The 72,089-nt window shown below is 43.8% G+C and overlaps 1 protein-coding gene across 1 annotated transcript; it reads left to right on the top strand.

The window, feature by feature from the left end:
* Window positions 1-16,531: 16,531 nt before the first annotated feature.
* On the top strand, window positions 16,532-70,819 carry LOC147427910 (protein REVERSION-TO-ETHYLENE SENSITIVITY1-like). Its single transcript, XM_086497152.1, has 3 exons — window positions 16,532-16,671; window positions 69,441-69,798; window positions 70,226-70,819. The coding sequence occupies exons 2-3, from the start codon at window positions 69,517-69,519 to the stop codon at window positions 70,646-70,648; spliced, it is 705 nt and encodes a 234-aa protein (XP_086353278.1). The 5' UTR covers window positions 16,532-16,671; window positions 69,441-69,516; the 3' UTR covers window positions 70,649-70,819.
* The last annotated feature ends 1,270 nt before the right edge of the window (window positions 70,820-72,089 follow it).

Below are 72,089 nucleotides of genomic sequence, written 5' to 3'. Positions count from 1 at the left end.
GTTGTCTTGTGTTGGCACATAAGCCAAGTTGATATCTCCTACTGAGACTTAGCCTGCCAATGCTTAGACCCTCGGCTATGCATAAATCTGCTAACATGTGAGACTGCAAATTGAATATCCGACCTCGTGCTGCATACATAAATGAGGCATCCAACAACGGTTTCGTAAAGAGTGACATCGGCAGGATTACCGACATCATGAAGACTCAATTTCAAACATGTTTCCATGGGAGTGGCAATATGTTTGCAATCCTCAAGTCCAAACTTACATAGCAATGTCTCTATGTAACTTGTTTGACACAAGGCGATACCACCATCACAGTGCTTAAATTGTATGCCCAAGTAATGATGCAATAGGCCCAAATCTTTTACCTTGAAAGTAGCATTCAAATCAGATTTAAATTCAGCAATATGTGCCTCATTCGGACTAGTGATGAGCAAATCATCCACATATAGAACAACGATGAGAAATACATCGCCCTCACGTTTTACATACAAAGTGCTTTCTGTTGGACTATTACAAAAGCCTCATTTAACCAAATGAGTGTCATCTTTCTCATACCAAGCATAGGGAGATTGCTTCAACACATACAAAGCTTTTTTACATTTGCAGACTTTATCTTCCTACCCTTTAATGACAAAACCGCAAGGCTACGTTACATAAACTTCCTCAAATATGTCACCATTCAAGAAAGCATAACAATATTTTATTGATGTAAATCCTATCCAAAATGAGATGCCAATGCACATAGAAACACACAGTAGTCATACAACAAGTGGGAGCAAAAGTCTCTTCACAATCGCCTTTTTGTTGTGCATAACCCTTTACAACAAGTCGAGCCTTATAGCAATCAATATCCCCATCCGGCTTACCTTTCAACTTTTTAACCCACTTTGTACTGATGGCCTTTTTGCTAGGAAAAAAATCACATAAAGTCCACGAGTCATTTTCTATAAGTGCATCATATTCTGTTTGCATGGCAACCATCCAATTTTTTGAACTTTGTGCTTCATCAAAAGATAGAGGTTCCTCAACATCACATAAGCTAGAAATAGCCAAAGCATAACAATCTAATGCATAAGATGCATGGCGAGAACTTGAACGAGTACAACTAGACAAAGGTGCATCCAATTTACTGTCACGCAAAGCATCCACCAGGCATTTTGGCATACCTCTAGCCTGCTCATTCTTGGCCCTTTCCACATCAAGTACATCATGTACATCTGCATTAGTAATAGCTGATCTGTAACATTTTTAGAAACCCCCATAGGCTGTACATTTTCCTCATTGGAATTTACATTCGAACTTCCACCACAGGCAACAAAGTGTCATAATTGTCTTGTGAGCTTACATTAATGTCTCTAGTACATGACAGCAAGAACTCAAGACAATCTTCCACAAACACAACATCCCGCGAGACAAAGATACGCTTTGTTTGTGGATGATACAACTTGTAAACTTTTCTTTCAGCACCATAACGAACAAAAATATATTTGACAGCCTTATCATCCAATTTTCTACGCTGCGTTTGTGGCACCAAAGCATATGTCAAATAGCCAAAAACATGCATGTGCTCAATAGAAGGCTTTCTATCATGCCATGCTTCATATGGACTCATAGACTGCAAAGCTTTTATAGGACACTTATTAAGTACATAAGTAGAATACACGATGGCCTCAAGCCAAAATGAATGTGGCAAAGCTTGACTCTTGACCATACATCATGCCATCTCCGTAAGCGACCTGTTTTTCTTCTCAGCAACACCATTTTGGTGAGGTGTATACGACACTGACATTGGTGTTTTATTCCACAACTAGCCAGAAATGCATTTAATTCATGAGACATATACTCCCCCCTTGATCGGACGGAGGGTACCCATAGTACATCTAGAGACATTTTCAGCCATAGCCAAAATTGCTTGAAGCACATAAACACTTTGGACTTAGCTTTAAGGGGATATACCCATGCATGTTTGCAGTAATCATCAAATGAAAGTCACAAAGTAAAGGTAATTGCCCAAGGGCCAAGTTTTCATTGGCCCACAAACATCACTATGCATAAGCTGCAACTTGCATGTAGCCCTAATTGAACCATCCTTTGGAAACATTGAAAGTTGCATTAAATTTTGCCCAAAATACAACCTTCATAAACATGCTTCGCAAGTGCTTCAACAGGCGGCAAAAAAGCAACCATATCATATTTTTGCAAACGCAACAAACTGACAAAATTCATATGCTTAAAATGTGCATGCCAAAGTTTTGCATCTGAAACAGCCTTTGAATCCACAATTGCATTTGCAAAATTTTGCCACATGTGTCATACAAAGTAAGCTTCTATAGCTCATGGCATAAAATACCAAATGCAACAATTTTATCACCAAAACTGAGATCATCAACTGTACATCCCACAAATTTGACAACAAGGCCAAGTCTAACAGGTGTAGATGCAAACAAAAGGTTCTTTTTTATCCCAGGTACATAAAGTGCATCGACAAGTGTGAAGGAATTGCCATTTGCAGTAATTAGCACAATCTTTCCAACTCCCTTGGCCGCATAAGAGGCATTGTTTGCACAAGTGATTGTATTCCTGTGAGGGACATCCTTGAGAGAGGTAAACAAATCACGATGAAAGGTAATGTGCTTTGTAGCACCACTGTCAAAGTACCATGTAACATTTAATGGCCTAAAAACTTGTGTGTAGCGGAAATTAGCATGAACATAGTGGGCATTTCATTAGAATAGATTCCTAATGAGAATTACAAGAGTGCTTGGTTGGAGAGAGCAACAAAAAACATAACACCTAGTTAGATAGCATGAACAATACTTTCAAAAGAGAGAGAAATTAAGCTATTGACAACAGTTGAGGACCGGATTTACATGGAGCCGGTCCCCCCTCCAAAAGGATTTGTATTATGGTTTCTCCCATCAAGAGAGACATTGTACAATACAATTCTTTGTGTTCCTTAAGACTAGCTAGTGCAATGAAGATGAAAGCTTCATGTACTAAGCAAAACACTTATCAAACACAACATCAATTCTCTCCGGTCTCAGACCCAAGACCTCACACACCTGCGAAGATGGTGAGAGCTAGTGGGGTATGAGATTGAGAGGAAGAAGGAGTATTCTTACGAGAAAGATGTACATCTCCTCACATAATCGCTCATATTAGCATAGCTTAGCTTAGTAATTAGCATGGTAGAGGAGATGAGCATGCATTGAAGCTTGGCTCTTGGTTGGATTTGCATCACAAAGCCAAGAGTTGTTGGTGTAGGCCTCCCTTCTCACAAGCTTGGAGTAGGTGGTAAGCTTTCCATTAAAGCTTGAGAAGGAGAGAGAGTCTTCTTTACTTCACACATGAGATTGTGTGAGTGTGTGTGTGATAATGCCTTGCAAAAATCAGCCCCCTCTCTCTCTTGGTCGACTCCTCTTGCTATTTGCTCATGCTACAGTCTCATTGGACCTCCCTAGAGCTAGCCAATGATAATTAAGCAGTATAAGTGATAGCCTTCTGACATATGTCTCCCTTTCCCCTTTTGTGAGAGCTTTATGTAATTAATAAATGCAACTAAACTCTCATTGGACCCCTTTGCCTCCTGGCCAATAGGAATCAGGCAAGCCATTGGGCTGTTGAATGCTCATTGGTCCCCTTGGGAGACTATCCAATAGTCTTTTAGAGAGCTTAATTCTCATTGGTTCTTTTATTAAGTGTTTTTAAATTAATTAAACTAGATTTACTCTAGCCTAATTCTCATTGGTCCACCTCCAAGGCCATCCAATAGGAATTGGGTAGACCTTGTGGGCATTTGGGCTAGGGAGCTGACATGTGTCCCTCATTCCCTTTGTGTAAAGGGAGCTTGTGTGTGTGTGTGTGAGTTTCTCTCTCATACCCTACTCCCAAGGCTCGCCCCCTCCTATGTAGGGATTGATAAAGACTTTTGGAACACACACAAAGCATCCAATTCCCCCCATGCTTGAGCTTTGGACACAACGTTTGAATTTTGGAACCTTAGCATTTTGGAAGTCTTAATGGGCTGAACCTTAGGGGTCTTTTAAGCCCATTGTTGCACATGGCTCTTTTGCAGATGCCCCCCCCTTTGGATCCCTATTTTACCTCCTTTGGATCCCTACTGTGGCCGATCTGCTAGCTTAACCAATATTCTAGCTTTTTCTCCCCTGGCACTTCCCCATATTAAATGATCAGTTTAACATGAGAAAATCATTTAGGAGAATTAGATATTGATTATTATGACATTACCTCTCTCTTGAAATCATAGTCGTCCTCGACTATGGTGTAGAGAAGATAAAGCATATTCATGAGTCCTTTTCTTAGTGGGTAGAGGATCCCTGTGTTACCCTACGACATCATTCCACAATGGATGACTAGTCCATTTGGTGCTTGAGAGCCTGAGGCTGCCGCAAGCATGTCTGCACATTAGTCCTATCAATCTTCCATAGTAGAGTGACAAGCTCTACTTGGTGTTTGGGAGACGTCGTCTCCGCAAACTTGATCTAAGCATGCATACTACTTCATTTTTGTGCACAATAAAGAAAAAGAGAGTCTTATAAGACAAAAACTTTGTTCATTTTTAAATTTTGTACATTTGCTTACTCTTGGGAAGCATTGACAAGGTTTAGGTTATCCTTTAATTGTATGCGTTGCATCCATCTAGCATCTTCAAAAGGATATTTGTTAAACTTAATAAGATATCGTCGGATAGTCTTACCGCCTCTTAGTACCTTGTCTTCATGTTGGAGAATGGACTTGGGCTGCAACACCTCTTCTTGGTCCTCGATCTCCGGTGGGTCTTCAGTAGTTGGTTCTTGAGGTGGCTCTCCTTTGTAAGGCTTTAATAGGCTCACCATGGAAATCATTGTGTATGAGCCAATGATTGGGCAACTTGAGTTGATAGGCCATCTCATTGATTGGCCTAAGAATCTGGAAGGGACCATAGTACCTTTTTGCTAGTTTAGCATAGTACTTTTGGTGTCCCGTAGGATTCTTTCCCGTTGTGTGTCTTAATCGAGCCTTGGGAAATTCTAATAAGACCCAATCATTTTCTTTAAAGGCTTGGGCTCTTCTGTGCTTGTTAGCAGCAGCCTTTTGCCTTTGTTGTGAGATAGAGATAGCATCCTTAATCTTTTGAAAAGATTATTGTAGGTCTCGGCTATACTCATCTGCAACGAAGATCTTCCCATGTACCTTAAGTAGCAAGGGACTTTTTTATCTTCCCTCAATTACCTCGAAAGGTGCTTTTCCTGTGGAAGTATGTACAATGTTATTGTAAGCATACTCCACTAAGGGTAAGTACTCCTCCCATTGGGATCTTTGATCTACTTCCGTTACATAGGCTTTTAGTAGATCGAGAATTGTTAGGTTAGCTATTTCACTTTGGCCATCCGTTTGTGGATGATAGGCCGAAGAGGAGTTTAGCCTTGTCCCTAAATTCTCAAAGAGACCCTTCCAGAAATTACTGGTCATTCTAGGATCTCTATCCGACACTATGGACATTGGCAAGCAATGGAACTTGAAAATTTGTGAAATGAAGAGGGTTGCCATTTGATGGGCTTTGATAGTCTTTTTGACAGGTATAAAATGAGCTTGTTTACTAAACCTATCTACTATCGTCCATATTCCCGTATTCCCATGGATAGAATTAGGCAATCCAAAGATAAAATCCATGGATATGCTCTCCCATGGTGAATTAGGGATTGGCAAGGGTTGAAGCAATCCAGGTTGCTTCCCTCTATCAAATTTTGTCTTTTGGCATACCACACATTTAGAAACATACTCTTGTATGTTCACTTTCATGGTAGGCCAATAGAAATATGGTTTAATTCCCTTTAGGGTAGACTGAATCCCTCTATGCCCCACGTAAGGAGGAGCATGAGATTAATACATTACTTTCTCACATAGTGAGTTAGTAACACATAGTCTATTGCCATAGAGAAGATAACCATCGTGTAAAGTAAATGGTTCTTCTTTCTTCCCTAATGCAAGGGCTGAAATCACATCTCTAAAATCGGGATCAATAGCATACTCATCTATCATTGAAGATAGGTCATTGTGAGTTGCTATGGAAACCGCTTTCACTCTCGGCCGTCTTGAGAGTGCATCTGCTACTTGATTATGCTTGCCAGCAATGTGAGAAATATGAAAACGAAATTGCGAAAGGAAATTTGCCCACCTCATTTGTTTGTCGGAGAGCTTGGTCTGCGTCATGAAGTACTTAAGACTTTGGTGATCCGTTCGCAAAATGAAAGGAGTCCCCAATAAATAGTGCTTCCATGAGTCTAAGGCATGTAGAACTGCAAGGAGTTCCTTTTCATATATGCCTAGAGCTTGCTCAACAGAGTCGAGCCTTCGACTTTCATAGCCTATGGCGTGCCCTTCTTGAAGCAAAACAGCTCCAAGGCAATCACCACAAGCATCACATTGGACCTCAAATGGTTTTGAGAGATCCAGTAGTGTAAGCACAGGTTGAGAGATAAGCTTTTCGAAAGCATTGTTCTCCTTAGCAGACCATGTATACCTAACGCGTTTCTTTGTTAGGTCATGTAATGGTCCCGCAATTTGTGAGAACTTTTCTATGAAGCGTCTATAGTATGCACACATACCTATAAAGCTTCTTAGTTCATGAAGATTCTTTGGTTTAGGCCATCCTTTTATCACCTATAACTTTGATGGATCCATTTGGATGCCATCTTGAGAGATAATGTGACCTAAATACTGAATCTCTTGCAAGAAAAATTCACTTTTCTTTCAATTAACATAAAGTTTATTCTCTCTTAAAACATGAAATATTACCTGGAGGTGTTGCTTGTGTTCATCTAATGAATTAGAGTAGATGATAATATCATCAAAGAACACTCCATTGAAGGTCCGATGAGGCATGAACAGCTTCTCCATCAAGCGGTTGAATGTGGCTGGTGCATTGGTCAAGCCAAAAGGCAGGACAATGTATTCGTAAAGACCAAACGTGGTGCGAAATGCGGTCTTTACAATGTCTTGATCAACTATCCTTATTTGATGATAGCCACTTTTTAGGTCAATCCTACTGAAGTAGGTCAATCCTTGTAGCTTATCAAATAGGTCTTCTACCCGTGGAACGGGAAACCTATTCTTGATAGTGATCCTATTTAGTGCTCTATAGTCGACACACATACGATATGTGTCGTCTTTCTTTTGCACTAATAGCACAGGTGAGCAAAATGGAGATGAGCTAGGCCTAACCATGCCCTTCTCAACTAACTCATGCACTTGCCACATAATCTCCTCTTGTTGAGCTTGAGAAACTCTATAAGGAGGTTTGTTAGGCGGTGAACTTCCTGGAAGAAGTTCAATTGCATGGTCATCATTACCTCGTTTAGGAGGTAGCTCACAAGGGATGTCGTCAATAAAAACATCTTGAAACCCCTTGAGAAAATTGGATAACTCTTATTCCTTTTGGTTACTTTTATTTTCTTTTGCTAAAGCATTAGGTTCATTTTGAGAATCTTTAACAAAAATCATGTACACGGAAATAGAGCTCTTTATTGACTTGTTGAAAGCTGGTGTATGTACAATGGGGATAGTGTTACCCATTTCCTTAGCATCTATATACATGTCTTTTTCCCTGAACTTAAAGGAGATTCTCCTTTCAGGGAATTTAACATTGGCAGCCAGCGATCAAACCATGGTGCCCCTAGGATTACATCCTCATGCTTAAGAGGAGAGATAAAGAAGTCCTCTTTGTCCACATAGCTTTGGACATGGAGCCTCAATTTCCCGATTAAGGGAGTGACTGAAGCTTCTTGCCCCTTGAAAGCACTGTCTGCGGGTAGAACATCTCCCATCTCATAGGCTTGTATGCCTAGCTTGGTGGCCAACTCTATAGATATAAAATTGTGAGTAGAACCAGGGTCAAAGAGAATAAAAGCATCATGTTCTCTTACATTTCCCCAAGCATGGCATAGAGGAGATCCTTTGTAGTGAGTCTCCTCCTCTTGGATTTCAACCAAGGTAGCTCTAGGAGGATCATGGCGGGTGTTCTTTTGGGGACAAGCGCGGTACGCATGCCCTTGTTCGCCGCACTTGAAACACCAGTTATCCTTGCGATAACGCTCAAGCTCTTCAGGAGAGTGTTTGTTTTTACTTTTGTAAACTCCCTTCTCTTTAGCTTTGTTAGAGTTGCCCTTAGGAGACTTTTGGACATTGTCCTTCCCCTTAAGCTCGTTGGAACCCTTGTTTTTCGTGGGCTTATTATTTCTTTTAGCCCCCGTTTGGAAATTTATTTCTAGAGGCCACCATAGTATGGTGTATTACCGTCGATATGGTACGTGGCCTTTGGGAGTTGACATACTCCGCCATTTCTTCGGTTAATAAGCCCGCACAAAATTGTTGCTTTTGCTCTCCAAAATCCAACTTTTTGAGGACAGTGGCTTTGAGTTGTAGGTCCCAAAACTTGTCTACATATTTGTGGATGGGTTCATAGGGAGAGAGCTTTAAGCTTCGCCATTCGGTGAGTACTTTGTCTTTGGCATCGGTGGCCAAAAACTGCTTTATAATGGAAGCTCTTAAAGCTTTCCATGTTCGCGGAGCTTCACCGTTGGCTTGTAGGCTAGACCACCATTGCCTGGCAGACTTTTGAAACTGCATAGCTACATGGTGTAGCTTAGAGGACTTCGTGAAGCCCTCATCTCCGAACGCCGCATCAAATTGTTGGATAAAGGCCAAGCTGACTTTGTCCGTAGCACCAAAGGTGCCATCATAGTAAGGAAAGAGATGCTCTTCCCTCCCTCTTTGAACTTCTTCAGCTTGTACGACCTCTTCCATGCGGCATAGGATTTCCTATGGCCTCTTCTTTTTGATGGTTCAAAGGTTGCACCATCACTTTCTTCAGAAGGTGAAGAATTTGAGGAAGGTGGAGAAGAGGGTGACCTATTTCTCGCCTTTTTCTTGTCTGCTCATTGGTCCCCTTGGGAGACTGTCCAATAGTCTTCTAGAGAGCTTAATTCTCATTGGTTCGTTTATTAAGTGTTTTTAAATTAATTAAACTAGATTTAATCTAGCCTAATTCTCATTGGTCCACCTCCAAGGCCATCCAATAGGAATTGGGTACACCTTGTGGGCATCTGGGCTAGGGAGCTGACATGTGTCCCTCATTCCCTTTGTGTAAAGGGAGCTTGTGTGTGTGTGTGAGTTTCTCTCTCATCCCCTACTCCCAAGGCTCGCCCCCTCCTATGTAGGGATTGATAAAGACTTTTGGGACACATACAAAGCATCCAATTCCCCCCATGCTTGACCTTTGGTCACAACCTTTGAATTTTGGAACCTTAGCATTTTGGAAGTCTTAATGGGCTGAACCTTAGGGTCTTTTAAGCCCATTTTTGCACATGGCTCTTTTGCATATGGTCCCCCCTTTGGATCCCTATTTTACCTCCTTTGGATCCCTACTGTGGTCGGTCTGCTAGCTTAACCAATATTCTAGCTTTTCTCCCCTGGCACTTCCCCATATTAAATGATCGGTTTAACATGAGAAAATCATTTAGGGGAATTAGATATTGATTATTATGAAATACCACACATGAGCATTTGCAACAAGTGACATACATACATCATGGACATAAGGATCATAAGTGCACTTTGCACTAAAAGCCCATTCTGCATCTACATCAGCATCACAATCTCCATTCACAAAAGTCTCTACAATAGCTACAACTTGTAGTGGAACCAGCCTCTTTCTTCTTAGTATCTTTTGCCTTCAATTTCAGGCACTGCTTTGATCATATGATCATTAGCTTTACAATAATGGTAACACCTATTCTTTCTCCCTTTTCACCAGAATTTCTAGACTAAGTGCTGCCAGCAGAAGCATTAAAAACAAGTGCCTTTCCACTCGCAAAAGGACCATGAGAAGTGGCTACATTGCTATTACCACTTTTTCTTTAAGCAACAATAAAGACCTGCTCATTGCACATTGTTTAGCCCTGTTCTTTCTTGAAAGTGACCTTCCAATAGCAATGTGCATAATGCATCAAACTTGACAACTTTAGGATTTCCTTGATATAAGTCTCCAAGTACTAGCAAAAGTTTGGTAAGAATCTGATAAAGCATCAAGAACAGTCTGCACAAGGGAACTATCAGAAATGACTTCGCCTGCAAAAATAAGTTTCTCATTGATATCCTTGATACCAACAAGGAAATTCATGGATAATCTTCGACTCCAGTTCTTTATGCAGCAATGCAATTTTAGTCTCATTATGACTTGCATATAACGATCAGCCATAATATCCCAAGTCTATCTTGCACATTTGGCTGAAAAAATGTGAAGAGTACTAGTGTTCTTCACAGACAATGCAATCAATGTATGAGCATGTGCATATCTTACATCCCAATGAGCATGCTCAGCTGTAGGCAAATTAGCTCTTGTAGCAGAAATTCTACCACCAAAACCTGCAACATCCTCAACATCACATGTATCCACAGAACCAAGACGTATATCAATGCCCTGCAGAAGATTCCAAACTCCCTTTGATAGAAGAACATGCATCATGTAAGCCCACATTGGTATTTGTCCCCATCCAATCTATCTTCATCAACAAACATCTTAAACACATCTATGTTGTTGTCAGCCATGGCAAATGTCTGCACCTGATGTGAAAACTGCCCAAATAGAGGAGAAACGAAGCAGGACTAACTCATGCTATATAGCACAACCCAAAGAAGACTGTAAGGACCTGTTATGCAGAAAATGACACTGGTAGAAATTTTGCACAAAAGGACAAATTTGCATACATAGTACTGCTTGTAGTGGAAACGGAGGCCGAAGTATTTGTTGACATGTTGATGCTCACCAAAGCTCACTGAAATTGGAGAAAGTGAGCAGGCATGTGCTGACTAAGCTCGAGAGGACACAACCTGCTCTGATACTAATTGTTGGAAATAGGGTTGCAGGGAATGCACACATCTTGGAGAAGATGAAAGAAGCTCAAGGCACACAGCAGAGAGTAGTATTACTTAGTGTGCAATGGAGAGATTAGATAGCCCTAAAATGATGGGTGTATATACAATGCTATGGAAAAATCCTCCTAGTGAGGGAAAAAATGCCCATGTGGTCCTAAGCGTGTTCACACACATCACCACCACATGTATATGGTAACACATATCACTTGCCATCTTCATCATCTTGCCCAATCACCCATCCAATTCCTATGGGGCTAGTATCCAATGTCACAGTCACATGTCTTCCACATTCATAGTTTGCTTTTCTCAAAGTTAGAGACATAAGCAACAACTTCTTTAATTTTCTCATGGCATGTGTATGCATTTCTTCCATTGATATTTCTGGTACTTTATCAAGAGTCGGTACAAAGGTTTGTCCACATGTGCATAATGTGGAATCCAGATAAAATAAAACACACATGCACCCAAGAACCTTCAAACCTTAGTCACAGTAATCCATGTCTCTTATTCTTTGAATTACATCAATCTTTGTTGGACAAGGTCGTTTACCATATGTCCCACACATATGTCCTACAATAAGAACTTCATTTACGCCAAACATTAAATTTTGCCCAAACAAGATAAGGTTCACTTCTTCCAACATTAACAAGATCTTATCACAATCATTCATATGATTTTCCACATACTTGCGGCACCCCTAGGAGTCCAGAGCCACATCTATATCACATATATCACATCCTTTGGTTGGCACATCATCAAGAAAGGGCATCATAATTTGAGGTATGAAGTCACGTAAGACTTTGTGCATACCATTTATTATATGTACAAGTGAATTAGTTGCTCCCTGAGGTAAGGTGCACATCCTTAGCAAACCCAAAGGTGTCCTCATGGTAGTCAAGTCCCTGATTTCCATAGCTAGTTGGAACTGATCATACCTTGGGCACAAATCCCCCATAGAATATAACACCCTTCTTGCAAATGCCTTTGCAAACTCATCTATAATTGGCCCTAAACCCACATTTCTAATTGTAACCTTCTTCACAAGTTGCATATCCTAGATAAAGCGTAAAGAACCATTTTTCTTTGAAACTGTGAACCACCTAAAGAGTATGGATCACAAGAAGGCTTTTCTACCGATCTCGATCTTTTCATTGAGCAACTCAACGAGTTTTGGAAAATGAGCCTTTGGAGTTAGAATAGGATGCAAGTTCCTAGGTACATGAGGGATAGTGAAGATTACCATCAGAGCAACAATGAAAGGATCAACACACCCTATCTCATGCGGCTCAAATGCAAAATCCTTTTCGTGTTTGGCAATACATATTCTTTCAACCTCTATCAAGCTGTCCTTGCAACCAACCTTTAGCTGCTTCAAAGAATTCTTCATAAACTTGTGCCCAATCTTGCTCGAGTCACGAAGACTAGGTCACAAAGTAGCTTGTTCCATCTTATCCTTGCTAGTAATGCCACTGGTTTCAATTTTTTTGCCACAGACTTATACTTAGTCTCCACTCACACATAAATACCTTGAGCATTTTTATAAAGTCCTCAATAACTTCGTACATTTCTATGGAGCATACTTTCACAACCTCATTTCCAACACACAAATCGCAATCCACTAAAGACTTCAAGTCTTGCATATTATGCAAAAATGAAAACTCATCAAACACACCTGTAATGCATTCATCATCTTCTAACAAATCATTGTTCCTTAAGCCTTTTTGTACACTATAATTTACATGTTGTCTTTCATCCTGCTTCAAGTCCTCAAACTTTGTAAAAGTGATAGATCCATAATTTGCTAGCCCTACAAAACCTGTAGAAAACATCTCCTCTGCATATACATCATGCGAGAACTTTTCTCTTCTTGTATCGTTGCAATCCCGCTCTACAATGGTACATGGCCAAAACCCCTCTTATCCCTGTAGTCCTTGACTTCTTTGTTTGTCTTTGGCCTCTAAGAGTTTCACGACTCCTTTTATGTTCCACACAAACAGTAAGGAATTCGACCACACGCTTCCTATCCCTGCTCCTTATCCTAGCATAACTCAATCCATCATCCATCACCTTTGTTTCCATATGAGTAGCAGTGATGTATGGCTGCCCAAGGATAAGAGGGTATGCAGACATCTCCTATACAAAGAAGTTTTTATTATCATTCACATCCCCTATAGTCACCCTTACATTTGGACAAGCTCCATACAACTCCCCTGATGAGTTATTTGCTACATGAATCATCCATCCATGACTTATACCAATTGGCCATTTTCCTTTTTGATATAGACTCTTTTACATGAGGTTATCTCTAACCCTTGATCTATCAAAGGGTTAGAGATGTATGGTTCTTCCAAGTCTCCCACTTTTACTAGGGTCTCAGTAGTTGCTCTTGCCCAATGACTCTTGGAGTAAAACCTCTTATGAGTTGTCTCAAATTCATTTCATCATCCATGAAGAGAACCTATTGAACTCCTCCCCTAGATTTGTAGCATCCAATAATGGTTTCATCACCTTGCTCACCATAACCATATACTTCTTGTGCATTTAAAGTCTCTCCTTCACCCTGTACATGAATAACTTCAGTAAGAGACTATCGCTTTTTCTTGATAATGTCAATAGTTTCTTCATGGAGCTCTCACTTTGCTATACCAAGGACCTCACCCAAGGTAAATTCAACCTTACTATTCAAAATACTCTCTTCCAAAACCTTTTTGAGATTTGTTGCTACCTCTATATCAGACTGAATCTTGTAAGCTGGACTCTTTGCTTTACCTTTGGTTGTTTCCTTCTTCTTTTATTTGGTAGCTTCCTGCATAGGCACTTTAGGTATAGGAATTTCTTGTGAAGAAGTTGTTTTAGGAGGCACTGTGTTATTTCAGCCTCCACTCCTCGTGGCCCTTTTTGAAGGTCCTTCATTTCCATTCCAACGTCTGTATTTCTCTTCAACAACAACCTCATTGGCTTGACATTTAGCAATGTACACATGCACTAACAAAGCGTTTATGGGGTCATCCCAACCTGTTTCTATCCAAATGCAATCCCCAGCTTCATGCAAAACCTCTTTAGTAATTTCACCCTCCATAGCAAATTCTATTGCACATGGCCACAATTCTCCAATATCATTAGATACTTCTTCTTGAGCTTCGGCTTCCTTCTGGCTAATAGGCTCTAACTTCAGCCCATAGGTGGCTACCTCAACCATTGAGATCACATGGCTGGCAGCCATGTGATCTCAAAGTCCTTAACTAGCTCCTTCATCCCTCCTTCACCAAAGTTTGTCCCCAAGGGCTTCCCTATTTCACTTAAGCGAATCATGCCATCTTTAAAAAAAACAAGCTCCTTAACTAGCTTCTTCATCCCTTCTTTACTAAAGTTTGTCCCCAAGGGCTTCCCTATTTCACTTAAGTGAATCGTGCCATCTTTAAAAAAAACAAGCTCCTTCATCAAAGCATCTTTAAAGCTTTCACAATCCCTCCTTGCACGATCAACACTATCACACTATATACATCTTACAAAGCCTTCTCCGTTTTGAGGTCTTTGCCTTGTAGATTGACGTGAAGTTTGCCCCTTTTCTTCTGGCCTTGCAAACTTTAACTTTAGTTCTTGTATTCTTTTAACAATATCATCTAAGATGGATTTGTCTCTCTTTGGAACCACAATAATAGGCTTCATCGAACTCTTAGGAACACTTGGAGCTTGTGTAGGGTTGACTATCATCTTGACTCTTTGTTGTTGTTCCTTAGCTAGCAGTGAAACTACATCTTTGACCTCATTCCAGTCGATCTTTAAGCCCTGTTCATCATCCTTGTCCTCAAGTAGTAACTCCAACTTCTCTTGAATCTCTTTCCCTGCAACCTGCAAAAAGAGCTCTGTTTTCTCTGAGTCTAGGGCAGCCTTTTCAGTCCTTGATAGTTAATCATAGCACCGTTCAAAATCTCTTAGAAGTTCGGTAGGTAAAAGTCCCTCTTTTGGCCGGACTACCTATTCTAAAAATGTCCTCTTTGTCACCCTTTCTGAGTCCTCCATGAAATACTCTTCCTTCAAAGCTAATTTGAATGCTTCCCAAGTTCCCCCATGTTCATTTCGAATCCCCCTTACATGCTCTCTGATCTCAAGAACCACAACTAGCTCAAAACTTTGTACCATCTCTGCTTTAGGAACTCAATGTAGCTCCATCTCCTTTATATACCCACAAAGATACTTTGTCACATCTTTACCATCAATTGGCCCATTTTCTTCACCACTGATTGAAGGGCTTTGGTCGACGAAAGCTCCCTTCTTTTAGCATCTTGTTGCTATTGCATAAATATAGCAAACTCTTGAAACATTTGCATTGTGACCATATCAAACTGCATCCCTTGTTGCTCTTGTTGTTCAATAGATTTGAAGCTTTGTTTTTTGAGCTTCAAAGAAGCTCTTGAACCCTCACCCTAGCCTACTTTACGTCGAGTTCAATAAAAATGTGTCAAGAAAAGTGCATTGTGGCTAGGAAAGCACCGGGCCTCTAACTATGAGGGTTCGCAACAAAATCAAGCGAGTTGCACAAGATTCGAAGCAAAAGACACTACAAAAGCACAAAACACTAGCCATGAAAGCTTCACTTTAGAAAAGAACCAAGATAAACTCAAAACTCTTGTTAGAGTGATGATTCGGCGTAGCCTCGCTCCCAATTGCACATGTACAATGCCTGTTTGCCCTATCAAAAACCCTTCCCTCCACCTTCAATTTTTTGTCGATGCCATTTCATGGAAGCTTCAACACTTCCATAGACAAACTCACACACCTTGTTGAGGAGAGAAAACCAGGAACAATGCGGGACTGTACTAACACACCGTAGAAGAAGCATGTGGATCCCTTTACAAAGATGCCTAAAGAGTTGTTTATCCCTTTCACAAATGCTCTTCTTCTCTTAGTAGTCACGTCCACTGTTGTTGATGTGGCATTTTGAGATATTTTTGGCCATTTTTAGGTTATTTTTGACCAATTTAAGCTCAAAATACCGTCACAAAGAGGCCTAAAGAGCTCGTTTTCCCTTTCAAAAATGCTCTTCCCCTCTTAGTAGTCATGTCTACCATTGTTGATGTGGCATTTTGAGCTGTTTTTGGCCTTATTTAGGTTATTTTTGACCATTTTTAGCTCAAAAATACCTCTATTTGTGTGTAGAAAGCCAAAACGAGTTAGAAAAAATCCCTAAATTTATGGAAAAATTCTCTTGGACTCAAATTACATGATGAATCTCATTTTCTATTTTGGAAAGCACTTTAGATGCATCGTTTTTGATTGCACACAAAACCTGTTATTTTTGGACAAGATCGTCTGCATTGAACGTTCTAGACGAAACGAGCGTGTCATCCCAATGCACTTGACATATGTACATTTCTAAAACAAATTGAGCATGCTTATATGCGATAAAACATGCAACAATGCCAATTCGACAAGGTATGTACATGACTGCAACAGGGACACTATGTACATTCTAACATTTAGTTCCACATAACAAAAGATGAATACTTTGATTTCGCCTTATAAATGTGCCACAACACGAGAGAGTGTTGTCTCATTGGTCCAAAAACCATGGCGGGCAGGCAAGTGTGAACCCAGGCTTGCTCATAAATGCGCCGAGTTAGTGAATCGATAGACAACAGCTCCGCTTCCGACTCCCACTCATAAACATCACCTGCGCACATATGAGGAACTTTGGTGCAGATCTGCAGTGGGGGCGTCCTGTGACAGGTATTCTCCACAGAGAGAGAGAGAGAGAGAGAGAGAGAGAGAGAGAGAGAGAGAGCATTTTAACACATGCACGTGGTAATACATTTGTTGAGGGGGCGACAATGAATATCTAGAGCTTTTAGGTGGCTACTTCTACGCTTGAAAGAATACAAAGAGGGCTATCAAATCGTTTCTTCACATACATAGTAACATAGGTACATTTGCTAGAAAATGGCTATTTCATGATGTCTCTCGGGTAGGTCATTAATGGGAAAAGTGTTGAGCAAACTTGAATGACAGGATATTCTGTAAAACTCGGACCTGCCATAGTGGCGGAACTGCACAAAATCATGCGTAGCTCCAAGATGGCTAGAAATTAGTAGAACCTCACAAGGCTGGGACAAAGAATCCCTCTCTCACTAGATCTAGATAGAAACCAGGATATGACGTCCAAAACTCTTAACACCCCCTCTTAGATCCTTGGTACACAACAAGACTAGGGAATTAGGGTCTCCCAGATTGAAGGAGTTAAATCCCAGTCGACCACTGCATCAAGTATACCATCTATCTAGAGGAAGTGGTAGTACCCATGATAGACAATCCTATCCACCAATGGCAAACACGTGTGGGCAATCGCCATCAATGTCCAATAGGTCCTAGGAACTTGTGCCGGTTGTAAAGGCTAGAGTCTCCACTGTGTGTACACCATGTTGCGTGGATGTGTCATCAATAACCAAAGGTTATAGGAAGAAAAGTAAAAGATTGGCTGTGTCTCCTCTAGCAACGAGTCTAGCCAACTTGCTAGCTCTTAAAGTTTACATGTGTCCCATGATCACAAAGGTGAACAAACTTTGACTACTATCCTTCAAAGATGGGATAGGTCCTCTAGGCTTTGTCAAGGAAGGAAGTATGAGCAACCGCTTGAGCCTGGTGCTAAGAAAGAAATGGCAAGAGTGCTATCCTTCAGCAAGTCTTTGAGAGTGCCTGTTAAAGATAAAGGTAGGCGAATTATGTGTGTAAAAGTCAGAAGCAAAAGGCACAAAAGGATGATACTCATGGATCCGGGTAGAGATCTAGGAAGTTTGATTTTGGATGCTAAATCCGGTGAGGTAGCTAATATTGCGCCTGTTCCACTCTGGTTTCCTTGATGACCATTCATCAAGGAAACAACTCCTCGACTCCTACAACTCCTCATCACTAGTAGACCTTGACAAATGTTCCAAAGAATCATCGATTGTTTCATCAATTGTGGTGTTGTTGCTAAATGGACTATTTTCTTAATTTTTTAGTTATTATTATTTATTGAAATTAGGATATTTGAATGTGTGCACTTGAATTGTATAAGTTAGTAACTGTAGGTCTACTTGAATTGATAAAAGCCATCAGGAATGGACAACTCTGATGTGTCATATGGTGGGTGACATTAAGCATCACGAAGGAGCCGTATTGTTAGTTCGGTGGAAGAGATCGGGAAGTGGATATTCTCGATGCGTCACATGATGGGTAACAGAAGCATCAGATAGAGAATATTCCATTGGTTTGGGAGGAAATCCGAATTGGATAAAGGAATACGCGTAAAGACACAGACACAAGAATATAGATGGGTTTTGAGAAGCTTTTTCTAAAAAGTGGGATATTTTTTAGTGCTTTTCGGAAAAGCACATGCTTTCCCGTGAGAAGTCTATGTCTGGATAGCATTTGTGTTTGAGAATTGCATCCAGGGAAGCCTAGGAAATTTGAAATTTGGTGTAGCATCGATTTTCAACTCATTGAGTTTTTATTGAGTTTTTCACAGTTTCACATATTTTTATTAAGTGACCGGCCGTCCACTTAATAAGTGGGTAGCCACTAAATTTTTTAAAAAAGCATGGCTTATTTAAAAAAAAGACTAGGTTGTCTTAAGGCTGAAAAATAGCATGCGATCTCTTGCTCTCTCCTCTTGCCAAATTTGTCGCCAACCCCACGCTAGCTCCCTCCTGCTATTCCAGCAGCCCCATGGTTCGGCTATTGTTGGAGGAGCTTTGGTAGCTGTTCCTGCTGCCCATCGGAGCTTGTTTAAGCAGCTCTCTCTCTCTCTCTCTCTCTCTCTCAGTTCTACCAGCGCTAGCACAAGGAGTTCACACCGTGGGGAATTTGCGAGTGATTGTGTGAAGCCATCGTGTTGCTTTTCCGCACTTGGAGCGACAAGTAAAGGTTGCGAATACGCTCTACGAGTTGTTTCGTATTTGCGCTTTTTGCAGATACTCCATCACAGAGAAGGAGCAAGGAGGCCTCGACCTACGCTTGGGATTTTGAAAAGAAAATCCGGAGCAGTCTGCAAAGGTTTACACTTCGGATGAATTCTAACGGATGTGTTACTTCGGTGTTATTGTGTGACGTGACACATTCCACCCTATGTGTCCGTGGACAAGCTACAACATAACAAGGGTTCCGTCAGTCCAGTCAGTCTAGATTAGAAGTGATCTGACACTTTTGTGAGTCTATTCGTAGACCGTGCATGCCCAATCACTTAGTGTAGATGCATATCCTCTGGTTGCACACAACATGATCATAAGCATTCCCATCAGAATCCTTTAGCGGAATTTTTCAGTGCATTTAGCCTTTACGTATTTTTGACATTTTTCACTTATTATTTTTAAGTGACTTTTGTTGGAAAGTAGGTAGGGCAAATTGAGCAAGTTTGTATATAAGCAAACCTAGACTAGCACTAATTGGTAGAAGAGGCAACAGGAGCCAAGCTCAACAAGCAACTTCTCAAGCAAGAACTTGGTGGTCTCCCCTCCAAGCAAGGACTCAACCTAGCGTTTTGCATCATTAGGCATCATCGCCCTAGATCAGCATCAGCCTGGCGTTTTCCATCAGGAGGATTATCACCCACACACTCCCAGCATCTAGCGTTTCCAGATTGCACTCCTAGCGTTTTTGGAGATTCTGGCGTTTGCAGTTTTCAGCCTTGGCGATTTTTAGCAATGAAAGATCATCAATTTTCAGTCCTATAGTAGATGCAGATTTTCAGCCCTAAAGACCCGCAAAATCAGCGTTTTCCTTAGCGTTTTCGACAACAGCAGATTTCAGTCCATAGAGTTTTTGGACAGCAGATAAAAGATTGCAGATTTCATCCCTTAGATGGGCTTTGTCATCTTCGTCGTCGTCACCGACATAGCCTAGACTTGCATCAATCACATGCATTCAGTTTGTACCAGTTTGTGCAATCATAAGTAGACCACTCTCGTCGACGACAGTGGGGCCTTCGGAGGAGGGTTTTACGTCTCTGGTGTCGTATCTCTCTTCTCTCTCTATCACTCAGTCTCATACACTTGCACACATAGTGTCCATTCACTTTGTTATGATCATTGCACTCTCTCATTAAGAACGGAAGGCTCTCCCTTCCATAAGAATAAAAAGGAACCTTCAGCACATTATGGAGCACTCATCTTGAGCAAAGTTCAAACATTCATTCCGCTGTACCTAACGTTGGTATCAGAGCTTTGCGAGTGTTCTGTATCACTCAAGGAAAGAACCACAAGAATCACAAGAGTTTTTTTTTCTTGTTGCGGTCGCACGAACCCAAGTTTGCTTGGGCGTGTCGATTCCTAATCGTGTTTTTGAAGAGTGACAAGAATCCCAAGAAAGAAGGGCTTGTCCAGCCTCCCCTTGTGCCTCTTCACTCATTGAGAGCGGACCGTGCACTTAGCGGCCGGCCAATCGACGTGAGGTGGGAAAAAGCAACCTTGGTGTGAGCGCAAGGCCGCCAAGGGGTGCGCCCGCGGTGTCGGGGGATATGTGTTCGCTACGTGAGCCGGGCAGGCGCCGGGCCTCTTGCTGTGGGAGGTGTGAAAGAGAGAACAAGAGACAATGACAGCTGTGCCAATCACTGCAAGCATCAATTAATTGAATACAACCTAATTCTTAGCCAAGGCGGGCTGTTAACAGCACCGTCACTTGGATCATCTGCTAATTAGGAGTTTAAGCTCCCGTTTACCGAATTAACCGGGCTGTTAATGACACCGGGCTTAATAGAATGATTAATCAAACATTAGCTGATGACGGTGATGAAAGTTCTCTTCTGCCACTTTAACTGCTTCAACTGCCCTTAGGTTCAGCAAGCTTCAACTATATCAGTTATTCCGCAGCTTCCTGCTTTGTGCGCTTTGCACTACCTCGTGCTTTCCCTCTTGCTTCTTACCTTGCTTTTGCCTTCTCCTGATTTCTTCTCTTACTTTGGTTCAAGACCAAGAGTGATTCTCAAGATTACTCGCTTTAATCCTTGACAAGCTTCTTCTCAAGCTTCGACCTCCGTCTTCCTTGCTTGCATGCCTCGACAAATTCTTCTCAAGCTCTGCTTGCTTGCCTCGACAAGCTTCTTCTCGACCTTGCTTGCTTCAAGTTTACTCCCTTGCTTTGCTTGCTTCGACCAAGCTCGCCCTTGCTTGCCTCAAGCTCTTCTCCTCTTTCACGTTTTTCTTCCCTCGAATCTCCCCGTTGTCGCCATGGCAGAGAGAGAGAGAGAGAGAGAGAGAGAGAGAGAGAGAGAGAGAGAGAGAGAGAGAGAGAGAGAGAGAGAGAGAACCCTCTCTTGCTTTGATTGGAGATGGAGAGAGAGAGAGAAACCTCGCCTCTGCTCTCCTCGCCTTGGTTCTTCTCGTTAACTCTCCTCTTTTGTTAATTCCCTTCACGCCTCTTGCCGAGCTCCCCTCGCTTTGCCGGCCTCTTTCTCTAGTATAAGGCTCGACTCCTTCTTCTTGCCCCTTCTCTAGCACGGATCCTTGTCAAAGCTCGAGAGAGAGAGAAAGACCTTTGCGTTGTCCAAGCTCGAAAGAGAGAGCGAGAGCAAAGCTCCGGGCCTCTGGCTGTGGGAGGTGTGAAAGAGAGAGAACAAGAACAACTGATAACTCTGGCAATCACCGCAATCATCAATTAATCGATTAATACATCTGAGTACAACTTAATCTTTAGCCAAGGTGGGCTGTTAAGAGCACTGTCACTTGGATCATTTGCTAACTAGGAGTTTAAGCTCCCGTTCAGGATTAATCGGGTCGTTAACGACACCGGGGCTTATCAGAATGTTAAATCAATTTCTAGGTGATGACGGTTATGGAAATTTTCCTCATGTTGCTTCATGTGCTTCAAATGCCCCGTGGATTCTGCAGTCTTCAATTCTGCTCACTACCTCAATCATCAAGCTTCAGTAGTTATTAATTATCTTGCTTTGTGCGCTTGCACTCACTTATCTGCCGTTTATGAATTTTTATGTCTCCTCTAATCCATTTGCTCTGATCGCCTTTGGTGCTCCCACTCTCTTTTTCTTGAGTACCTTATCTTGCCGGGATCTGCTTATCTGCTCTTGCCAAGCATCCTTTGTTCCACTTCCTTGCCTTCGCTAACGTTACCCTATTACCCTCGTTCAACTCTTCGTTAATTGCCCTTCGATGCTTCTTGCTTGCCGAGGTCGAGAGCGAGAGAGAATAATAACTTCGCTTCTCAAGTATATGATGGAGAGGGAGAGACTTCGTTCTTACTTAAGCCGAGAGAGAGAAAGAGCTCGTCCTGTTTGGATTGGAGATAGAGAGAGAGAGAGAGAGAGAGAGAGAGAGAGAGAGAGAGAGAGAGAGAGAGAGAGAGAGAGAAACCTTGCCTTGCTTACCCTCACCTCCTCTGAGCCTTGCTTCCCTTGCTTCGTTCAAGCTCGAGAGGAAGAGCTTTGCCTCCTCTTCTTCTCCTTCGTTAAGCTCTCCTTGAGCTCCCTCGCCTTCACATTTTTCTTCCCTCCGTCAAGCTTTTCCTCGCTTGCCTCAAGCTCTTCTTCCAACCCTTATGCTCTCCCCTCTTCAAGCTCGTTTGCTTCCCTAAAAAAAATCTCATGCAAAAAAAACTCCCTATTATTAGCGTGCCTTCCCTAGGCAGTGGCGCCGGTGCTAATGACGTGGCGCGGGAGTCGACCCAATGAGGTGGCAGGAGACGGTCTAGAGCAGCGCAAAAATTGACGAAATCGGTGCCAAAAGGGAGCGCCCCTGCAAGCTGAGCATTTCTTGCTACTTGGTCGGCGTCATCCGAGCATCACTGCGCTCGTTGCGAGCTCCCCATTCCCTGCGCAATTCCATTCTCGTTGCCGCCACGCCTCTGGCCCCTTCTTTCCTTTTTCTTTTTCCCATTTGCCTTTATTAAACCCCTTATTGGGCGGCCATTGAAAGGTCTTTGGGCGGCCGGCCGGCCTTCGTAAAGCGCATCACATTTGGCATACAAATTTACCAAAGCATTGCCAAGCACAACATACGGTATACATTCCGACCAACTCAGTGCTGCTAAGCACGACCCACTCTCTACAGCTCTCAGCTAACAATATCATCGTGAATTTACTTGCCCGTAACAAGGTCCTGAATAGTGCCACATACCTGCAAGAAGCAAGTATAAGTGTTTGCATTTGACGTAAGGTCTTTCCTTCACATTCAGTCAAAGAGTGACAGACTAGCCAGGCATTGCCAATTACGACTACCGCCGACCAACATTGGGCAGTCATTGGCGTACATACCGGCCAAGGCAATGTAGTAGGCATCAAATTTGGTGTACATATCGATTAAAGACTGCTATCTCAAGCACTTATTCTGCTGTATTCAAAACCCTTGTTGTTGCTCAAAACTCCCAGACAGAACACCGACTGAGCGGATCGAACTTGTACGGAGCCGGCTCTCTACGAATCTTTAACGGCTAATATCTTGGCGACCAGGACTCCGATCATTGATCTGAAAAGACCGACGTGCTCCACAAAGTGAGCACTTCAGGCCCGTGCATTCATTTCATTTTTGTCACCTCAGTTGCGGTTGCCCAATCCGGTACGGCTCTGCAATCGACTCAAACTTCAATATGCCATAACTTCTTCATCGTAGCTCCAATCGACGAGCCGTAAAGACAGGCCGGTAGAGCACTTTAAGCATTGCAATTCTAGATCATAATATCCCATCTGTGCTCACTTTAAGCATAGTCCTTTTTGGCATCATTGAGGCGTCTGTTGGCCCTTTTAAGCCGCATCTTGCATACATTAATCATTAAGCTTGGCGTGTTAACAAGCCCTGATCACTGCTCACTAAATGTGTAGGCTTCAAAGAAGCTTAGCTTGCATTTCTCTGCTCTTTTTGTCTACATGGCAGTGGAGCTGCACGACATCCACCCCCTTTGAACCTGCACAGCCTCCGGTCTGTGCCAACTGCTCTTCAATCTGCATCTGTTAAAGGTACCTTAAGTTTTTTCCATCATCAAACGAAATAAGGCTTATACCCTATCATCAATTTTCTATCTGAACCATTAGGCAGCTGCCCATGAAAAATCTTTGAACCGTATCTGTCGTATCTTCAAAGCATTCAATTATGAATATCCTGTTTAGTGAACCCCGCCAGACTCAAGTGCTCCAGTTAATGATGCACACGACTTGACCATTAAGCTCTCTTTAAGGAACCCTGTCAAGCTCAAGTATGCCTTACTCTGTCTGCACATGGAATGGCCGTCAAGTCCTTTACTTCAAGTTCTGTCAGCAGAACCAACTCAAAAGATGTGAAGATATTTCATCAATTGTACAAAGAAGTTAGTTGGAAGCCAGCCATGTAATCTTATTGAATGCATAACCAAAGCTATTTTGACTTAGCATAATCTAGAAAACAAAACCTTGTACCATGCAACCTGCTATATCAGATAGCTGGTACTCTTCAAATCTGCAACTGGCACTTTAGTAGCCCCCGGGATCAAACGGGAAACTAATCATCTGTCCCACTGTGAACATTCCTTTAAAAATTTTGCACCATCCTCCAGGATCATAGGGAATATACAAGAATTTCCAATCATTACAGCATAAATATACATTAACCCACAAATCTTCATACAAACCGCCTGGATCATATGGCATATAAGTCAATTGCCCAGGATCATGCATATATCTGTCACCTCCTGGGTCAAAAGCTAGCTCAAAATCCCCTACATCATAGGGTAACATCAAATTCCATATAGCATCAGGTAGCACCCGATACTGCCATATCACTGTGCAACTAGCTCATGCAATTGTCGATTATCAATCACATGTAAAAGCATTGGCATTTCACTTTCACTCTCACTAGTATTGGAATCCCAATCATGCATATGTGAATACATCAAGTCTTTGGTAAAATCCTCTTCATTAGGCTCAAAAGATGCATCTGGAAAATATTCTCTATCTTGTAGAGGCTCAAAATCAAGTAAGGCATCATCCAACAACTGCATAAGTTCATCGTCTGCTGAATCTGAACAAACTTGCTCATGCATGATTCTGAATTGATTGGTATCCTTAGCATTTGTGTTTGAGAACCCTTCCAAAGCTTCATCTAATAAGAACATAAGATCTAGGTCTACCACTTGAGAAGGTCCCTCCATCTTGCACATCTCAGGCTGTTGTAAACTAAGATTTCCACATGTTACATGCATAGTAAATGCTTCTGCTGTAAATTGCTCTTTAAGTCTTTCACCCTCATCGAGATATCTTTGCACTTCTGTAGCACAAAGTTCAGCATGCACATTGAAAATTTTATCTACTACCCTGTCTGTATCATCGGCACAATGAAACCAATCATACTCAACATCAAGAGATTGCACTTCACTATGCACCCCCTCTAAATTAGCATCCTCAAGTTCATGCTTATTCTGCCATAGTGTGAGCCCTGTGTCACAAATTCTTGATAGAGAAGAGGTTTGCTCCCCTTCTAAATCATCATCAAATTCAGGATCAGTCTGCTAGATCTGTAGCTCTAGGTCACAGAAGCATGTCAAAGGAGTCTGCACCCCCTCTGAATCAAGCACATACTCTTGCTTAGCCAAGTCCTCAAAACCTGGTACATCCAAATTCGGCAAATCTGGTATACCAAAAACCATGGTCTTGCTGCTCTCAACAGCAGCCTGCTTTGACCTATAACATCTGTATCATTAATCAACTCTTTGGCAAAACCTGTACCAGTATCTTCAATCACCTCTATGGTAGAATCTGCACCAGAAAAATTTTGCTCTAATTCTGGTTCAGTAGCAAAAGTATCACCTGTAACCGAATCTTCCTGCATGTCTACTTGAATTTGGTTGCACTCATTTACTTGCAAAATTTCTTCTTGAGCTTTAGCTACTTCACTGTTTTGATCCCCTGATTTCTTTTCTTCATGTACTGCATGCATAGGCTCTTTGCAAAATTCATTCTGTGTATCCCGAACTGCATGTGTAGATTCTTTGAAAAATTCACCCTGCGTATCCTGAATCTGTAAAGCCTCACCCTCAAAGACTGCTACTTCATGCACAACATCTGTAAAACCCAACTTTGCATACACAGCTTCAACTATGTCTTCATCATTAGCCTGTAAGAAGGTAGCATCCTGCACAGTCAACTCATCAATCACAGCTTCTAACTTTAATCGTACTTGTCCTCGGATATCTGCGTAGTCCGGTAGACTTGCACTCTGTTCTTGATAGCATTCATACTACTCATAACGTGCTTGCACAATAGCCTCTTTGAAATACTCCCAGTCATCGTTGCAAGCTCTGGTAACCTCTTGAATCTGCTCCTTCACATCTAAACTCACTAACTGCTCAAAATTTTTGATCATCAACTCTTCTGGTATCCCTCTTACCTTGGTCTCCAGCTCATAGCACTCTAGGTAGCCCTTCGGATCGTATCCATCAAAGAGTCGTCTCTCGTCGTATACTGCATCTAAAGCTTCATCGATTTGATTTTCTTCTTTACGGTCTCTATTTCAAGCAGAGATCCTTGAACCAATTGAAGCGAAAAAAAAAGTGGAACTGTTGACTTATCATCAAAACCGTTCGCTCTTAATTGTGCAATCATCTTCATCTTCTGCTCTAAATTCTCCATCTTTACCTCCCACCCCGGCTCGTTTCACGTCGGGTTCACCAAAGATGTTGGGGGATATGTGTTCGCTACGTGAGCCGGACAGGCGTCGGGCCTTTGGTTGTGGGAGGTGTGAAAGAGAGAGAACAAGAACAACTGATGCAATTGAATCTGGAAATCACCGTAATCATCAATTAATTGATTAACGCTTGAGTACAACTTAATCCTTAGCCAAGGCGGGCTGTTAACAACACCGTCACTTGGATCATCTGCTAATTAGGAGTTTAAGCTCCCGTTTACAGGATTAACCGGGCCGTTAACAACAACGGACTTAACAAAATGTTAAATCAATTTCTAGCTGATGACGGTTATGGAATTTCCTCATGCCGCTTTATCTGCTTCAAATACCTCGCGGATTTTGCAAGCTTCGACTATGTTCACTGCCTCAATCATAAAGCTTCAGTAGTTATCAATTATCCTGCTTCGTGCGCTTTGCACTGCCTCATGCTTTCCTCTTGCTTCTTACCTTGCTTTTGCCTTCTCCTGCTTTTTTCTCTTGCTTTGGTTCAAGACCAAGCTCGCCTTTGCCTGTTTGTCTCGGCTTACTCCCTTGCTTGCTTCGACCAAGCTTGCCCTTTTCAAGCTTGCTTTTGATTACCTTAAGTTTCCCGCCTTAGTTGCTTCGGAAAAAGCCTCAAGCTCCTTCCTCTTCTTGCTTGATTCGCTTTGACAAGTTTCTCGCATTGCTTGCGTCTTGTTCAAGCTCGAGTAGGAGAGAGAAAGAGCTTTGCCTTGTATATCTTGCCGAGAGACAGAGAGAAAGAGCTAAATAGAACTCTCCTTGTGCAAGCCCGAGAGAGAGACCACACCTCTTTGCCCCTTTCTCCTCCTAGCTCGCTTCCTTCCAACCTCCGAGCTCTTGTCTCCTTCCCAGCTCTCCTCGCCTTCGAGCTTCTTCTTCCCCTCTTGCTCTCGTTGGCTTTCTTTGTAAGCCCTCCTCGCCTTCACGTTTTTTCTTCCCCTTCTTGCTTGCTTGCCTCAACAAGTTTACTCCTTTGCTTGCTTGTCTCGACAAGATCCTCGCCTTGCTTCTTACCTTTCTTGTTTGCTTGCCTTGACAAGTTTCTCGCCTTGCTTAGCTTCACCTCCTTTGAGCCTTGCTTCCCTTGCTTCGTTCAAGCTCGAGAGGAAGAGCTTTGCCTCCTCTTCTTCTCCTTCGTTAAGCTCTCCTTGAGCTCCCTCGCCTTCACGTTTTTCTTCCCTCCGTCAAGCTTTTCCTCGCTTGCCTCAAGCTCTCTTCCAACCCTTATGCTCTCCCCTCTTCAAGCTCGTTTGCTTCCCTAAAAAAAATCTCATGCAAAAAAAACTCCCTATTATTAGCGTGCCTTCCCTAGGCAGTGGCGCCGGCGCTAATGACGTGGCGCGGGAGTCGACCCAATGACGTGGTAGGAGACGGTCTAGAGCAGCGCAAAAATTGACGAAATCGATGCGAAAAGGGAGCGCCCCTGCAAGCTGAGTATTTCTTGCTGCTTAGTCGGCGTCATCCGAGCATCACTTCGCTCGTTGCGAGCTCCCCATTCCCTGCGCAATTCCATTCTCGTTGCCGCCACGCCTCTGGCCCCTCCTTTCCTTTTTCTTTTTCCCATTTGCCTTTATTAAACCCCTTATTGGGTGGCCATTGAAAGGTCTTTGGGCGGCCGGCCTTCGTAAAGCGCATCACATTTGGCATACAAATTTACCAAAGCATTGCCAAGCACAACATACGGTATACATTCCGACCAACTCAGTGCTGCTAAGCACGACCCACTCTCTACAGCTCTCAGCTAACAATATCATCGTGAATTTACTTGCCCGTAACGAGGTTCTGAATAGTGCCACATACCCGCAAGAAGCAAGTATAAGTGTTTGCATTTGACGTAAGGTCTTTCCTTCACATTCAGTCAAAGAGTGACAGACTAGCCAGGCATTGCCAATTACGACTACTGCCGGTCAACATTGGGCAGTCATTGGCGTACATACCGGCCAAGGCAATGTAGTAGGCATCAAATTTGGCGTACATATCGATTAAAGCACTGCTATCTCAAGCACTTATTCTGCTGTATTCAAAACCCTTGTTGCTGCTCAAAACTCCCAGACGGAACACCGACTGAGCGGATCGAACTGGTACGGAGCCGGCCCCCGGCGAATCTTTAACGGCTAATATCTTGGCTACCGGGACTCCGATCATTGATTTGAAAAGACTGACGTGCTCCACAAAGTGAGCACTTCATGCCCGTGCATTCATTTCATTTCTGTCACCTCAACTGTAGTTGCCTAATCCGGTACGGCTCTGCAATCGACTCAAACTTCAATATGCCTTAACTTCTTCATCGTAGCTCCAATCGACGAGCCGTAAAGATAGGCCGGTAGAGAACTTTAAGCACTGCAATTCTAGATCATAATATCCCATCTGTGCTCACTTTAAGCATAGTCCTTTTTGGCATCATTGAGGCATCTGTTGGCCCTTTTAAGCTGCATCTAGCATACATTAATCATTAAAGCTGGCCTGTTAACAAGCACTCATCACTGACCATTAATCAAGTAGGCTTTCAATAAGCTTGATCTGCATCTTCTTGGCATATTGCTTAGCATGGGAGTGGAGCTGCACGACAGCGGGAAAGAGTAGAACTCGGTTGAAGAGAAGATCCTTCTCAAACACAGATTGCAAGCAAAAGATAACCCTCAAGAACCTCAAGATCCCCAAGAACCCAAGCTCTTCGTGAACTTAAGAACCCAAGACCCCAAGAACCCACAAGAACCCACGACTTCAGTGGATGGTCATCACTCGAAGCGGAATGGATGCTTCTCTTGGAGGTGATGAGCATGAGAGAGGCAAAGAAGAATTTTCCCCACCAGGAGGTTTTTCCGACCCTCCCCCTTCTCCATCTACGGCACTAACTCCTATGAAGGAGTTGCCGCAGTTGTTTATGGACAAGAAGTTAGACCGAAAAGCAAAAATAGAGCGTGAACACGAAGAACAGATGGCAACCATAGAGCGTCAATACACAGAAAGAGTGGTAGCCATACATCGCGAGAACAAAGAAAGTCAAGCCAAATTGGATCGCGAGAACAAAGTAAGACAAGCAGAATATGACCGCGAGACCAAAGCACGGCAAGAGAAGAGCGACCAACGCATGAAAGAGTCCTTGCAACTCTTTTCTCAAGTTCTTGCGACCAACGCATGAAAGAGTTCTTGCGACTCTTTTCTCAAGTTCAGACACAGATGCAAGAGATTCGGGAAAAGGAGACTCTCTCAGTCCCTTCTTCTCCCAAGCATGACACACAAGATTTGCATGATTATGCGAAGCATGATGATGATTTGGATGACAATGATGAGCATGATGATTTGCATGATCAAGATGTGATTTCTCACGAGCATGATGATTTGTATGATCAAGATGTGATTTCTCACAAGCATGATGAGTTGCATGAAGATGATGTGATTGTTCACAAGGACGATGTGGTAGTTGATACTTTCTCTAGTGAAGCTAACCTCATTGCAGATTCGATCAATCACGAAGAATCGATCTTGACTTTCAAGTCGAGGTCCAAAGAACCCCCTTGGGAAGAATCGATCTTCGAGCCTAGGTCCAAAGAACCCTTACAGGAAGTATTATGTGTTCGCATGATTGATACGCACGCATTGTACGAGTTTCATTCGTGATCGTTTAATGTATTTTCGTCAGCATCTTTATGTGATTCCTTTTACTAGGCATGACATATTGTATGTTGAGTACGTTTCACTCATGGATGAGCTCGAATGTATGCGGTTTTTTCATGAAAAGCTGAAAAGTATGCATTCAAGGAAGTCACATTCCATGTCTCTTCCTTGGCATGACACATTTGTAGAAAGAGCACATGAAAGTATGAGCACCAAGCATGGGCATTTCCGTTGTGAATTGCCACAGTTGATTGCTCTAGATCAAAAGAGAAAGATTCGATCTCATTGTTTGCGTGTGTGTGGTGAACGGTTTGGCACTCCGTCTCTTTGTTCATCTACATTGCATGCACAGTCTATTAGGACGACAATATTTTTTCCACTCAGTTTACATGGAATGGGTATGTTCATGTTTTTGTGTTGGAAGTGGTTTCAGGAATTTTCAGCCTCGGAGAGTCTTGAAGAAGAAAGAAGTAGGCCTCTAGACGAAGTTGAAGCATTGAAGGAGCCACAGAAGACTTTGTGTCGCTTTCGGCGCGGCCCAAAGAAGCAAGCATTGCAGACCTTTATGAAGTTCAAATACTGTACAACCCACACATCAGAGTGGGCCGGCGAAGAGTCCCTTTCAGGATTCCGGATGCTATTGGCGATCTCTCTCAATAATAAGTGAAACAAAAGTAGATAGGGCAAATTGAGTAAGTTTGTATATAAGCAAACCTAGACTAGCACTAATTGGCAGAAGAGGCAACAGGAGCCAAGCTCAACAGGCAACTTCTCAAGCAAGAACTTGGTGGTCTCCCCTCCAAGAAAGGACTCAACCTAGCGTTTTGCATCATCAGGCATCATCGCCCTAGATCAGCATCAGCCTGGCGTTTTCCATGAGGAGGATTATCGCCCACACACTCCCAGCATCTAGCGTTTGCAGATTGCACCCCTAGCGTTTTTGGAGATTCCGGCGTTTGCAGTTTTCAGCCTTTACATTTATCAGCCTTGGTGATTTTCAGCAATGAAAGATCATCAGTTTTCAGCCCTACAGTAGATGCAGATTTTCAGCCCTAAAGACCCGCAAAATCAGCGTTTTCCTTAGCGTTTTTGACAACAACAGATTTCAGCCCATAGCGTTTTTGGACAACAGATAAAAGATTGCAGATTTCAGCCCTTAGATGGGCTTCGTCATCTTTGTCGTCGTCACCGACATAGCCTCAGTCACATGCATTCAGTTTATACCAGTTTGTGCAATCATAAGTAGACCACTCTCGCCGACGACAATGGGGCCTTCGGAGGAGGGTTTTATGTCTCTAGTGTCGTATCTCTCTTCTCTCTCTATCTCTCAGTCTCATACACTTACACGCACAGTGTCCATTCACTTTGTTATGATCATTGCACTCTCTCATTAAGAATGGAAGGCTCTCCCTTCCATAAGAACAAAAAGGAACCTTGAATGCATTATGGAGCACTAATCTTGAGCAAAGTTCAAACATTCATTACGTTGCACCTAACATATTGCTTGTAAAAAGATTCTCCCTTAGGGGGGGGGCCAACCCATCTTCTGGTCTCCAATACTGTGTGGATCTTCTCCCTCGTCTCTTTTGGTTGAAAGTCTATTTCAGCTTATTGATTATTTGTGTGCGCTCCCGTTTGTGACAATGGTATCGGAGCTTGGTCGTCTCTTTTTTTCTGCAAAGGAGAGAACCATGACGAGCCACGGGAGAACCGTTTTAGATGAACTTCAATGTACGAGTCAAACATGTAGAATTGTAGTAGCTTCGCACGTTGCATGCTGTTACTAGGAATGGCCATTTTCAGGTCTCCGTTCCTTGTTCTTATTTGAAGTTACGGTTCCAAATCCTCGTTCTGTGTTTAAAACGTGAGTATTCGTAACAAGGAAAGGCGCTTCATGTCTGTTGCCGTTTCCTGTTCCGGGTAACTATGAAATTCTAATTTGCAGCAGCTTCTTACACTGGCGGCTATCCAAAAGGTTTTGGACAGAATCAAGAAGCCGCAAGGAACAGATGTCGATGGGCATGTCACGCAATGCTTGAAACCGGCCTGTTCAATCCAAAAAGGGCGGTAGACTTTACTTTAAACCTTGATTTAGCTTTCACCCATTATTAGTCGTCTATTTTACCTGTACTTTCAAGACACAACAAAGGGGAGAGGGATACAGGCTGCTAGATTGCACCTGTATGAGTAGACGGACACCAGATTGGCCCCTAACTTAGGCGCCCCTTTCGGTATTTCTTAATTGTTCAAAAGAGGGAATAAACGCTGAGGTTCCCTACAAGCTGCCCCGCACAAACTCGGCTGAATTTCCTTTGTTCCAGCCCGATTTCGGCAAGAACCCTTCACAGTCAGTATTCCCACACATTGGATGACTTTCCCGACGCATACGGGCACTTTGCAAAACCTGACGAGAATCTGCAGCACGCTGAATTCTCTGTTTTCAGCCCTGCAAATGCGCCAGATCACCTGTACAGCGATCCCCTTGCGTCCCCGAACCTCCTGGGGGTATTAGGGTCCGTTTAGGGCCAAAACCCTAAACCTGCAAAAATACACAGCAGGCTGTAATTCAGTGTTTCGGGCTCCGTTTCGCGTGCCGGTCGCATCTGTAGCAAGTCCTCGAGCTCCCGCACCTGTAGGGCTACTTGCCCTTTGAATCGGACGAGATTTCTGGCGTGAAACCTCTCCGAATTCACCTGTACCTGCGGGGGGATTAGCCGCTAGCTAATCCAGTACCTGTGCAAGAGGCTCTTGCCTCGGCAATCGCGCATGAACCCACACAACTGTACATTGGTCAAACGAAGAGCCCACTAGAGGGGCATAACATACTGCCAAAGGGGAGAGAGAGGGCAGTGCGTAGCGTGCAGGGCATCACTCCTGGCACCGCACTGTACATAGGAGGGAAAGCAAGCACTCCATAGCTCTTAACCTGTGACAAAAGCTGGAAATGAGCCTCTCCCAGCTTAAAATTCAGCGCCAACTCTCTCTTGCATTAGAATCTGCACCAGAATGTGCCACTTGGCACATTTACGAGCATTTTCCCGTTTCGGGGTTGCCGTCTAAAAATCTCCCAGCCGGTTGCCCAGTTGACTTCACGGCAGAGTAAGAAAATGTTCCCCTTGTCATTCCGGCAGTAATGACGTCAACACATTTTCAGGTCCCAAAATAGCAGTTCCCTAAATTTTAGGAGATGCTGCCATTGTATCTTTCTAGGTCATCCGACCCTCTTTGTACACTGCGGCCACACCCAGAATTGAAATGTAGCCTCTGTAGCAAAGGATTCCACTTTGGCTAGTCAATGACCCCACTTGGCTAACCATAGTCCTTGTCCAACTTTAGTGCTCTCTTGCCCTCAGGCCTGGACTCCCTCTGGACAGTTCCACACTAGCTATGCAATGCAGGGCAGTTAGATTTCCCGAGGGGTGTTTCCAAAAAGTGAAAGTAAATAGATAATAACAAAGAAATCAACAAAAAGGATAGATAGTAGTCACACGTTGGTGACATACCTTCCTCTTGAAATCTCAAACGTCCTCGTTTGCATCTATGTTGTACATGCTTACTGTCAACACTGATGTATTCAACACCTGTCGACACATATACGACACATACATGCTCATTGTCAACCCTGGTGTATTCAACACCTCGTCGACTCATGTATTGCCTGCGTGTGAACCCTATCCCAATGACATAGTGGTAGCTGCGCACTCTGCCATTGCTTTGAGTCACTAACTTTCCAATGACAAAATGGTAGCTGCACATTTTGCCACTGTCTTATAGTACACGTTGGATCCCGTAACACTTTCGAGCATACCCAAACCGACAGTTTAAGAATGCAGTTATACATGTACTCTTCAATAGAAGCAATCACTGTATCCTTGGCAAACTGACAAGAAATACTCACTTCTATAGCACTAACCAAACTTTTGGACATTCCATAAGAGCAATTGCCAAACTGACAATCTGTACAGCTCTAACATTCATGTAACAGGTATTTCATTTGAGCTCACTTTAAATACCATGTACATCATTTGTTTTAGAAGCCATTGTCACACTGACAATCCATGTAGCTTTGAAACTCAAGGGGTCAAGGTAGGTTGCAAATCGAAGGCTTCCAGGTAAAGTGATAACACAGTTGGTGACTCTGCAAGTTCACCTTCTTCCATCCACTTAGCATCCATTGGTGGATAGTTTCTGAACTTTACCAAGTAACGCCTAGCAACCTTGCCTTTCACTTTCCTTTCTTTGTGTGCCAAAATCTGTTCCGGGACCAAGATCTCGTCAAGTTCCTCGACTTCCGGCTGATCTTCAGCTGGCATATCTTTTGGCACATCACCCACATAGGGTCTGAGAAGACTCACATGAAACGCATTGTGAATCTTCCAACTGTCAGGCAATTTCAGCCTATATGCAACATCACTGATTATGTCGCATACTTGAAAAGGCCCATAGTAACGCATGCTGAGCTTTGGAAAGAGTCTTTCCTTGCCCTTCATCTTCTTTAACCTTGCCTTTTCAAAGCGTAAAAGCACCCAATCACCAAGTGAATATACCACTTCACGACGGTGACGATCAGCTGCTTTCTTTTGTTTTTCCTGAGTCCTTTCTAAGGCCACTTTGACCTTCTTGTACATTTCATCCATGTCCTGAACATACTTATCTGCTTCAAATATCTTGTCCTTTGTATGCAGTATGGGAGGAACTTTCTTGCCACCTTCAACTATCTCAAAGGGTGCCTTGCCAGTTGATGAATGCATTGTATTATTGTATGCATACTCCACCAATGGCAAATACTGCTCCCACTTTCCTTTATGCTCTGACACATAACACTTCAGCAGATCTAGGACAGTAGAATTTGCCTCTTCTGACTGCCCATCTGTTTGAGGATGAAATGACGAAGAGAATTTGAGCGTGGTGCCCATATTCTCAAACAAGCCTCTCCAGAACAAACTTGTCATGCGTGGATCACGGTCGCTAACAATCGACTGTGGCATGCCATGATACTTGAAAATATTGCTCATAAACAAGCGTGCCATCTGATCTGGATTTATCTTCTTCCTGACAGGAATAAAATGAGCCTGTTTGCTGAATCTGCAAATAATGGTCCAAATACCATCGTTTCCTGTCTGCGTTCTCGGAAGATCAAAGATAAAATCCATAGCAATACTTTCCCATGGTTTATCTGGAATAGGTAGTGGTTGCAATAACCCTGGTGCCTTTTGCCTGTCAAACTTGACCTTTTGGCATATTAGGCATTCTCGCACAAAGGCATCCACATCCCTTCTCAATGTAGGCCAATAGAAGAATGTCTCAACCGCTTTAACTGTAGCATCAATACCACCCCTGCATACGGTGGGACATGACTCTCTTCCATAACTTTGTGTCGCAATGGCTTTGTGACACACAATCTGCCATGCATCATCATGAACCCGTCTTTAAGAAGATAGTGTTCATGACGTTGTCCATCCATTAGTTGCTCGAAGACCCTTGCAAAATCTTCATCATTTGCATACTGTTCTCTCATATCATCAAGTTCATGATGATAAGGAATCGACACAGCTGAAATTTGTGGCTTCCTTGACAAGGCATCAGCCACAACGTTCTTCTTGCCTTCTACATGCACAATCTGAAAATGGAACATGGACAAGATATTTGCCCATCGCATATGCTTCTCAGATAACTTTGTCTGTGTCAAGAAGTACCGCAAGGTCTGATGGTCCGTTTGGACAACGAAATCTGCACCTAGCAGGTAGTGTTTCCAACTTAAGAGCGCATGAATCACAGCCAGTAACTCTTTCTCATAGACCTGCATGGTCATCTCTGGCCCTTGCAAAATTCTGCTCTCATAGGCTACTACCCTGCCATCTTGCATTAGCACTGCACCAATGCTACTACCGCAGGCATCACACTGGACCACAAATGACTTTTCCTAAGATCTGGCAACACAATGACTGGATCTGAAGTCATCTTTTCCTTTAAGAGATTAAAAGCTAAATCTCTTTCCGTGTCCATCTAAACATGACTGCTTTCTTTTGAAGAGCATGTAAAGGTGAAGCAATCTCAACGAAATTTCGGATAAACCTTCTGTAATAGGAGCATAGTCCCAAAAAGCTTCGGACATCATGCACCGTCTTCAAATTTGGCCATGACTTGATCGCTTCAACTTTTGCAGGATCCATTCTGACACCATCCTTTGAGACAATGTGTCCCAGAAAGTGAATCTCTTCCAGAAAAAACTCACTTTTCTTTGCATTGATGAGCAACCTATGACTGCGTAGCTCTTTGAACACAATGGCCAAGTGATGCCTATGCTCCTCTTCATTCTTTGAGTAGACTATCATGTCATCAAAGAATGTACCAACAAACTGCTGGTGTGGACGGAAAATTCTGTCCATCATCCTATTGAACGTAGCAGGAGCATTTGTGAGACCAAAGGGCATCACTAAAAATTCGTAAAGGCCAAACGTTGTTCTAAAAGCAGTCTTGTGCACATCCTCTGATCTAATGCGGATCTGATGGTACCCACTCTTTAGATCTATCCTGCTAAACATAGCTGCTCCTTCTAATTTGTCCATAATATCATCAATTCTAGGTATAGGGAACCTATTCTTGATGGTATTCTTGTTCAGTGCACGGTAGTCGATGCACATACGCCATGAGCCATCCTTTTTCTGCACCAACACCACTGGAGAACAGAATGGAGATGAACTGGGCTGAATCAGCCCCTTTTCTAACAACTCCTGTACTTGGCCCATTATCTCTTTCTGCTGAGCTGCACTAACCCTGTACGGAGGCTTATTTGGTGGGCTACTGCCTGGCACCAAATCTATCGCATGGTCCTCGGGTCTCTCTGGCGGTAATTGAGACGGTAATGAATCAGAAAAACAGTCACTATACTGTTGTAAAAACATTGACCTTTCTTTATCTAGCACAGATAAATTTGATTCATCACAATCTGACACTTCACGTGCAAAAACCAAGTACGCAAAAAGATGCTTTTTCATTACAGAAGTAATAGCAGAAGCTGATACAGTGGGAATAGACTCCCCTTTAAGCTTTACATCCAGAATGTGAGTCTTTCCTCTGCTCTGTACAGTGATCTTTTTGTTGTAGGCATCCAGGATTCCCTGTAGACGAAACAACCAAGGAATACCTAACAACACATCACATCCGTCCAATGGCATGATGTAAAATTCTTCAGCATCTACATAGGACTGGATATGTAGACGCAACTTTCCAATGATGGGTGTCACAGCCTCTGTATGGCCAGGACATGCCAAACCTGCCTCTGCTGTATACCCCATCTCTTCAGGTCTGATTCCCAACTTTGAAGCCAATTCTGGGGAAATGAAGTTGGCTTTGGCACCTGGATCAAAGAAGATAAGCACTGTTTGATCCCTGACCTTTCCCCATGCTCTGCAAAGCTCACTTGCATCTGAATTTGGCTTGTCGCCCACCATATCTGGCACTAGACCAGCCATGGGCTTCTTTCCTTTCCTGTCCTCCTTGTCTTCAGAATCAGCTGGCCTTTTCTTTGTAGGACAGTTGTAAGCAATGTGGCCAGGCTGCTCACATATAAAGCATTTGTTCTCTGTCCTCAGGACCTTCTTTTGCTCTTCTGACTTGCGAGGAAAACGCCTTTTCCATTTCTTCGCTGGTCCCTTTTTTGATTCAGCCGTAGCTTTGTCTTTCCCTGCGTTGGCTGACTCCTGAGTCCCTTTAGGAGTCTCATTGGGAACGTGCTTCTTGGCTGAATTTTTCTTGCCTGATCCTGCCTTGACACCAGTGTTAAATTCACAATCTTCTCCCTTGAGCAAACCATTGCCAGTGTTTGCTACCTCGATGAGCTGCGTCAAAGTAGTGACTTTTGTCTTCGTACAGTACTTTCTCAATCCTTTAGGTAGGCCACAACAGTATTTTTCAATTTGTTCTGTCAATGGCACAAACCTATAGGAAGTTACTGGAAGTAGAGCTTTCCAAAACTTCCGATTGTAATCATCCAGATTTCTGCAAGTGGCAGCATTTAGCTGGTGCCATTCTGTCATGACATCTGCTTCAAAGTCATCAGATAACCATGCTGCTGCAATAATCTGCTTGAAGTAAATCCATGTGGACGGAGCTTGCCCTTGAAGCAATAAAGTTGTCCACCATTGTCCCGCATTCCCTGTCAAGAAAGTGGCTGCCTTGCGGACCTTTGAAGCCTCTGTAAAGTTTCCCCCTGCATAGGCCTTGTCAAACTGCTAGAGGAATGAAAGAGCCTTCTTCTTGTCATCAAACCCTGTAAAGGTAGTGAATGACACACCTTTGCCACCTTCTTTGTACGGAGTTGGCCTCTCCAGCGGCGTTAAATTGTCATATGGAAGTGACTGAAACATGGGAACACTATTAGGGTTCATCTGTGTTCCTTGGCCGCTATTAACTTGACTTGGAAATGCCATATTTGGCTACTGATTTGTAATTCCAGCCATACCAAAATTTGCCTGTGGCATCCCAAATTGGCCCTGAGTGCTCTGAAATCCTGGTTGCATACCCATGACACTGTACATGGGGTTAGGCATCATCGTTTGAGCACCCCCAAACACTGTTCCTGGCGTGTAAAACTGATTTCCAGGTGCATGACCAGCCATGCTCTGGAATACCGATCCACCTCCAAAATAGCCAGGGTGTACTGAAGGTGGTGGGAAGACCTGTTGCATAGCCTGTAGGTTGCTTCCCTACCCATTAGAACCAGCTATAGGCTGCTGAAAGGTGGCGGGCTGAACTGGTACAGCTTGAAATACTGGCATCTCAGCCACCTGTTCTTGCACCTTAGGCATAGGTTGTGGAGACTGCATGTTCTCCGTCAACTGTACAGGTGTTTCCATTGACTGTGCGGTATGAATCACCTGTGCTCGAGCCTTAACAGGCTTTTGAATATGATCTAGTGACCCAACTTGCTGAGACGGAACAGGAGGTTGCAGAAAGGCTAAAAACCTTGGGTTCTGCATTACTTGTGTGAACATAGCCACAGCAGTAGCCAATTGGGTCTTGAATATATCGTCATCTGTCTGTGGTGGTCTTGAGGACTCACCCACTTCATGTGTCTGTTGACCCTGTGAAGAGGAAACCTCTTCAGTCACATCATCTGGTCTGTCAGCCATAATTGCAATTCCCTGTGTCTGGTCTATGATCCCCTGTGTCTTCAAGCCCAAAACTGACCAAGGCTCACTTCTATGGGAAAAAGTGATTTAATCCCGTCGATGGAACCATGAAACCGGCGTGTTCAATCCAAAAAGGGCGGTAGACTTTACTTTAAACCTTGATTTAGCTTTCACCCATTATTAGTCGTCTATTTTACCTGTACTTTCAAGACACAACAAAGGGGAGAGGGATACAGGCTGCTAGATTGCACCTGTATGAGTAGACGGACACCAGATTCGCCCCTAACTTAGGCGCCCCTTTCGGTATTTCTTAATTGTTCAAAAGAGGGAATAAACGTTGAGGTTCCCTACAAGCTGCCCCGCACAAACTCGGCTGAATTTCCTTTGTTCCAGCCCGATTTCGGCAGCATAACTGTACTAGAACCCTTCACAGTCAGTATTCCCACACATTGGATGACTTTCCCGACGCATACGGGCACTTTGCAAAACCTGACGAGAATCTGCAGCACGCTGAATTCTCTGTTTTCAGCCCTGAAAATGCGCCAGATCACCTGTACAACGGTCCCCTTGCGTCCCCGAACCTCTTGGGGGTATTAGGGTCCGTTTAGGGCCAAAACCCTAAACCTGCAAAAATACACAGCAGGCTGTAATTCAGTGTTTCGGGCTCCGTTTCGCGTGCCGGTTGCATCCGTAGCAAGTCCTCGAGCTCCCGCACCTGTAGGGCTACTTGCTCTTTGAATCGGACGAGATTTCTGGCGTGAAACCTCTCCGAATTCACCTGTACCTGCGGGGGGATTAGCCGCTAGCTAATCCAGTACCTGTGCAAGAGGCTCTTGCCTCGGCAATCGCGCATGAACCCACACAACTGTACATTGGTCAAATGAAGAGCCCACTAGAGGGGCATAACATACTGCCAAAGGGGGGAGAGAGGGCAGTGCGTAGCGTGCAGGGCATCACTCCTGGCACCGCACTGTACATAGGAGGGAAAGCAAGCACTCCATAGCTCTTAACCTGTGACAAAAGCTGGAAATGAGCCTCTCCCAGCTTAAAATTCAGCGCCAACTCTCTCTTGCATTAGAAACTGCACCAGAATGTGCCACTTGGCACATTTACAAGCATTTTCCCGTTTCGGGGTTGCCGTCTAAAAATCTCCCAACCGGTTGCCCAGTTGACTTCACGGCAGAGTAAGAAAATGTTCCCCTTGTCATTCCGGCGGTAATGACGTCAACACATTTTCAGGTCCCAAAATAGCAGTTCCCTAAATTTTAGGAGATGCTGCCATTGTATCTTTCTAGGTCATCCGACCCTCTTTGTACACTGCGGCCACACCCAGAATTGAAATGTAGCCTCTGTAGCAAAGGATTCCACTTTGGCTAGTCAATGACCCCACTTGGCTAACCATAGTCCTTGTCCAACTTTAGTGCTCTCTTGCCCTCAGGCCTGGACTCCCGCTGGACAGTTCCACGCTAGCTATGCAATGCAGGGCAGTTAGATTTCCCGAGGGGTGTTTCCAAAAAGTGAAAGTAAATAGATAATAAGAAAGAAATCAACAAAAAGGATAGATAGTAGTCACACGCTGGTGACAATGCTACCGGGGAACGCCTACTTTAGGGGGAGGAACGTCGGAATTGCGTTCCAGGCATGTGGCTAGCTTTGGAATGTCTCCGAATGGCAAGCCGTTCTGGACAAGTAGGTGATATCGAAACGGCCTCAGAACGGCTAGATTTCAGAATTGAGCTTTTTGTCCTATGATCCTCCTCTTTATAAAATGCCCCTCCCCCCGCCCCTTACTTTCACAATGCACAAAAGCTTTCAAGGGCCAAGGCTCAAGCTCTACCCTCTCGAGTCTCGACTCTCAAGCTCTAGCCTCTTTCAAGCTGTCAAGCCTACAAGGCTACATAGTACAAGCTCCCCCCCCCCCCCCCCTCTCTCTCTCTCTCTCTCTCAACTTTCAAGCTCTCTCCCTCTCCCCCTCCCTCTCTCTCTCTCTCAAGCTCTCAAGTCTACACAACACATACTTGCCATAGTAAAGGTTGAATGGTCTTCAAATCGAGATTTTTCTGAGTATTAGAGTCAAAGGAATTTAATACTACTTGTATTCAATCACATAGAGCTAAAAATTGCATTATTTTGATGTTTTTAACACCTCCTGTTCCGCACTGTTCCCTTTCCGGACCCCTTTGCCGTTCCCTCGTTCCGTGGGGATCTCGTCGCCGTTCCCGTTCCGCGTTCCGCGTTCCGGGTACCTCTGATGTTAGGTGCAGTGGAAGGGTTTAAGGGTTTAGCTCGGATCTAGTACTTCGCACAAACACAAGGTTACTTTACTTCACTTGAAAGAACCAAATTGAACTGAAGGAAAGGGAGAGACACAAAGAGAGAGAAAGAGAGATGGCACGGCATGTCGGGTCCCAACCTCCCTCAAGGGCCTCCTTGCTCTGTTGCCAAAGCAAGGACTTGCTTGCTGATACAATGATACTAAATGGTAAGATGCTAATGGGCACTTGATGCTACTGACACTGGGTACTAATGAGGTGTTGATCGGTATTGTTGGAAATGCTTGATACTACGAGGCTAAGGATTGGGTACTTGGTGCTTGGTACTGCGGGTACTACTGGGTACTGAAGGTACTTGGGTGCTAAGGACACGGAGGTCCTGATGATCCCTATGGTGAGCTAGGCTGGAGCCAAGCCGAGATGCAAGAGACCAGTGTTGGCAACTTCCATAAGCTGAGTGAGGGTAGCCACTTTGTTCTTTGTATAGTAATCTCGAAGCCCTTTAGGCAACCCAGAACAATACTTCGCTATCTGCTATGTCAATGGCACGAATCTGTAGGAGGTTACTGAGAGCAATGATTTACAAAACCTCCGATTGTACTCCTGTAGGCTCTTGCAAGTAGCCGTGAGTTGGTGCCAATCCGTCATGACATCAACATCAAATTCATTTGACAGCCACGCAGATGCAAACATTTGCTTGAAGTATACCCATGTAGCGGGTGCCTGTCCTTGCATCAAGAGGGTCGTCTACCATGTAAGCGCATTGTCTTTCAAGAAAGTGGCAGCTTTTTTGATCTTAGAGGCCTCTGTAAAATTCCCTCGTGCATAAGTTGTATCAAATTGCTAGAGAAAAGTAAGAGCCTTTGTCGTGTCCTCAAAGCCGCTGAAAGTGCTAAACTTTATAGCTGCATCACCTTCTTTGTAAGCTTTCCACTTTTCGAGTGCTCCCAAATTGTCAAAGGAATTGTATGCAACATGGGCACTCTAGTAGGCTAGTAGGGATCATCGGCGCGTCTTGGCCATTGAAATTTTGCATCATAGGTGCCATATCTGGCTGCTGTCCAGAAAAACCAGCCATGCCAAAATTACCCTGTGGCACCCCAAACTGGCCTTGGTTGCTGTGAAAGCCTTGCTACATGCCAATGCTACCATACATGGGGTTTGGCATCATGCCTTGCATACCCCCAAACACTGTTCCTGGCATATATTGCTGGTTACCAGGCGCATAACCAGCCATTCTTTGGAACACAGATCTACCCCCGAAATACCCAGGATGTATCGTGGGTGGTGGAAAAACCATATGCATTGCGTGGAAACTGGTTTCCTGTCCCTATAGCGCTACATGCGCGCTTGGAAAGGTGGCGTGCTGAACTGGCAAAGCCTGTAGAATAGGCGTCCTAACCACGCATGAAGTACCCGGGCTTGAGCCTCAATGTAACAGACTTGGGACACTCCAAGCCAAGTATCTACCGCGACAGCACCAAATAACCACTTCATAACAGTTCACAGTTCACAATTTATTCGACGCTGGCCCGGCGGAGTTCCGTGCCTAGAGATATTGGCCCCAAAGACTGGCGCTCCTTTCGGTATTTTTTTTTATATTAATCCGCAACTCAAAGTACAAGCGAGCCTTGGGGTCTTACTCTTAGACTTTGCGTCCAGATGCTCTACAGAGTGGGAGCCCAAAGACCAATTTAAAGAATTTACAAGGGATGCTAAAAGCAGAGCCCAAAAGCTGAAAATCAAAAGCCCAAAAATAAAGCAAAGGCTCTTTCTCTCTCTTGCTTGTAAAATAAAGCAGGTTACAAAAGCTGTCCTTAAAATAGCTTTTTAAAATAAAGTAGAAGAGCTCTCTCTCTCTCTCTCTTCAATTGCGTAGAAAAAGCAAAAGGGCTCTCTCTATCTCTCTTGCAATTGCGTAGTCTAAAAAGCAGCCAGCTTTCTGTACACCTTGCCACGTCAGCTGTTGCTAAATTAGCTTTATCTGACAGAAAATAATTCTAAATGAATTATTGGATTTATAAGTGAGGGTTTTCTCGCTTGGTTACATCAAGGAAAAGTAATTCTAAATGAATTATTGGAATTTTAAGTGTGAGGGTTTTTCTCACTAGAGACATCCGAGTACAGAGTATTCCTAGTGCGTCATTCAAAGTAATGACGGGAGCACTGAGAACGGGAATATCTGTAAGGCCACTAGGAACGGGTACTTCTGATGCGTCACATCAAATGGGTGACAGGGAGCATCGAAAAGAAGTATTCGACCATTTGGGAATGAACATCTCTGATGCGTCGTAGGATGGGTGACATAGAGCATCGCGAAGGAGATTGTACCGTAAGTTCGGTAGGAAAGGACTAGGTGATGGGTATTCTTGATGCGTCACAAGGTGGGTGACAGGTGCATCGGAAAGGGAATATCCATAGTCAAGAGGAAATTCCGAACTGTGTTAGAATTGTGCACAAGGAAAAGCAAGCACTTGAATGAAGATGGGTTCAGAGGAAACTTTGAGGAAAAACAGATGCTTTATGAGAAAGCGGGATTGCTTTTCGGGAAAGTAGATGCTTTCCTGCGAGGAAGTCAGTGTCTGCATTGCAACTGTGCATGTGATTGCATCCAGGGACGCCTGGGAAGTGTTGTGAAAGCATTGTTTTTAACTTATAAGGTTTTATTGAGTTTTTGGGCAGATTCAGATTGTTTTTAAAATATGCCGACCGCCCACTTAATAAGTGGGCAGCCATCTGATAAATAAGGCAACAGATCAGCTAGCGTTTTCTCTCTCTCTCTCTCTCTCTCTCTCTCTCTCTCTCTCTCTCTCTCTCTCTCTCTCTCTCTCTCTCTCTCTCTGGCAAAACAGCGCCCCCCCCCCCCCCCCCCCCCCCCCCCCCCCCCAAAAAAAAAAAAGAAAAAAAAAAGAAAAAAGAAAAAGAAAAGAAAAGGCCGTGATCTCTACGCGAGCAGCTACTGTGCCCGTGGCCAGGAGCTATAAAAGCATCACATGCCCTCACTCAGAGGGGAGGATCAGTTGATGCTGCTGCAGAGTCACCCGCAAAGAAGACGTTTGCCGGTGATGCCCATGACTGTTCCAAGTGTACCCGATGTCGCCAAGACCCAGTGCGCGAGTTCCCTCGCGAAGAAGTGCCTACGGAGCGTGTTTCCATCGCGACAAGCTATTGTTTTTCTCTGTTTTCAGCCCATAAACGTCGTAGACGGGGTTGATTTACGAGAAGGAACCCGAGAACTCACCTCTTTTGTGTGTAGGATTGGAAGAGAGGATTTTCTATGTAGAAATCTCTTCCGGGGAATTGCTTTTCGAGAACCGAGTTGCGTTTCGAGCGTCGAGACTTTGAAGGTAACGATTTTCATGTTATGATCTCTGAGTATTTGATTGCAGGTGTACTTTCTCTTCGTGAGGGAGTAGGAGCAGAGGAAGGCATGAGCCTCTGCAGGAGAAAAGCGCTCTGAGGAACTAGAGCCAGATCAGCCCAAGGGTTTCGTACCCGAGTTTGGGAAGTAGATCCACGGATTGGAGAGATGTAGTCTCTCGAGTTGTGATCCGGAAGTTGGGATTCCCAAGTAAGGACTTCGTGTCTGAGAAAGCAGAGTTGTTCTGCGGGAAGAGGACTCTGGAAACAGAGTTGGAAAAGAGAGTTGCAGAGATGTCATGCCTTGAGTCTAGAAGGTGAGATCCAGAGGCGAGAACCTTGGTTCTCAAGGATTTGGAATAAGGAACGGAAGTTCCTTGGAATAGGGCTTTGCCCTAGGAATTGGAAACTGAGGCTTCCGGGAACCATCAAGTCTTATTCTAGAACGAACGTGGTAATACGTTCGGTTCAAGTGCTTGTATAGACTTCTCCTCAATAATAAAAATACTATTACGGGGGGGAGGCCAGCCCATCTTCTGGTCCCCAGTACTGTGTCGATCTTCCACTCTCTCTCTATCTATTTCTCTCTGTATCCTCTGGCTTCAGTAATAAGTGATAAATCCTATTTATCTGAATGTATTTTATATTGTTATGCGCTCCCGTATGTGACATCAGCAGCCTAGTGCAAATAGCGCTGCAATTCACGAAAATCCGTACAGTGTGCCACGTCAACATGTCCAACGCAAATTTCGGAAAACTGCTACGTGTCACTGCTGCATCTTCTCGGGCCTGCCAGCCGAGGTGTGTGTGTACACATGGGCAGCCACGTCATCACATTTGTGACATACCCTCTCTTGAAAGCATTGTAATCGCCCTTGATTACGCTTGCAAAACAGTCAAAAGCCATAAACTGCCTTAGCAGACACTGACTGTTAGTACCGACGCACTAGGAACACACATCTAGCACATGTATCAATCAACAGTCACATCACACGACATCACATGACATCACTTGACATCACAGGACATCACATGATAAATCACATTCAACATTCATTCGGATCTTAGACCATGATTTATCGGCAATGCAGTTAGCAATCGCATCTAGATCTAGTCGGGACCTCATAGATGCTCGATTGACTAACCCCTATTGAAACCATGTCTATTCGAGATCATTTAGACCAAAATGTTGCAGTCATTTTGTCTATCAGTTCCTGCACTTAAACAAGTCAAGAACAAGTCAGCTTTATATTTTTCGGAATTTCATTTCATAAAGTCATCCAGCAGAATACTGTCAGCTCTCAGTATCCCTGAAGCTCAAAGTGACATCAGTGACTCTAGTATTCAAAAATCGATGCATCTGTTGACAAAGGAGCGGAGTAACTCCCCTCTTGTACAAACCCACTGCACCAGATCTTTGGCCAAGCTGAATTTTGGGTTCCATTTGGAATAGACTATGCTAAACCAAAAGCTTCAAGGTAAAGATTATCATTCCGAGGAATATTTGCTAGGTCTTCCTCCTCCATTCGCTTCGCATCCAAGGTGAAGTAGGTCTTGAATCAATCCAAGAATCGTCAGTTCGCTTTATCTTCTTTCTTTCTTTCTTTCTGTGCCAATGTCCGTTCTGGAACGAGTATGTGCTCGTTTTCATCCATTTCGGGTTGTTCATCAACAGACACATCTCCTTCAAAAGGTTTCAAGAGACCTACATGAAAAACATTGTGAATCCTCCAAGTATTCTGGCAGCTTCAGTCCAAAGGAGACATCATTTATCTTTTTGAAAAATCTGGAAAGGTCCACACTATCTCATGCTAAGCTTTCAAAGAAGCCGCTCCTTTTCCTTTTTTCTTTCTCGGGCGTGCCTTCCCATAATGTAAGAGCACCAAATCATTCTCCTTCAATTTCAAATCGCGGCGATGACGATCTGCTGCCTTTTTCTGTCTTTCCTGAAATTTTTGCAAAGCCTTCCGGACCAAGTCCCTCGTGAACTGGTCGGCTTTGAAAAAAATCTTATCTTTTGTACTAAGGAAGGGTGGAACCTTCGTAGCAAATTCAAGAATCTCAAATGGCACCTTCCCCATCAAAGAGTTAAGCGTGTTTCTGTAGGCATATTCCACCAAAGGTAAAAACCTTTCCGAAGTAGTCTTCTGATCCAACAAAGAAGACTTCAACAAATCCAGTACCACTGAATTAGCAATCTTTGATTGCCCGTCAGTTTGCAGGTGGAATAATGACGAGAACTGCAACAACGTGCCTATGTTCTCCCAAATAGCCGTCCAAAACAAACTCATGAACCTGGGGTCCTTGTCGGAGACAATCGTCTCAGGCATACCATGTAATCTTAAGACCTGGGCAATAAACAATCGTGCCCACGCTGTGTTCTCGGGAGATGAAATCCATTGTAATACTTTCCGGGGGGCGGGTGGGTATGGGCAAAGGCTGTAACAGTCCCTGTGCTTTATGCCTGTCAAACTTGACCTTCTGGCATACCAAGCAACTGCGCACAAACTCGATACGTCCTTCTTGAGTCTCGGCCAAAAGAAGTATCTCTCTACCCCTTTCAAGGTGGTAGCAACGCCGCGGTGACCCGCAAAAGGCGGATAGTGGCATTCGGTTAGAACCTTTTCCCTGATGAACTGCTGTGTAACACACAACATGGTTTTCTTCATCAAGTAGCCATCCCGAATGGAATAGTCCGCTACTATCTCCCCTTTCTGTATTCAACTGGATACATTTGCAAAATCTGTTCTGTGGCGTACTGATCGACCATATCCTCGAAGTTTCTATGATGTATCGCGGAAATAGCCAGAACCAACGTCTTTCGGGACAAAGTATTTGCCACCAATTTCTTCCGTCCCTGTACATGGACAATCTGGAAGTAAACTGTGACAAGATGTTTGCCCACCGCATCTGCTTTTCCGATAGCTGCTTCTATGACAAGAAGTAGCGTAAACTTCCATCATCTGTGAAAAACCGTAAAATCGGCTCCGAGTAGGTAATGCCGCCACTGAAAAAGAGCATGGATAGCCGCCAAAAGCTCTTTCTCACAAATCTGTGCTGTCAATTCCGGCCTTAAGAACAATCGGCTCTTGTAGGCAATGACATTGGCCTTCTTGCATTAAGACCGCATCCAGACTACGACCACAAGTATCACAATATACTTCAAACGACTTCTGCAAGTCTGGCAAAGTCAAAATTGGTCCCGTAGTAAATTTCTCTTTCAAAATCTGAAAGACAGTCACCTCTGTGGGTCCCCACGAGAAAGGGACTCCTTTCTGTGTCAAAATATGCAAAGGGGAAGCAACCTCTGCAAGCTTTCGAATGAACCGCCTGTAGTACGAACACAATCCCAAGAAGCTTCCTACTTCATGGACATTCTTCAAATCGGGCCAATCACGGATAGTCTCTATCTTGGCCATATCCATCTGCACTCCTGTTGCTGACACAATGTGTCCCAAAAAGTGTATCTCTGGTAGGAAAAATTCTCTTTTCTTTGCATTAATCACTAACTTGTGATCTCGTAATGTGTGAAAGACTTGAAGCAGATGATCTCTATGTTCTGCCTCATCCTTGGAGAAAACAATGATATCGTCAAAGAAAGTGCCAACAAAAAGCCTGTACTCTCGAAAAAAAATCCCGTCCATCATCCGATTAAAAGTCGCAAGAGCATTGGTTAAGCCAAATGGCATCACCAAAAACTCAAATAACCCAAAAGTCGTCCGAAAAGCTGTCTTGTAGACATCTCCCGGCGCGATTCGGATCTGATGATATCCACTCTTCAAATTAATCCTTCTAAAACACGAGGATTCCTAAAGTCGGTCAAGTATATCATTGATTCTAGGAATAGGAAATCTGTTCTTAATGGTGATTTTATTGAGAGCTCTATAATCGATTGACATTCTCCAAGATCCGTCTTTCTTCAAAACTAACAACACTGGAGAGCAATACGGTGAAGTACTAGGTTGGACAAGATCCTTTTCCAAGAGGTCTTTCACTTGGTTCGTAATCTCTTCGTTCTGGGATTGGCTCACACGGTAAGGTGGCCGGTTCGGTGGTGTGCTTCCAGGTATCAGATCAATAGTATGATCCTCAGCACGAGTGGGTGGTAACTCACCTGGCAGGCGAGAAAATCTTGGCGTTCTTTCGACCTTCATCCATCGTTTAGTTCTCTCCCAAAAAAAAAGTGAGTATAAGAAACTGAAGTTGATCAAGTACAATCTCTAAGCCCTTCATCCATACTCACCCGTCCCTGGGAAAGTATTGCAATGGATTTCATTTTTGATCTCCCGAGAATACAAAGTGGGCACGATGATATGTGGAATATTATTGACAGATTTAGCAAGCAAGCTCATTTCATTCTATTGAAGAGAATAGTCAAGCCAGATCACTTAGCGAGACTGTTTGTGGCCTAGATCTTCAGATTACATGGCATGCTTGAGACAATTGTCTCTGACAGAGATCCCCGATTCACGAGTTTGTTTTGGAAGGCTATTTGGGAGAACATTGGCACGCGGTTGCAGTTCTCGTCATCTTTCCACCCATAGACAGATGGGCAATCAGAAATTGCAAATTCAGTCGTACTGGATTTATTGAAGTCTTACATCTCGGATGAGAAGACTCAATGGGAAAACTATTTGTGTGAAGTGACACATCTAACCCTATGTGTACGTGGACAAGCTACAGCATGACATGGGTTCAGTTGTGAGTTTGTTCGCAGACCGTGCATGTCCAGACACTTAGAGTAGATGCATGTCCTCTGGTTGCACACAACATGATCATCAGATTTCCATTAGAACCCATCAGGAGCATTTTTACAGTGCATAAACCTATTTTCCCTATTTTAGCCAATTTTCACTGATTATTTTTAAGTGACGTTTGCTGGGAACTGGGTAGGGCAAATTAGCCAAGCATGTATATAAGGAAACCTAGTGCTAGCACTTTCTGGCAGAAGAAGCAGCAAGAACAACTTGTTCAACAGGCACCTTCTCAACAAGACCCCCCATCGGCGGTAAACCTAGCGTTTTCAGCCAAGGACCAAAGATTAGCTAGCATTTTCATTTGCAAGTAGAACAGCCAACATTTTGCTTTTGCAAATCCAAACAGAACCAACAGAAGACAGATCATTAGCAGATTGCACAGCAAGGGACTTAGCGTTTTTGCAGCATGATCCCAAATCAGCCTAGCGTTTTTGCATCTGCAAGAAGCCTAGCATTTTTGTAGATCTTCACGACAGAACCACAGTAGACTCAACGTTTTCAGTTTTCAGCATTCAGACTGCGCAGTAGCACCCCCAAACCTCGCAGATCTCACCTTCCCGCAACAGATCCTCGCCGCACGGTCAGATCCAGCGAAGTTTGCAATTTCAGCCCGGAAAACACAGATTTCAGCATCTGCATTTTCAGCGTGTCGTCGTTGCATCATCGTCATCGCCGTCATCATCTACATAGAGTCAGAATTCAGCAGATAAAGATTTGCAGATTTCAGCCATTAACGTTTTTAGAATTCAGCCCGTCTCGTCGTCGTCCTCATCGTCGGCAAGTCCAAAGCATTGTAGAGATTTGTGCAATCAATAGTAGACCGCTCTCGCCATAGAGAGTGGGGCCTTCGGAGGAGGGTTTGACAACGTTCTGGTGTCGTATTCTTCTCTCTCTATCTCTCAGTTTCATGCACCTTCAATCACAATGTTCACCACTTTGTTTGTGTCCATTGCACTCTTTCACTAAAGGAACGGGAGGCTCTCCCTTTCGTAAGTAAAAGGAACCTTGAGCACAGTTCGGAGCACTCATCTTGAGCAAAGTTCAACATTCACTTCCGTTGCACCTTACATTGGTATTAGAGCTTTGACAGTGTTCTGTATCACTCAAGGAAAGAACCACAAGAACCACAAGAGTTTTTTTTTGCTCGTTGCGGTTGCACGTAACCCAAGTCTACTTGGGCGTGTGGATTCCTAATCGTGTTTTTGAAGAGTGACAGGAAACCCAAGAAAGAAGGGCTTGTCTAGCCTCCCCTTGTGCCTCTTTTCACTCATTGAGAGTGCACCGTGCATTTAGCGGCCCGCCAATCGACGTGAGGTGGGAAAAAACAACCTTGGTGTGAGCGCAAGGCCGCCAAGGGGTGTGCCCGCAGGAAAGAGAAGAGCTTTGGTGAAGAGAAGATCCTTCTCTAACACAGATTGCAAGCGAAAGAAGAACCTCAGCAACCTCAAGACCCTCAAGACCCTCAAGAACTCAAGAACCTCAAGAACCCAAGAACCAAGACCCACAAGAAGCCAAGTTCCTCGTGAACTTAAGAACCAAAGATCTCAGTGCATGGTCATGACCCGAAGCGGAATGGATACTTTGCATGAAGGTGATGAGCATGAAAAAGCTGAAGAAGAATTTTCCCCACCAGGAAGTTTTTCTGACCATCCCCCTTCCCCATCTACGCAAAGGATTGCACTAACTCCTATGGAGGCTTTCGACAAGATGATGATGGACAGGAAGTTAGAACGCGAAGAAAGAAGAGCAGAAATGGATCGCAAGCACAAAGAAAGAAGAGCCGAAATGGAGTGTGAACACAAAGAAAGAAGAGCCGAATTGGATTGCGAGCGCGAGCAAGCGCGCTTGGCGGTCGAACAGAGAGCCCAACACACACAAGAGTTGTTTCGACTCTTTTCTAATGTGCAGGCAACAAAGGATAAGGAGAAGGAGACTCTCTCAGTCTTTTCTTCTCCATGATTTGCATGATAATGATAAGCATGATGATTTGGATGATCGAGATGTGATTACTCACAAGCATGATGACTTGCATGATCAAGATGTGATTTTTCACGAGCATGATGATTTGCAGGAAGAAACTGTGATTGTTCACAAGGATGATGGTTTAGTTGATCCTTTTCTAGTGAAGCTAACCTCATTGCAGATTTGATCGATCACAAAGAACCGATCTTGGCTTTGAGTCGAATTCCAAAGAACCCCCACAGGAAGTATTATATGTTTGAATGATTAGTCAACACGCATTGTTCGAGTGTTTCATTCGTGATGCTTTCCTGTATTTTAGTCACCGTCTTTATGTGATCCCTTTTCACAGGCATGACATATTGTACGTTGAGCACGATTCACTCATGAATGAGCACGGATGTATGCGGATTACTCATGAAAAGATGAAATGTTTGCACTCAAGGAATTCACATTTCGTCTCTTTCTTGGCATGACACAGGATTCGAAAGAGCACAAGAAGGATTGAGCATCAAGCATCGACGTTTCCATTGTGATTTGCCACAGTTGATTGATTTAGATCAAAAAGTCAAGATTCGACCCCATTGTGTGCGTGTGTTTGATGAACGGTTTGAAACTCCGTCACTTTGTTCATCTGCATTGCATGCTCAATTTTTTCGAAGGGATAGTATTTTTCCAATCACTTTACATGGAATGGGTATGTTCATGTTTTTGTGTTGGAAGTGGTTTCAGGAATTTTCATCTTTGGAGATTCTTCAAGAAGGTAGACGCATGACTATAGACGAAGTTGAAGCATTGAAGGAGCTACAAATGACTTTTTGTCGCTTTCGGCTCGGCCCAAAGAAGAAGGCGTTGCAGACCTTTATGAAGTTCAAGTATCGCAGGGACCACGCATCAGAGTGCGCCGGCGAAGAGTCCTTCACAGGATTCCAAACATTGTTGGCGATCTCCCTCGATGCCATACAGTTCGGTACCAGTACCTCACTTTGAAAAGGAGGGGATGTCATGTGACACATCTAACCCTATGTGTACGTGGACCAGCTACAACATGACATAGGTTCAGTTGTGAGTCTGTTCGCAGACAGTGCATGTCCAGGCACTTAGAGTAGATGCATATCCTCTGGTTGCACACAACATGATCATCAGATTTCCATCAGAACCCATAGGAGCATTTTTACAGTGCATAGACGTATTTTCCCTATTTTAGTCAATTTTCACTTATTATTTTTAAGTGACTTTTGTTGGGAACTGGGTAGGGCAAATTAGCCAAGCATGTATATAAGGGAACCTAGCGCTAGCACTTTTTGGCAGAATAGGTAGTAGGAACAACTTGTTCAACATGCACCTTCTCAACAAGACCCCCCACCGGCGGTAAACCTAGCGTTTTCAGCCAATGACCAAAGATCAGCCAGCGTTTTCATTTGCAAGCAGATCAGCCACCGTTTTGCTTTTGCAGATCCATACTGACGGTAGCAGAACCAGCAGAAGACAGATCCGTCCTAGCGTTAGCAGATTGCACAGCAAGGGCCTTAGCGTTTTTGCAGCAGGATCCCAAATCAGCCTAGCGTTTTTGCATCTGCAAGAAACCTAGCGTTTTTGCAGATCCTCGCGACAGAACCACAATAGACTCAGCGTTTTCAGTTTTCAGCATTCAGACTCCGCAGTAGCACCCCCAACCTTGCAGATCTCACCTTCCCGCAACAGATCCTGGCTGCACGGTCAGATCCACCGTAGTTTGCAGTTTCAGCCCGAAAAACGCAGATTTCAGCATCTGCATTTGCCATTTTCAGCGCGTCGTCGTTGCATCGTTGTCATCGCCGTCGTCATCGACATAGAGTCAGAATTCAGCAGATAAAGTTTTGCAGATTTAAGCCATTAGCGTTTTCAGATTTGAGCCCATCTCGTCGTCGTCCTCATCGTCGTCAACATCGTCGGGCAAGTCCAAAGCATTGTAGAGATTTGTGCAATCTATAGTAGACCGCTCTCGCCAGAGAGAGTGGGGCCTTCGGAGTAGGGTTTGACAACATTCTGGTGTCGTATTCTTCTCTCTCTATCTCTTAGTCTCATGCACCTTCAATCACAGTGTTCACCACTTTGTTTGTGTCCATTGCACTCTCTCACTAAAGGAACGGAAGGCTCTCCCTTTCGTAAGTAAAAGGAACCTTGAGCACAGTTCGGAGCACTCGTCTTGAGCAAAGTTCAACCTTCACTTCCGCTGCACCTTACAATTTGCCTTTGGTGGAATTTGCCTACAATAACACGATTCACTCTTCGACGGGGAAGGTGCCATTTGAGATTATTGAAGGTGCTACGAAGGTTTCACCCTTCTTAAGCACGAAAGATAATATTTTTTGAAGCCGATGAGTACACACGGGACTTGGACACAGCTTTTGCCAAGGTCCGGGAGGCTTGCAAAAATCTCAAGAAAGACACAAAAAGGCAGCAGATCAACATCGTCGCGATTTGAAATTAAAGGAGAACAATTGGGTCCTCTGAAGGCACGCTTGAGAAAGAAAAAGGGAAAGGAACGGCTTTTTCCAAAGCTTAGCATGTGTCACCAGGACGTGGCAAATGCTAATCTTAGTTGTTGGTTTCTTTCCAATGATTTTTGTTTAATTTTTGAGACCCTCTTTTTGAAGTTGCAAATGGTCATTGGATGGCCAATGTGAACGGTAGTTTCACCCGCAGACGGGAAGTTGGTCGGCACTGGAACTCGTAAAGTAAAAGGATGTCTAGGCTCAGTTCAAGATCATGTAGGTCCCCCCGTCGCACTTAGCAAGCTGGTGGATATTGGGAAGTGAACTCAATAAAGGCATAAAGTCAAGGTGGAATCACCAAAAGAAAGTACCTGACAGCTCGGCTACATTGCATTTTTGGATGTGGTCCCAGTGGGCATTGATGGTCAGATGACCAATGGGAGCCCAACGGAAGCATCTCCTAAAATTTAGGGAACTGCTATTTTGGGCCATGAAATCTGTTCGTGTCATTACCTTCGGTATGACCAGGGGAACACTTTATTACTCTGTTGCAAAGTCAACTGATGCACCAGTTGAGAGATTTTTAAGCAGGAAGTCCAATGCAGGGAAATTGCATGTATGAGTGCCAAGTGGCACTTTTTGGAACTCGTAACTGACTTTTTGGAGCAGTTTTGGAGGCCGATAACTCGGATTTTCAGCCATTTCTCTCTATTTTTGAGCTTCCCATGACTTTATCTAGGTCCAAGGAGCTCATTTTCAGCATTGGAAGGCATCAGATGCGTGTTTACAGGGTTGTTTTGTTGCGTTTTCAGCGATACACAGGTTTTGGCAGGCATGGAAATCTTCCTCTTTTTGCATCTATTTGTTCACAGATACATTTCAAGGGCAGAAGAGGGGGCGCTCGATTTATGCTGGGGGGATACTTCATTGAGAACCTGTCTCACAGGTTAAGACCTATGGAATGCTTTCTTTCTCTCTCATGTACAGTGTGGTGCTAGGAGTGATACCCTGCACACTACACACTGCTCTCTGTCTCTCCCCTATGTGCAGTCATGTGATGCCCCACAAGAGGGCTCTTCATTTGACTGATGTACAGCTGTGTGGTTTCATGCTTTTGTGTTGAGGCAAGAGCCTCCTTGAGCAGGAACAGGGGTAGCTAACTGCTACTCCAAAGTAGGCACCGGTGAGGGTCATAACCTCACCGTACAGGTGCGTTTTCAGCACTGTGTATGCGCTGTAAATTGATCGTTTTTCAGCCATACGGACGTCAGAACCATTGGGAATAGTGCCCCACTGGCAAAGGACAGTTAGGGGACTGTTTGGGGCTGAAAACAGGGCAAAAACCAGTAAATACAACGTGCTGAATTTATTGTTTTTGGGCAGGAATCAGAGGGTTTAAGCTAGTGGAAGTGAGTTCCAGCAGGGGAATTGGTTTCGCGCAAGTTTTGGGGCTGTTATGTTGCCGAAATTTGGCCAAATCAAGTGGTATCTAGTTGGATATAGAGAAAGGATTCCCAAGACTCTACTTTGTAAATTTACCCTCTCAAAGTATAAAGGAATACCGAAAGGGGTGCGAATTGTGGGGGCCTACAGGTTGTCGGCGTTTGCTCGGAGCATTCTAGCTACCGAGCCGTGTGTGTATTCAAGTGTTAATTCCCGTCGCAGGTTCTCTTTGCAAAGTGCTCTGTGTGTGTGTTTAAAGTAAAGAATTTCGGGTGAAAGCAAACGTCTTTTGCCCCACCACGGGCCGGTTTCAAGATTCCATTGCCGGGATATCAATCACTTTTTCCTCAAAGAGTGAGCCTCAGTTGTTTTGGGTAAAGACATAGAGTACAGGAACGCGGGATTACACTATGGCCGACAAAGGGAAGGGCATTATGAAAGAGGGTTCCTCTTTAGAGGACACACAAGAAATTCCGCATTCTCACTCTACCAAAAAGTGATCAAATTAGGGTTAATTTTCTGCTGTGTTTATAGGGTTTGCAAGTATGAACCAAGATGAGATAGGGAGAGGTCTCACGGTGGTAGATTGGCCACTAGATCTCCTGCGGCAGTGATGTGGGTTTGCCAGGTGACACGCTGCTTGCCGATTCTCTGAGGCGATTGCTTGGATTCTTTGACGCATCAGTAAATCATCTTGAAATTTGAGCTTACTTGGTCGTGGGTGGTACGTCAGTGTTATGGAATTATGTTCATTTGCAGAGGCAAGAGCCTTTTGCACACGTAAAAGTTAACGGACAGGTTGCAAGATGCTATTTAAGAACTATCCACCTATGGATGCAAAGTGGATGGAAGAGCATGAACTGTCAGAGTCACCAAATGTATTGCAGCTTTATCTTGAGGCCTTTGGGTTACAGCCTACGTATACCCCAACCCAATGTCTGCAAGGAGGGATAATGATAGAGCTAGCACATCAAATGTACTCATGGATTCAGTGCAACAGCAGTGTACAGTTTAACAAAAGTATGAAGGTCTCATTAAGTCATTATGGTATGCAATCGAGGACGTTTGCGATTTCAAGAGGGGGTATGTCACGAGGACGTGGCAACTGCTAACCTTAGTTGTTGGTTTCTTTCCAATGACTTTTGTTTAATTTTTGAGATCCTCTTTTTGAAGTTGCAAATGGTCGGACATTGTATGGCCAATGTGAACGGTAGTTTCACCCGCAGACGGGAAGTTGGTTGACACTGGAACTTGTAAAGTAAAAGGATGTCTAGGCTCAGTTCAAGATCATGTAGGTCCTCTCGTCGCACTTAGCAAGTTGGTGGATATTGGGAAGTGAACTCAATAAAGGCATAAAGTCAAGGTGGGATCACCAAAAGAAAGTACCCGACAGCTCGGCTACATTGCATTTTGGATGTGGTCCCAGTGGGCATTGATGGTCAGATGACCAATGGGAGCCCAACGGAAGCATCTCCTAAAATTTAGGGAACTGCTATTTTGGGCCATGAAATCTGTTCGCGTCATTACCTTGGGTATGACCAGGGGAACACTTTATTACTCTGTTGCAAAGTCAACTGATGCACCAGTTGAGAGATTTTTAAGCAGGAAGTCCAATGCGGGGAAATTGCATGTATGAGTGCCAAGTGGCACTTTTTGGAACTCGTAACTGACTTTTTGGAGCAGTTTTGGAGGCCGATAACTCGGATTTTCAGCTATTTCTCTCCATTTTTGAGCTTCCCATGACTTTACCTAGGTCCAAGGAGCTCATTTTCAGCATTGGAAGGCATCAGATGCGTGTTTACAGGGCTGTTTTGCTGCGTTTTAAGTGATACGCAGGTTTTGGCAGCCATGGAAATCTTCCTCTTCTTGCATCTATTTGTTCACAGATGCATTACAAGTCAAGGGCAGAAGAGGGGACGCTCGATTTATGCTGGGGGGGGGGGATACTTCATTGAGAACCTGTCACAGGTTAAGACCTATGGAATGCTTTCTTTCCCTCTCATGTACAGTGTGGTGCTAGGAGTGATACCCTGCACACTACACACTGCTCTCTCTCTCTCTCTCTCCCCTTCGTGCAGTTATGTGATGCCCCACAAGAGGGCTCTTCATTTGACTGATGTACAACTGTGTGGTTTCATGCTTTTGTGCTGAGGCAAGAGCCTCCTTGAGCAGGAACAGGGTAACTAATTGCTACTCCAAAGCAGGCACCGGTGAGGGTCATAACCTCACCGTATAGGTGCGTTTTCAGCACTGTGTATGCGCTGTAAATTGACCATTTTTCAGCCATACGGACGTCAGAACCATTGGGAATAGTGCCCCACTGGCAGAGGACAGTTAGGGGACTGTTTGGGGCTGAAAACAGGGCAAAAACCAGTAAATACAGCGTGCTGAATTTACTGTTTTTGGGCAGGAATCAAAGGGTTTATGCCAATGGAAGTGAGTTCCAGTAGGGGAATCGGTTTCGCGCAAGTTTTGGGGCTGTTATGTTGCCGAAATTTGGCCAAATCAAGTGGTATCTAGTTGGATATAGACAAAGGATTCCCAGGACTCTACTTTGTAAATTTACCCTCTCAAAGTATAAAGAAATACCGAAAGGGGCGCCAATTTTGGGGCCTACAAGTTGTCGGCGTCTCCTCGGAGCATTCTAGCTACCGAGCCGTGTGTGTATTCAAGTGTTAATTCCCATCGCAGGTTCTCTTTGCAAAGTGCTCTGTGTGTGTGTCTAAAGTAAAGAATTTCGCAAACGCCTACCGCCCCACCACGAGCCGGTTTCAGCATGAGATACTATGGACCTTTCCAGATTTCCGAAAAGATAAATGATGTCTCCTTTAGACTGAAGCTGCCCAATACTTGGAGGATTCACAATGCTTTTCATGTGAGTCTCCTGAAACCTTTTAAAGGCGATGTGCCCGATGATGGGGAGCCTGATGAGCTACCCGAAGTGGAGGAAAACGAGGAGATACTCGTTCCAGAATAGATTTTGGCACATAAAGATAGAAAGGTAAAAGGTAAAATGATAAGGCGGTTCTTGGTTAAATTCAAGAACTATCCTGCATTGGATGTGAAGTGGATGGAGGAGGAGGACCTGGGAGATACTCCTCAGATTGTGAACCTTTACCTTGAAGCATTTGGTTTAGCGTAGTCTATTCCAAATAGAATCCCGAACTCAGCTTGGGCGGAATTTGGTGCAGCGGGTATGCACAAGAGGGGAGTCGCTCCACTCCTTTGTCAACAAATTGCCCCGATTTTTGCTACTAAAGTCACTGATGTCTCTTTTGAGTTTCATGGATATTGTGAGTTGACAGTTTTTTGCTATATGACTTTATGAACTGGAAATCCCGATAATATGATACTGATTTGTTCTTGACTTGTCTAAGTGCAGAAACTGATAGACGAAATGACTGTAGCACTTCGGTCTGAAAGATCTCGATAGACGTGATTGCAATAAGGATTAGTTAATCGGGCATCTAAGAGGTCCCGAGTGGATCTAGATGCGATTGCTCATGTGATGTCAAGTGATGTCCTGTGATGTACTGTAATGTGACTGTCGATTGGTACATGTGCTAGATGTGTGCTCCTAGTGCGTTGGTACTAACAACCAGTGTCTGCTAAGACAGTTTATGGCTTCTGTCTGTTTTGCAGGCGTAATCGAGGGCGATTACAATGCTTTCAAGAGGGGGGTATGTCACAAACCGGTGATGTGGCGTGGCCAATGGGCAGCAGATACACACACACACACCTTGGCTGGCTGCAGAATCCCGGAAAACCCGTTAAGCATGTTGATGTGGCACACTGTACGGACTTCCATGATTTGCGGCGTTTTTTGCTCTGGACTGTACGGTAGGCTCTACACAAATCCTACGCAAGGCAGCTTTTGGGGCTCTGCTTTTGGCATCCCATGTAAACAAATAAATAAGTGGGTTGGGCTCCCACTCTGTAGATCATCTGGACGTAGAGTGTGAGAGTGAGATCCCTCCCACTCCTTGTACTTTGAGTTCCAGATTAATACAAAAAGAAATACCGAAAGGGGCGCAAGTCGTTGGGACCAATATCTCTAGGCACGGAACTCCGTCGGGCCGTGTCGAATCAATTGTGAACTGTGAACTGTTTTGAAGTGAATCTCTGCTGTGTCGTGGTAGAATCTTGACTTGGAGTGTCTAAGTCTGTTACATTGCAGGTGAAACTATTGTTTCACACTGGCCATACAATGTCTGGCCATTTGCAACTTCAAAAAGAGGGTCTCAAAAATTAAACGAAAACTATCGGAAAGACACCAACAACTAAGGTTAGCAGTTGCCACGTCCTCGTGACACCGGCTGTCTCGAGGGAGTGCCCAACAACGTTGTTCGTTGTGTCTTGTAACATTGTGTTGCATTGTGATGTGCCAACCACTGAATATTCCTTTTTGAACGATATACTTCAGGAAGTCAACGACCCAGGATATCAAGAGTTCCGATCTGGAATGAGACTCCTCAATGGAGGGAAGCCAATGACCTAGGAAATCAAGAGCTCCGATTTGGAATGAGAAAACTGATTGTCCCTCGGAAATTTTTGATCTAACTTGAGTTGTTTTGCAAATATGCTGTAATTACGGACGATTACTTTCTTTCAAGAAGGGGGGATGTCACAAAATGCTTATGTGTCAAGACACTGAAGAATGGAGCCAACCTGCAGATCCCGGTCGAGAAGCCCAAACCCTAAGAAGACGCAACAGAAGAAGTTCCAACCAACTTAAGGTTCCCGTCCGATGGGGCCTAAAGTGAAGCAGCCTACACACACACACACACACACACACACACACACACACACACACACACACACACACACACACACACACACACACACACAAAGCATAGAAGTTGATGACGTGGCAACAAAAGTATGGAATCTCGAAATTTACGCTGTACTGTTGACGTGGCAGTTGTACGGACAATACGGAATTTCGTAATTTGCATTGACTCTGTTGACGTGGCATACTATATGGATTTCCGTGTTTTGCGTTGCATGCTGACGTGGTAGGTGTACGGATTTTTGTAAAACGTGTTGGTAGCTTTTTGGGTGCAACGCTTTTGGACGAGATGCTTTTGAGTTTACTGCTTTTGAGGCCAAGGGCCTTTAAAAATTAAATTTGTGCAAAGGGCTCAGTCTTTGGCCTTCTTCTATGTGAAGGTGCAAGCGTGAGTACCGGCATTGTACTGAGTTCAAGTAATATAAAAAAATACCGAAAGGGGCGCCAAGGTTTGGGGCCAATACTCTCTGGGGTGTCGGCCTACGCCCGGGGATTTCGGAAACGGAATACGGAATGGTTTGCGAAGTTTCACATTCCGGATGGAGACGGAATTGATTCAGAATTTCCCACACGAGAAGAAATCAACCATTGAGTCTGCTTCTTGTGCTTCTAAAAAGATTCTCCCTTGTAAAGATTCTCTTTAAGGGTGCGGGGGGGATCAGCCCATCTTTTGGTCCTCACTTTTGTGTCGATCTTCTCTCTTGTCTCTTTTGGTTGAAAGTCTATTTATTTCAGCTTATTGATTATTCGTGTGCGCTCCCGTTTGTGATAGTTGTCCACAGCATGATAACTTTTTGGAACATCCTTCTTTGGTCTTGTGGTCAAGACACTTCAAGGTCGCAAGGGGTCCTCGGTAGATAGGCACAAGCGAGGCTTCAAGGTTGCAACCTCTCGTGGAAGGGTCTCCAAATTGCTCAGGTACGCCAGCTGAAATCACTTCAAAATCAGCCCCCTTTGCTGCGAAAAGCTCTCTGGCTGGCTGGCTGAAAATTAGCAAAGGTGCGGAGCACGAAGTGTCGCACACTTTAGTCTCCTCTTGCCTACAAAACACAACCACAATCTCGTCCAACTCCTCACTGAAAAACAGCAGCACTCCTCCCTTGTCTACTGGCTGACAAATGTAGGTTCTCAAGGGTTCTTGGAGAAAATTGAAGCAGAGCACCGTCAGCCCCCTCCCAATGCAAAAACACAAGGTGAAGTTCCCACGACGAAAATGTAGCCAGAAAATCACCTCCTGCTGGTGAAAAGCTGCAGTCCTTCACGCTCTCCCAAACCACTAGGCGTTGACAAGCCTAGACTCTGATATTATGTCAAAGTGTAGTAGATGGTGTGGTGACATGTGATCATATGGGAGTGAGAAAGGAAAAGAGAGAAAAATTCTCGAGAGAAGATTGAGAGAAAGAAAGTGCCCTCGTGGGCAACTTTGCTGAAGAAGAGAGTACAATGTGCTCACAATCAATCAATGTGGGAGGGAGTGGGCTTGGAAATATACTCGACCCACTCCCCAATACCGCACGACCCATTAACGGTGGGAATATAAGGTTTACAAGCCTAAAATAGGGCACCCTTAACAAATGGGCCACAAATGGTCAAACCAACAAAATTTGGTGTAACCCCTTGATGCCTAGGAAGTAGTAGAACATTCAGAAGCCTGGGCACAGCCACAAAGAAACCTCTCACGAGATCTAGATAGGAAACTCAGGAGCCAAAACCTCTTAATTCATTCCTTATTGAGAATAGTTACTTTTCAAAAGGATCTAAATGAAATTCCTCAATCTGACTGGGTTTATTGAGTGCCCGAGAAGGTCAATTGGTTGGTTTCATGATGGAAGAAGCGTTTACTCTTGGGCAATTGATAACATGAATAGGGATGTCATCAAAACTAGTGTATGTGTGTAATCTGATCATCATCTCTATGAAACATGTTTCAGCAAGGGTGAAACGTGGAAATCTTGAAACTCTTGAAACATTTTGGGCAGTGCTGAAACACCCCACATGACCGTTGGCTGAAATTTTTACTTTGGCTCACAAAGTTGAGCCATTTTTGACAACGGGTTTCTCTTGATTTTTAAATATTTATGTTTTGATCCGATGATTCATCTTCTTTCCTATGGGGTGAAATGTTTTGTATCGAAATTCCACATTTCAGAATGAAGCATTTTGGGGCTGAAAAATTCTGCAGTGACTCTGTAACAGACTTGGACACTCCAAGTCAAGAATCAATCGCGACAGCACCAAATAACCACTTCAAAACAATTCACAGATCACAATAGATTTGCACTGGCCCGACGGAGTTCCGTGCCTAGAGATATTGGCCCCAAAGACTGGCGCCTCTTTCGGTATTTCTTTTTATATTAATCAATCATCAAAGTACAAGAGAGCGGTTAGGGTTTCACTCTCAGACTCTGCGTCCAGATGCTCTGAGAAGTGAGGCCCTCACCACTAATTTAAAGGTTACAAGGGATGCCCAAAAGCAGAGCCCCAAAAGCTTGAAAGCAAAAGCAGATTCTCTCTCTCCCTCTCAATGAGAGTCAATAAAAAACAAGTTCTCTTTTTCTCTTTCTTTCTCCCAAATCAAAGCGAAAAGCTGAGATTTGCGTCGCTCAAAATTTCCCCCAAATTTTTTTTTTAATAATAATAATCCGCCTCCGCGATTTTCGGAAATTAGGGTTTCTGGCAGAAATTAGGGTTTGCAGGAATTAGGTTTCTATTGTCCGCCACGTCATCACTTTGTGACATACCCCCCTCTAGAAAGCATTGTAATCGACCGCGATTACGCCTGCAAAACCGACAAAAGCCATAAACCGTCTTAGCAGACACTGACTGTTAGTACCTACGTACTAGGAACACATATCTAGCACATGTACAAAATCGACAGTCACATCACACGACATCACAAGACATCACCAGACATCACATGACATTCAACATTCATTCGGATCTTAGACCATGATTTATTGGCAATGTAGCTAGCAATCACATCTAGGTCCAATCGGGACCTCATCGATGTCCGATTGACTAACCCCTATTGCAACCATGTCTATTCGAGATCAATCAGACCAAAATGCTGCAGTCATTTCGTCTATCAGTTCTTGCACTCACAAGAAGTCAAGAACAAATCAGTATCATAATCAGGAATTCCATTTCATAAAGTCATCCAGCAGAATATTGTCAGCTCTCAGTATCCCTGAAGCTCAAAGAGACAACAGTGACTTTAGTATCAAAATCGAGGCATCTGTTGACAAGGGAGCGGAGTGACTCCCCTCTTGTGCATCCCACTGCACCAGATCTCCGGCCAAGCTGAATTTCTGGGTTCTGTTTGGAGTAGACTATGCTAAACCAAAACATCGAGGTAAAGTTTCACAATCCGAGGAGTATCTGCTAGGTCCTCCTCCTCCATCCACTTCGCATCAAATGCAGGAAAGTTCTTGAACTAAACCAAGAACCGCCTTCGGACTTTACCTTTCTTCATATCGTTATGTGCCAAAATCTGTTCAGGAACAAGGATCTCCTCGTTTTCTTCCACTGCGGGTTGCTCATCAGGCTCCCCGTCATCAGGCACATCACCCTTAACAGGGTTCAAGAGACTCACATGCAATGCATTATGAATCCTCCAAGTATCTGGCAGTTCCAATCGGAAGGAGACATCATTTATCTTGTCAGTGATCTGGAAAGGTCCGTAGTATCGCATACTAAGCTTTGGAAAAAGCCTCTCCTTTCCCTTTTTCTTTCTTAGGCGTGCCTTCTCAAAAGTAAGAGCACCCAATCATCCTCCTTCAGTTTCAAGTCGCGACGATGGCGATCCGCTGCCTTTTTCTGTCGTTCTTGAGACTCCTGCAAAGTCTCGCGAACCTTGGCAAAAGCCGTATCCAAATCTCGCGAATATTCATCCGCTTCAAATATCTAATCTTCATGCTCAGGAAGGATGGAACCTTCGCAACACTTTCAACAATCTCACATGGCGTCTTCCCCGTCGAAGAGTGTATCGTGTTATTGTAGGCAAATTCCACCAAAGGTAAGTTCTTTTTCCATTGAGTCTTCTGATCCGAGATACAAGACTTCAATAAATCTAAAATCACTGAATTGGCAATCTCAAATTGCCCGTCAGTCTGCAAGTGGAACGATGACGAGAACTGCAACTGCGTGCCAATGTTCTCCCAAATTGCCTTCCAAAACAAACTCATAAATTTGGGGTCTCTGTCGGAGACAATTGTCTCAGACGTGCCATGTAATCGGAAAATCATCGTGATCATTCTGTGTTCTCGGGAGATCAAAAATGAAATCCATTGCAATACTTTCCCAGGGGTGGGTGGGTACGGGTAAAGGCTGTAACAATCCCTGTGTCTTATGCCTGTCAAACTTGACCTTCTGGCATACCAAGCAACTGCGCACAAACTCTTCCACATCCTTTTTGAGTCTCGGCCCAAAGAAGTATTTCTCTACCCCCTTCATGGTGGTAGCAATGCCGTGGTGACCTGTAAAAGGTGGACAGTGGCATTCAGTCATAACCTTTTCCCTCAACGGTTGTGTAACGCACAACATAGTCTTTTTCATCAAGTAGCCTTCCCGAAGGGAGTATCCAGCTACTGTCTCCCCATCCCGTATCCGTGTGAAAATATGTGCAAAATCTGTATCTGTGGCATACTGATCGACCATATCCTCGAAGCTCCTATGATGTATCGCGGAAATAGCCAGAACCAACAGTTTCCGAGACAAAGCTTCTGCCACCACATTCTTCTGTCCCTGCACATGGACAATCTGGAAGTGGAACTGTGACAAGATGTTCGCCCACCGCATCTGCTTTTCCGAAAGATGCTTCTAGGACAAGAAGTAGCGCAAACTCTGATGGTCTGTAAAGACAGGAAAATCCGCTCCGAGTAGGTACTGCCGCCACTGAGTAAGAGCATGGATAACCGCCAAAAGCTCTTTCTCATAGATCTGTGCTGTCATCTCCGGCCTAGAGAACAAACGGCTCTCGTAAGCTATGACATGGCCTTCTTGCATCAAGACCGCACCCAGACTACAACCACAAGCATCACAAAATACTTCAAATGACTTCTGCAAGTCCGGCAAAGTCAAATCTGGTCCTGTAGTCAATTTGTCTTTCAATGTCCGAAAGGCAGTCACCTCAGTGGGTCCCCATGAAAAGGTACTCTTTCTGTGTCAAGGTATGCAAAGGGGAAGCAACCTCTACAAACTTTCTATGAACCGCCTGTACAGTCCCAAGAAGCTTCTAACTTCATGGACATTCCTCAAATCGGGCCAATCACGGATAGTCTCTATCTTGGTCGGGTCCATTTGCACTCCTGCTGTTGCTGACACAATGTGTCCCAAAAAAGTGTATCTCTGGTAGGAAAAATTCCCTTTTCTTTTTGCATTAATCACTAACGTGTGATCTCGTAATGCCTGAAAGACTTGAAGCAGATGATCTCTGTGTTCTGCCTCATTCTTGGAGAAAACAATGATGTCGTCAAAGAAAGTGCCAACAAATAGCCTGTACTCTCGAAAAAAAAATCCTGTCCATCATTCGGTTAAATGTCGCAGGAGCATTGGTTAAGCCAAAAGGCATCACCAGAAACTCAAATAACCCAAAAGTCGTCCGAAAAGCTGTCTTGTAGACATCTCCTGGCGCTATCCTGGTCTGATGATATCCACTCTTCAAGTCAATCCTGCTAAAGCACGAGGATCCCTGTAACCTGTCGAGTATATCATCAATCCTAGGAATCGGAAATCTGTTCTTGATGGTGATCTCGTTGAGAGTGCTATAATCGATGCACATTCTCCAAGATCCGTCTTTCTTCAAAACCAACAACACTGGAGAGCAATACGGTGAAGTACTAGGCTGGACAAGACCCTTTTCCAAGAGGTCTTTCACTTGGTTCATAATCTTTTCATTCTGTACTCGGCTCACACGATAAGGTGGCCGATTCGGTGGCGTGCTTCCAGATATCAGATCAATGGTTTGATCATTGATCTTCAGGCCCTCTGAAAAGCAATCGGCATGAGTGTGGAGAAAAATCTTGGCGTTCTTTTCTTCAGGTCAAAACATATTCAACCTTTGTCCATCGTTCAGTTCTCTCAAAAGAATGAGTAAGAAAACTGAAGTTCATCAAGTACAATCTCTAAGCCCTTCATTTATCAAAGTCGCTTTCTCGGCCCGGTAGTCAACCACGGCGTAGTTCTTGTGGTACCAAGGGATCCCGAGTAGAACGTCACTCGCGTGCCTTGAACACCCTTGTCATTGCAAACGAAGTTTGCCAATGCTTGGTGTAATGGCAAATCCCATCCGGGTGCCAGTCGAACTACCTCCGCCTGTGGCGTCAGTCTGTCGGGCATAATTCCAAATCAAGCCGCCAATTCCAAGTGAAAAGAAGTTGGCCTTGGCTCCTTCAAAAGAGCTTCTTGATCCTTCACTTTGCCCCAAAAGCGACAAAGTTTGTACTTTCATCATTAGATTCGGTGCAGGTCCCACGCTATGTGGTACCAGTTCTGCTTTTCTATCTGCCTTTTCTGCCACGTTCCTCAACTGCTCTCGAACTCTGAGGCCCGTCGTCGTTCTTATCATTCTGTTCTTTCTGTGCCTTTTTAGAGCACTTCGCGGAGATATGTCCATGTTCCCCGCATTCAAAGCACTTCCCCTCTCTGATGAAGCGAGCTCTCTCCTCATGAGTAAGCTTGGGTCGTGCATCATTTTTCTCTGGGTTGCTCTTTTTTCTTTCTACTTTCATTCCCATAAGTCTGTTCGGCTCGTTGTGTCATGGCCTCATCTGTGGGGTAGGTCAGACTGCCAGAGTGAATGGCAAAGCCCCGCTACGCATGACTCATCAACTCCTGAATAGAAGCTGACTTCTGTTCCAATCAGTGATCTCGGATCTCTGTAGGTAGACCCAAGGTAAACCGTTCAATCTGTTCTCTGAACGAGATCTTCTTGAATGAAGAGGTTGGTAGAAAAGAGCTCCAGAATCTTTCACAATAAGAATTCACTGTATCGCTCTTGGTCATCCGGAGATGGTTCCAAGCAGCTCGTATATCTCGCTCAAACTCTTGAGTCAACCAAGAAGAAACAAAAAGCCTCTTGAATTTCAGCCATGTAACTGGCACAGTCTTGCTTAATAGAAGCGTGGACCACCAAGTACGAGCATTCCCCTTAAAGTAAGAGGCAGCTCTCCGAATCTTGGAGTGCTTTGAATAGCGTCCTCCCGCGAAAGCGATGTCAAACTGCTGTATAAAAGACAAAGCCTTCGAAGCATGTGAGTATCCTGAAAAGTATCAAACTTGATCGAGTGGCCACCTTCCTTAAACTCTCGGACTTTCTTGCTTTCATCTTCGAGAAAGTCATACTGGTTGGCTTTGTAAAAAAAATTCTTCTTGTTCGCATAAAAGTTTCCGTCATCGGAATCTGAGTTGTCTGTAGACGAGTCCCGAGTAGAACTGTCAGTCTCTGGGCGAGATGTAGCCTTCTTTGCCTTTTTTCTTGCCCTTTCCGAAGCTTTGTTTCTTGCTTCGCGTTTTGCTTTTTCTGTCTTCTTCGCTCGAATCCGAGGAGCTAGAAGAATTGTCAGAAGAAGAAGAAGAAGAACTGGGTACTCCTTCAAATGAACACGCTTCTTCTGTTTCTTTGCCTTGTCAAATGTCGACCGACGACCCAAATATCCCGGGAAGTCAGTGCCTTTCTTCTGCTTTTTGCCTTTCTTTTGCACGTCGAAAAGCTGAGCAATCCGTGCATCAACCACGGTCTCTAGTTCCTTCTCCGTATATTTCTTGGAGACAGAAGGTTTCTTGAGAGCGGGTTTCGGGAGTGGTGTTGTGGTTCTTTGCCACTCCGTCTGTACCTCTTCCAAAGAGGTCTGGTTCATATATTTTGCCATCTTCGGATCCTTGGCAAAATTGAGCATCATCTTTGTTGCATCGCCGATCAACTGGCGACGCTCCATCTCTCGCCGCTCCGCCTGAGTAGGCCAAGGCGGGCCATACTCTCTGCCGGAATCTTCGTTGTGATCCCAGCCCGCATCTCCAGATGCAGAGGGAGTCGACTGATCATTGCCTGAAGCCATAGGTGCCGCCGAAAAAAAAAAATTCGGGGATCGGATTTCCCGTAGAAGAGAAATCGGCTGTGCTCTGATACCATTGTAACAGACTTGGACACTCCAAGTCAAGAATCAATTGCGACAGCACCAAATAACCACTTCAAAACAATTCACAGATCACAATAGATTTGCACTGGCCTGGCGGAGTTCCGTGCCTAGAGATATTGGCCCCAAAGACTGGCGCCCCTTTCGGTATTTCTTTTTATATTAATCAATCATCAAAGTACAAGAGAGCGGTTAGGGTTTCACTCTCAGACTCTGCGTCCAGATGCTCTGAGAAGTGAGGCCCTCACCACTAATTTAAAGGTTACAAGGGATGCCCAAAAGCAGAGCCCCAAAAGCTTGAAAGCAAAAGCAGATTCTCTCTCTCTCTCTCAATGAGAGTCAATAAAAAGCAAGTTCTCTTTTTCTCTTTCTTTCTCCCAAATCAAAGCGAAAAGCTGAGATTTGCGTCGCTCAAAATTTCCCCCAAATTTTTTTTTTAATAATAATAATCCGCCTCCGCGATTTCCGGAAATTAGGGTTTCTGGCAGAAATTAGGGTTTGCAGGAATTAGGTTTCTGCTGTCCGCCACGTCATCACTTTGTGACAGACTCTGAAATTTGACTCTTATGATGTATGGTTGTTTGAAGAGATGTGGTATTGTTGGTGGTTTTTATGACCACGTTGACCGATTCTCATGGGGTTTATGACAAAGATGGACTATGGGTATTATAATCTCTCCTCTATGGGTGCATGTTGGCTGTACTGGCTGGTGTAGGTGTTAGTTACTGTAGGAGCTCCCCACTCCCTTGCCTGAGTGGTGTTAGCTTTTTTATTGCACAAACCTAGATTACAAGAATTATACCGATGCTCATTCAGCTCAGTTACCTGATCCGACTGGCTGATCTCTCCTCCTCCCTGATGGCGGCTTCAGTACATTATTAACTTCTCAAGAAATAATCAAGGTTTTTGTGTTTTGCAGATGAGGTGCATTGTGTTCTTGAAAGTCGGATATGATAGATGAAGAAAGGAAAATCTGGGGATTTTAGCTTTCCAGCATGAACGAATCTGTCTGCGAGGAGAATCTGAGTGGCTCAAGGGAAAGCAACATGTTGTCAATGGAAACTAATTTGCCAATTGATCCATCGATGGCGCAATTTCCTCATTGCATTGTCTGGACACCCTTACCAGTCATTTCGTGGTTAGCCCCATATGTTGGCCATATGGGGATTTGCCGTGAAGATGGTGTGATTTTGGATTTTGCAGGGCCATACTTTGTTAATGTGGACAATTTTGCTTTCGGTGCAACTGTAAGATATGCGCAGCTAAGCAAGTTGCAGGTGAGTTTGTCTTTTGGCTTTTTCATGAAGAGTAAATGACTTATAAAATGATTAAATGACTTGTAAGCCTTTTTAGGTTCATTATCATTTCATAGAAGCTGTGTTTAGGAAAGATTATTTTCAGAACCATACACTACCATTTTAGTGAGTTTTTCCAAAGGAAAATTTGGGAAATTGAGCTAATTTTCACTATTTTTCTCCTCAAAATTTAGGCAGGCTCTCAACTGTCATTTTTTAATTTCAAAGTGGCATGGGTATAAGCTGAGACACACTTCTACCGGACACTGCATAGAAGTCTTTTACAATACATGCATGGGTAGCTCTTGGAAGTTGATGTGGCATTTTTAATTTCATGCAAACCCTGGGCGCTCATACCATGGGTGCGAACAGGTTTAGACATTAGCAAGCCTTTTGCTTTTGGTTGCAGTGCTCGTTCTCTTCTCAGATCGTTGATCAGGTATGCAGCTCGAGTCCCAACCATACTCAAGTCCACAGAGCTCTTTCGTGGGACGATGCTCTACGGAGCACCATGCAGCAGTTTCAACACACATCGTACAGTTTGTTCACATGTAACTGCCATTCGTTTGTTGCGAGCTGCCTGAATAAGCTCGCCTACAGAGGCCTGGCCGATTGGAATGTCATCAAAGCTGTCTTCTTGATCCTGTTTGAAGGACAGTGGGTTAATAAAGGTGCTATAGTAAGGTCCTTTGCACCTTTTGTGATTGTGATGTCGCTAGGAATATTCTTGTCTGGCTGGCCTTTTCTCATAGGCTGGGCAATTTTCAATCTGGTTTTGATTGGCTGGTTTGTAGTGGGAACATATATGATAAAGGGGCTTATTAGATGCTGAGAAATGAGGGTTGGGACCATTAGGTAGCCGTTTTTCTGGTTGTGCCGATCTGTATCGATGGAAGGAGGGACAATGGCAATGGAGTGCGGGTGAAGCTTAGGTGTGGCAGTGCCCTGCTGAATTCATTGTAAGAAAAGCATGTTAAAAGATTAGTGTGCGCTGATTGCTTTCCTTATGTGTTGGACAAAGCTGTGGGTCTGGGGAGTGCAATGTAAAGGTAATGGTGAGACTTGTCCTGCTGGAGGTTGACACACAAAAAAGGATTATGGTTTGCTGTGATGACTTCAATGCTAACCACTTCAAGAGTTAACAAACAGCTGGAGTTTCTCAAAAAAGAAAAGAAGGTTGGATATATTGCTCGTATACTTGTAATAGTCTGGTTAGCCATGATGATCTCAATGCTAACCACTATAAAGAGTTTGCCAAACTATAAAGAGACGGTCCCTACATAAGGATGACTGTGGCATCGTGTTTTTCATCCTTCCACATCAAAGTGTTTTGAGTCCCTACTCCTACATTTGTATGTCGGCCTGTTTCTTCATGGCAAGGCGTGTTATCAAGGCATCTGATATTGCTTCTGATTTTGGATCTGATATTAAAGATATTAAAATGTTAGGCATCTGGATTTGAACTGAAGATATTTTCAAATTTCTATATGATTGAAAAGTCTGCATGATTTTTTTCAGTATGAACAACTAACTCTGCTTGGATTCTTATTTGATTGTTGCTGCCATATTCTTTTCCGTTTCGGTTTATGTGTGAAGGCTGTTTAATTATGTAGAGTTTTCAATGAGCATCTCTCTTTTATGTCAGTATACTTTTGTTGCCATATGCCCTGGTAATCACTCAAGGTGCACATTAGAAAGAACACATCATTAAATTATTTTGGCAGGAAAGAAATGCACATTAGAAAGTCTTGAGATTTAAAAATTTGAAGAGTAGATTTGGATCAAAGGCTTCAAACTGTAGAAGTTGTAGGGCCATGCCTAATGTGGACCGATGACATGGTTCATTTGTCAAAATAAACACATAATTGCAAATACAAATCAATCAAGTTTCTCGGTGGTATTCTGAGATCAAATTAGGTTCAAAAGAAGGGATTGCACATGATTTGATGCCAATTATCTATTTTCATATAGCGAAGTGTGCTTGTGCTTTGGTTTCAAACCATGGTGTTAAGAGCTACTCTTCAGTCCTCCAAAAAATAAGAAACTAGTGCTATCCATCCATATATTTGTTGCATATCCCCCCCCCCCTCTCTATTTTTCCCCGATACACACACTCACTATATAGAGGAGGGGTCTGGTTCTTTTGTTTCTTATATATTTAGGCTTTTTGAAAGAAACCAATACAAATCAAGTAAATTGTTCATTGATGTCCTGCTCGAATCTACATCGAAGGCAAGGTCATATGGTAGTGTGGTCATGTGGTAGCATGGTAA

The sequence above is a fragment of the Adiantum capillus-veneris genome, chromosome 23 (genome assembly GCF_014529385.1).
Source record: "Adiantum capillus-veneris isolate H3 chromosome 23, ASM1452938v2, whole genome shotgun sequence".
NCBI classification, from domain to species: Eukaryota; Viridiplantae; Streptophyta; class Polypodiopsida; order Polypodiales; family Pteridaceae; genus Adiantum; species Adiantum capillus-veneris.
This window is presented reverse-complemented; position numbering and strand designations above follow the sequence as displayed.

Bases quoted from the DNA above. Each gene is read 5' to 3' on its own strand.
- LOC147427910 (XM_086497152.1), top strand. From the start codon at position 69,517: ATGAACGAATCTGTCTGCGAGGAGAATCTGAGTGGCTCAAGGGAAAGC. The intron at 69,799-70,225 runs GTGAGTTTGTCT...TTTTGGTTGCAG, and splicing joins CGCAGCTAAGCAAGTTGCAG to TGCTCGTTCTCTTCTCAGAT.